Consider the following 55,283-nt stretch of genomic DNA (forward strand, 5'->3'; position numbering starts at 1 on the left):
TATGCTGATCTTGCCAATCTAGTCCTCTGCTCTGAGACTTGCAACAGCCCCTATTCTATTCCATGCTAAGGGCAGTGATTGGTAGATGTTTCCCTGCCAGTTGGGGATACTTGTGGAAAAAGAAGGAAACAAAGCTAGGAAAGTTCACTAGATCTTCTCCTTAAGGCATTCAGTATATTATAAATAAGAACAGCAGGATAAGTATTGTCAATAGGAACAGCACATTTTATGCTGGTATAGTTTCCTGCTATCTCAAGGATTAGCAGACAGCATTTTATTTTGAAAGTGAGGAACAACTCTTTAGTATGCTATCATTTTTATATCCACATCAGAATACGTCTCAGTCATTTTCTGGATACAGTAATTTAATCCCTGGTAAATGTGAGTAGAGTCCATTATTTTTTACATAAGATCACTTCAAATATTTCTACATGGGAAACATTTCTTTCTAAGAAATAAGAAAAGTGTAGGATCATGTAAAAATAAGCTGGAATAACGTTTAGTCTTTTATAATGTGAAACATTTTCACACAAAAATTCTAATTTTGCAAAGAAAACCACACATTTAAAACTGCAAAGTTCAAATGCATGAAGTGTAATCTAATGTACATATATAAGAGTTAAATTATTTGGTGTTTTGGACCTGATCTTTATACCAGGTTCTGAAATGCTCCTAACAAAATGCTGCAATTTTAATTTTAGAGCTAGCCCTATGATGAAATTCTTTATGCAGAGAAAAAAGACTAAGCTAAAAGTTCATCTTACATAGAACATCTTATGAATGCATATATCTACCAGTTTTAGCATTTCCTGTTTTTAAAACTGTTCCTGTCATAGATTTCAAAAAAATCAAATATCTACACTTTTTATAGCAAGTCATATTCCCTTTGTAGTTGGATGATTTATTGAATTACATGTGGATTAGAATTACTCTCAATTTTGATCATGCTCTTCAATCTAGATGTCTAGTTTCCCCTGTAAATAGTCTAGATGAGAGTCAATGTGGCTTTTTTGATTAGAGAGTTATATTGAAACTAGACATGGTAGCAGTCTTTTAATACTTAAGGAACTGTCACAGAGAAGGGGCCCACCTATTTTTCAAAGTACCTGAGGGCAGAACAAGAAGTAACAAATGGAAGATAATTAAAGAGATTCAACCTAGAATTAAAGAGAAATTTCCTGACAATGAGAACAGTGGAAAGCTGTGGGTTCTCCATCACTGAAGGTTTTAAGAAAAGATTGGATACCCATTTGTCCAGCATGATATAAGGTGTCCTACTCGAGCAGACGATTGGACTAGGCCTCCGAAGTCTTGCAGGGACTTCAGTTCACCGGGGAAACTTAGAAACCTGATTGTGCCCAGTTTGCCCCAGAAGCAAACTGTGTTTATGATTTATTTTTATCTTGGCTACATTTGTTTTTTTTAAAAAAAGATCACTCTCCCAACACTCCTTGGGCCTTCTCCCCAGATAGTTGTACAGCCCATTTTTACCTTCAAGTTAACATATAGTTGTAAGCCGGAAGTTTCTTTTATAACAACTTTCATTTCCTACAATAGCACATCATTTTTTCCGAAAGTGATTGCTATTCGCCCTGCTAGGTAGAGATGGGCATTCCTATTTCCTTCCAAATGAAGCCTAACAGGAAATCCACACTTCCTATTTTTTTCTGTTTCAAATTGTAAAACTTGGGGAAATTTAGCAGAATTCTCAGGTTTGGAGGGCAGGGCCAGGGTGAGCACTCCCTCAAAAAGACAAGGGAGTTGTGAAGAAGGCAAAAAGTCAAAAAGTGCCTCGGGAGTCACTTGAGAGGATTGAGAGGATTCCTTCAGAAATCTCGGTCCTGACCATTGAGGAGGGTATTTCGTTTCTGATACATCGGTCGGCCCAGCCCAGGTATTCGTCTTGCTGGGTACTCGGGAAGGGAAACTGCAGGACTCCGACAGCTGCAGACACGCCTTCGCGTCAATGTCCGAATGACACCCGGGTTGGCGCACAACTACCGAAAAGTAAGGCTGGTGCCAAATAAAGAGGCAGCAAAAGAGAAAATGCGCCGTTTTACGATCCGCCAATAGTCCAGTTCTTTCCTTCGATCTCTCCAGGAGCGAGAAGGAAATCGGCGCGCCTCCACGTTTATTCTCCCCTCAGACCTCCGGACCTGATCCCCAAGGGCCAACCAAGCGCGACAGGGAAACTTGGGCTGGCTCTCCTCTCCTCCAAGAGGCTGCCCGGCCGCCGCCCTGGCGTTCCGCTGGGCTGCTGCCTTCTCTGTGGAGCCCGAAGGCTGTGTGGAAAAATCGTCAGGTGGGCCAGAGGCTCAGTCCCGCCCTCTCGTAGGGCAGCGCGCTGCTGTTGGTGTCTACATCGCTCCCGGCAAGCGGCGACCGATGGCGGAGCAGTGGCGGCCCAGCGTTCCCGAGGAGGCAATGGGCAAAGCGGAGATCGCGATGGTACGCGCCAGGTCTTGGGAAAGGGCGAGGGGGGCATTATTCGGTTTTGGGGCATCATCAGGTGCAACCGAAGCGCGAGGCGATGCTCTCTCGGAGGGCTGTTTGTGGGAGGAAAAGGCATTTCGACCCGTGCACCTCCTCCTCCCTTCAGGGCTTCGCCGGTTGACCTCCCGCTTCGGCCCAACTCTCAACAAGTCGCAGTCCTTACTGGGTCTTATTTTGCGACTGGTTGCCCTCAGACTCCCTGAGGATGGTGTCTGTTTATCAGTTGTCTAGCTTTTCAGAGTTTTTCCACCCTTGCTAAGGAGGCGACCCGCTTAGTTCTCGCAATGCCTTTTTAATTGGACTGCAGGTGCTTTATGAATCTTATCTAAAGAACCCCCCCCCCCACCTCCCCAGCCGGGAGTCCGAAACTTAGCGAACTGACTGACAACCTCCGTACTCTCTGGAGCTTTGGACAGAGATTGCAGTGAATGAATTACTCCGATAAGAGGCAGAACTGCTGGTTTAGCCCCTTCCGGACTGATTAGGGAAGGGAAGATTCCTCAGTATAGGAAACATTTCCCCCCTCATTGCACAAATAGTGCTTTGTCCTCCACACAAAATATTGCATAAACAATATAGAGAATGACATTAATATTAGTAATAATGTCACTAATAACACAGACAACTTTTTATTTCCACAGCAATAGCTGGTTGATGGAATGTATTGCATGTTGGAAATGCCCAAAATTTTTGACCTCCTGAAAAGAATTAAGCATCAATCAGTATAAAGAGGAATGATTAAAATCTATCATCATCATCACCTTAAACCTAGAAACCTGGATTCAGGTCCCTTGCTTTGACTTTCTTGTAATTCACTTCAGACACAACACTTCAGACACAACACTAGACTATCATCAACACTTTGTGAAATGTTGAATCCAGGGGAAACGGGTAAAGATTTCTCTTCAATAACCAAAAAAGGAACATGCATGGCAGGGAATATATAAAGAAAAAAGGGGGAGAGAACTGGGATGTGTATTAATATAACAGGGAGAAATATTTGAGAATTTGCAAAAGATTTTTTAATATTTGAGAGCATTTTGTTGAAGGATGCCAGCATTTACCGAAACATGCCCTGCCTAGTGCCTGGTACTGGGCAGTGCACAGATGGTGGTAGTATTACATTCATACCTCTTGCCAGACCGGTCCTGTGGCTTTCCTATGTAGAGAATGTCAAAGAAGGTCACTGGAGTGAAACAGCAGTAACTGGATCAAGAAGAGAGGCCAAGAGGACAAAATGTCTCTCCCAGGGCCATGTGTGCTTGTGCATTTTTTTTTTTTTTTAATTTTTGATTTATATGCCGCCCTTCTCCGGAGACTCAGGGCGGCTTACAATGTGCTCAGCAATAGCCTTCATCCTTTTTGTATATTTATACAAAGTCAGCTTATTGCCCCCACAACTGGGTCCTCATTTAACCTACCTTAGAAAGGATGGAAGGCTGAGTCAACCTTGAGCCTGGTAAGAATCGAACCTGCAGAAATTGCAGGCAGCTGTGTTAATAACAGGGTGCATTAAACCTCTGTAGTACCAAGGCTCTTGGTACTGGCACCATTTTGATGGTGGCTTTCCCACTGAGGAGAGAATTACACTTGGATATGCACATCTGGCATGAGGGAAGCTGGTGGAATGGCTGTGTACAGATTTCATTCCATGAGAAGAAGGAGAGACTTCTGTGATACTCCTTTCACCAAAATGAAAGACCTATTGACAAACACTTGGAAAGAAACTAGTTAGTTTCTTAGCATGTCTAAATATTGACGTAAAGGGTATATTTATTTATTTATTTGTTTATTACATTTCTATATTTTTATATATTAAGCAGTTGATGAAACTTAACTGACATAAAGATTGCTGAAACCTTCACAGTAGTGGAATGATACATTTTGAAATGAAGAACTCATTGATATTGCAAAGACCTGCTCCTAAGAATCTAACTATACACCCATTAAATGCAATATTTATATTCAGTTTCTCTGTAATTGCTCCCTACTCAGCAAGGCTAATAAAAAAACCTAAACAATAAAACAAAGCCAGCCAAATTAAGCACATTTTTAATATAATTTTGCAGTTTATGGGAATAACTACCTCTTATATGCGTAGTTAACATAAGATAATGTAAGATAAGCTTTACCCAACTCCCTGGTATTTACTGAAGGAAAAGTTTAATTTGAACAAAGAACATAGAACCAAATATCTTAATTAACTAATCAGCTCTTAATTAAAGATCTAAACAGAGATCACAAGACTTGTGTGTCATATTTACAGTAAATTAGCCGTGGTTTATTTCTACCCAGTTTTCTGTGTTTGGCAAGTGCTCTAGAGCAGGGGTCCTCAACTCCTGGGCCACTGCCTGTTTAGACCTGGGCCATGCAAGTTGCAGATGCACATACTTATGCACCCAGCTCCATCTGCATGAGTGGCGGGTACTTGTGTGTGTGTGTGTGTATGTGAAGCTCCATTTGTATGAGTGGCTGTTCACACAAATGGGGCTTCATGCACATGCGCATGAGTGCTTGCCACTTGCGCAAATGGAGCTGCGTGCATGGAACCATTTCCTCTTCCCACAGAGAGGGTCTCCTCAGGGTGCCGTCAGCCAAGTTATGTCGGCTGGCGACACCCAGGGGGAGGGCCTTCTCTGTGGGAGCCCCAACCCTGTGGAATGAACTGCCCCCAGAAATACGTAAGATCTCCGACCTCCGGGTGTTCCGCTGCGCACTGAAGACCCTGTTGTTCTGCCAGGCAGGGCTGTCAATATAATAATTTTAAATTGGGGTATTTTAATTTTTGGGGTTTTAAATCGGCCAAATCTATTTAATTATTTTAATTTTTAATTATTGTTGTGTCTTGTGTTTTTAAATTGGCTGTACACCGCCCTGAGTCCTTCGGGAGAAGGGCGGTATAGAAATAACATTATTATTAAATTATTATTATTCCGCTGGTCCACAAAGCCAGAAAAGTTGGGGGACCACAGCTCCAGAGGAGTATGTGTTGTCTACCTGTGGCTTCTAATGTAGCTCCATCATTACCAATATTACCAAACATTACCAATATACCTACCTCTCCATACCAAAAGGTCCTTTCTGTAGCTACATATTCAAGCACGGTTGTTGTTTATATGACTAGGAATTCCAGGTCAAGAAGGGTTTTGGAAATCTGTGAAGATAGCCCCTTGATCCTTTTCCTCTGTCATCCAGAACTAAGAATGCTCTGTATCCAATGATTGCAGGAGGAAAGGCTGAAATCCATAGATCATTCAGAGGACTAACATTTAATGCTATTGGCTTCTGCCTTCTTGATCTCTCTGCTCAAGCTATCTGGTATAAGGATGGCATCCAGGACTTCAACCTGGCAGACAAATTATATGGCTGGGAACAGTAAGTCTATACAAAAGGAGGACTCATGGCTACTCCTGCACTCCAAAGCACTCTGCTTCCAGCTGGGTCAAGATTTCACTGTTTCGAGAATGCACCCCTGCTCTTATTTTAAAGGGAAATTTTTTCTAATCTCAGTTCATACAGAACTCAACAAAGAAAATAGGGAAGGGAGAGGGAGAGAGAAAAAGGGAGACAGAGGGAGAGGGAGGGAGGGAGAGGGAGAGAGAGAAAGAGAGGGGGAGATGAATTCTAACTGATGTTCCCCCAGCATGTCTCTTACTACAGGCTCCTCCAGGGGACAAAGCTACATATTGAGGCGACCAGAGTATGTGCCGTGGGCTGCCTTGTTCTTACATACTATGTACATTCCATAGCACCTGCAATTTATTTTCAGAGGAAGAATGAGGAAATTATAAAAACACAAAGCACGTCCCTCCAATCAATTACTGTATGGGTTGCAGGCAGGATTAGTCAGTTCCCAAGAGTATTATAAAAGGAATAGGTCCTGGCTGATGTCATAAGCTGCTCCTTAGCAGTATAGCATGAAGTGGAAGCGAGCAGACCAGGGATGAAGCAGGGAGACACTTATTTCATCTCCACAACCATCTCTATGGATGTCATCCATTGGGATTGTGAGCATGTGAGTCTGCATGTCTACACCTGATTTGAAGAGTGTGAAATCTGATGTGTTAAGAGTTCTGGAAACTGTTTGATATCTCCTAGCTCCCCCACCTCTTTGTTTTTAGAACTAGAAAAATAATGTATACATTAATTAGGGATACATTAGTCGGGTTTTTTTTGGGTTTTATTAAAAACAATTTTAATTTTTTTTTCAGACACACAAACATAAAATACATAATTTCTGAATAGAGTATTAACTGAGTCAAAAATCATACAGCTTATTTTCTCCATATTTACTATATATACTCCAATTTCTGCCAGTATTCTACTTTCCCCCTTTTATCTATTTTTTTTATAAAATATATAATCAATATTACCATCCACCCTCACCTCCTTATCTTCACCTATCACAATTTTTTAATTTATTGAAACCCTTTACTTTAAGCACAGTCATTCAAACATTTAATTTTTCACAATTATTTCTTTAGTGTCAATTTTTCCCAAAGATGGACCAAATTTTATCCTATCTTACTACTTTATTCGTTATTTGACCCTTTTAAGTATATATTTCTTTATATTTGTTTTACATCATCTTTATCATTAATCATTTTGCCATTTTACCCAAAACAATACAATTCTTCCCAGTTACTTTTATAACCCCCTTTTTAAGTAAACCTAACTTCCATTTCAAAATTCAATTTTTACAGTCTCAGTATTAATACAATTTCTTTACACTTTCAGGGTTACAAAATATACTTCATCTTATTCAAATACTATAATCATCAATATTACTTCTATCATAATTATTTATATGGCTATTATTAAAATTGTATATAATTTCCCCTTCTAAATAAATCATTTTATCTCAAATCAGTTATGTTGTCAGTTAAATTCAATTTTAACAATCCCAATATTTTTAATTTTATTCATTTCCATTTCATTTAAATTTCAATATTTTAATCCCTTAAATATATCCACCACCAGAAACAATACAATCCTTCACCTTTGTTTTTATAATTCATTTTATATAATTCAATTTTTACAATCCCAATAATTTCCGAAGATCCCCTGACAGTGGTTCGTCTGGCTGAGTTTTCGCCAGGCTCGTCAGAACCTGGTATTGTCCCAGCCAATCTCGCCGCAACACTTCCGGTTTCCAGGGATACATTAGTTAATCTATTTCTAGTCCATGGCAGTTCTTCTTAAATATCTATGAATAAGTACATTACGTTCAGATTGTCTCACTGATTTCTAATTTTTCAAAATATACTGCAACAAAGAAGATTTTAAAATATTTCAATTTTTATTTCAATTTGACAAAATACATTTTTCTAAAAATATCTCACCATTAAATATATATTATTTTTATGTAGGTCTTGGTGCATATTTTTTTTAAAGTTTTATTGGATTTTTATTTTTAAATATACATCAATATCAATACATGAACAGTGTGGCCTCTGGGCATAATTCATTTCGATAGAAACAGCAATGAGGATAATAATAATAGTTGTTACATTAATCAGATTTATATAATCTTTCCATCTAATTATTGCTTTATATAAAAGTGTGTATTCTTATTTCTACCTCTATTCTAGTTTTTAATCAGACCATCATTATGTTAGAAAAAAGAAAAAAAGCAATAATAATTCCTTTCTATCCATCAGCTCTTGAAGTTTTAATACTTCAATTCTTGTTCGTTTTTTGGCTTGCCTCCCATACTCCTCTCTTGGATCTTTGTCTCTATCAGCATGTGTGTCTTCACCATTCAGTCTGAATATTTCTCCCATCTCTATCCTCCTAAGCTGCCAGGTCTCCAGAGTGCCGACCCAAACCCCATCTACCTTTCAAAAGTATCTTCCAGGTTATCCGATTCCATTTTTAAATCTCTTAAACAACTTTTCCTTTGGTTTATTTCATCAGTAATTATTATCTTTATCGTCTTCTCCTTCTCATTTTCTTGCTTTGTTTGCTGGTTTGTCTGTTCTATCTTTTCCTTCATTCTTTCTGCTGTCTCCTCTCTTTCCTGGGCTCTTTGATCTTCATTCATTATCAGTTGCAGCATATTTTCTATTTTCCTATTTATGTCTTGCTAATGCAAGACATTCTTTATCTCTCTGTGATTCTTTGTCATAGAACCCCTAATGCTTTGAAACATCAATTCCATTTCTCTTGAAATCGCACTCATTTCCCCCTAATGGAGCATCTTGTCTTATTTTAATAAATCCCGCTCTTACTCAAGTCCAAAAACAATATATTCAAGTCCAATGTTGCTCCTCAGAAAGTTCAATAATCATAGTTCTTTACATCTAAGGATTATTAATCAGTTCCATTTAAGTAGTCCAGGCAGCTTCCACAAATCAAGAGTCACTTTACTTAAGGGTCTTCCTTATTCTCACAATAGAGTCTCTAGTAATCATAAAGTAGATAGTTATAGAACAGTAAGTATCACCACACTTCTCCAGATCAATGTTGTTTATTTCTCTTATCAAAATTTTTCCTAGTCTTGTAGGGGTATGTTTATTTTATTTATTTATTTATTTATTTATTTATTTATTTATTTATTTATGTAATTTTTGTTAAAATTTCCATTTACCAGTAGATGGCGCACTCAGCTTAGCTTTCAGCGTTGTTTCAAGTCTGATAAATTGATTAATCCAAATTTAGTTCAATTTATGGAAGCGAAGTCAAGTAGATTCCGGTAGATAGTTCCAGCATTTTATAATGGCTTTCCAAAACAACGCCTACCAAGTTTAAAAATCCAATTTTTTATATTTTAAAAGATCTTTAGCTTTTCTCCCCTTAGTTCCTTTCTTTTGGGCCTAGGATTTTTCTCTCTATGGTTGTTCGCTGCTTTAAGAAATAGTTCTAAGAGTCTCTTTTCCTGGATTTTCCTCTCTTTTTTAATTTTAAGATTAGGTTCATCTTCACTGCTCCTGCATATTTCTTTGTTGCCTTGGCTGTCCCATCTTCATGGCAACCATAATGGCTGCCTCTTCTTATCGTGGATGAGAGGGAAGAAGCCCTGGGTCAAGCAGGAAAATTGCTGCTCTCCACGACCTGCAGGACACCCCTCTTTTCTTCACCACCCCTACAGGGTGGCTTTAGCTGCTTTCAGAGCCCTCCAATGGGAAGAACTCGGCACGGGAGCGTGGAGACCCGCTCCTCACATATGATCTCACTGTGACATCAGCCAAAAGTCCCCCGGTGCATATTTTTGATTAAGAACCACATCACAATATTTGGAAATCCATATTTGAAATCCAAAGGTTAATTCCGTTTAATCTGCATGTTCACTTAGGAGGTGCAGGTCAGGTCATTGGCTTCCAAAGATAGACTCATCATAGCTTCATAGATGGCCTTTTTCCTAACTGACAAATCTTATTCATAAACAGATCTCTAGGTTTATTTAGGGCTTAGCTTTTGCCCCAATGTGCTGAAAATGACTAAGCCTAATAAAAAATACAGTACTCTTATGTTACGACGATTGTGAGTGAAATAAGATTGGGTTTCTTAACCCTTCTCACAAAATACACATTTTTCAGTCCAACAGATGAGGCTGCCTAATTCCACTGAATTGGTTTCCTGCTGTTTAAGACTTTAAGACTTTCATTATGATCTTTTGCAACTCACCTTTGCCTTTTTTTTTCCTGGTGGACCAGCACATCATCTGTCATTTCTAAGAATAATTTCTAAGAATATTAATTAATTTCTAAGAATACCTCTGGGGCTTACATAGGAATTGAAGCATTCTTGAAAACAAAGTTGGAAGCTAATGCATTCTCTAGCTTATTCCTTACCTTTTACCAGACGCCCCTACAACCGTGGGGAGAAGAGACTGAAGATGGAGCCATCTATAGCATCACCCTTGAGCGAGTGAAGGCAGAGCCTGCCGCCAGTGGAGCATCTTCCTTGGTAGGTTCTGTTACCATTCAAAGAAGAACGAGGCCCTCTCCTCTTTTATCACAAGGGAAAGAAATTGGGGCAGGTCAGGAGGAAAAGTAGTTCACTGAAAGAGAGGCATTTTTTGTGCAGTTAGTCTTAATTTAATTATTTTGAAAAGTTTTTCATTCCATTGAAATGATGGAACCTAGCCCTAGGTTTAATGTTAGCTAGAGGAAAGGGCACTTAGTGGCCAATGGCCCCAATGGCTACATGATGCTGACAGTATCTGATGCAACCTACAGCTCAGTAGCAGTTACCAAAAAAGTGATGCTGCCTTCTTATAATACTTTGGACTTCCAAGGCCCCAATGATCCTGCACTCAGAGCAGAAAATGCTGGGCTAGATGGGCCTTTGAACTGATCATGATGACTCCTTGAAAACCCAAGCATGCGGTTTTCTTGGCAGCAGTATAGAAATGGGTGTCTTTGCCTTCTGCTGATAAGACCCTGAGATATGCTGATGGTCTCCTACTTAAATACAATGTCCCATTCTGCTTCACCCTTTCGGATCAGTCAGAGAACCACCATTTACTGTGGCGAGCTTCAAATATATACTTTTGATTTATTTATATGCAAGAACAGTGTTGTTGTGTGACTTACCATTTATCTCATGCCTACCCCTTTTCCAGAAGGAGCATCCAGAAACATCAGAATGTCTTTTTGTCCAGTACCGTACTTGCAAGAGGCGCACATTGCGGGCTGCCACACTTCCCCAACTAGTGAAATGGCTGCTGACAGCCAACAAGGAGGGTGACCTCGACTACACATCTAGCTTCCTGGCTACCTATCAAGCCTTTGCTACTCTCATGCAGGTGTTGGAATTGCTGCTGCCTCTGGGACCAGACAAGTGAGCCACTGAGAAAGAGTGGATGGTGTGGATGTGGAGAACACAGGAGGCTCCCAAATCAGACCTCCAAGGAAGGTTTGAATTAGGAACTTGGCAGAACCGAAAGAGAGAGTATTCTGCTGCTGCTTCTGGCAGGTTCCCTGTAAATAGACTCTTTCACTCTAGCATAGTTCAGTGTAGCTTCATAAAAAATTAAATATTGACTAAATAAATTGACTAAAGAATATCAGGAAACAGCTGGCAGTAAAAGACAACATGATTGAAGGACAAATCAGTCGTAAATGTTCAGTTAGAGAGCATAATCCACCAGGCTTCTTTTGATTTATCATGTTGCGAGAATCCAGTTTGTTTGTTTGTTTGTTTGTTTGTTTGTTTGTTTGTTTGTTTGACATGTTTATCGCCTATCTCACTGCAGAGGCGACTCTGGGTAGGCTTACAAACATTATCTTTGATTCATCCTTATTTGTGAGATCTCAACTCCCAGAATTCTTAGCAATAGCCATGCTGAGTGGAGAATTCTCCACACATCTGGAGGGAATGCAGACTGAGAAAAGGTGATTTATGCATAGTACATTTTGTGGACCCATACATTAACCTAGTGGTTAAACCGAGAGTTGCAAATGATTTCTTGTATAAAAAACTAGCCCCGAGCCACTAGTTCTAGCTGCTCTAAGTCTAATTTATGATGCTCAAGAGGGGATAAGTGATAAAACTCCTGCCACGGCAAAAAGATGCTCTACAGTAATTAAGACTTTTTTAAAAAAGTAAGAATATTCTGCCTTTGGCAGTATGATTGAGTAGTAAAAGGAAATATTTCCAGGAGGAGGAATGTAAGCATTGTTATTTAAACAATAACAATGTTTTAAAATTTCCTTTCATGTCTTTGGAAAAAAAGGCAGGTTCCTATCAGAGGAGGGTATGCAAGAAAAACATTACAAGTAATCCTCAATTTACAAGCATTTGTTTAGCAAGCCTTTGAAGTTACAGCATCACTGAAAAGTGATTTACAATCTATGTTCACACTTACAATAGCTGCAGCATCCTCACGGTCACAAGATCAAAATTTGGGTGCTTGGCAATTGGCATGTAATCACCATTTCTGACCTTCAGAGTCAGTTTCTGACAAGCAAAGTCAATTGGGGAAGTTGGATTTGCTTAATGACCACATTAACCACTTGACAATTGAAGTTATTCGCTTAACAACCATGGCAAAAATGTTGTAAAAATGAGTTAAACTCACTTAACAATTGCCTTACTTAGCAATGGAAATTCTGGTCCCAATTGTGAAAGTTGAGGACTACCTCTATGTACCAATTTAATGTGAACCTTGATACGGGAGAGGCAACTTTATTGAGTGAGATGATTAGAGTAAAGTAGGGACAGTTGAAGGCCAGGAGTGGCTTGTGTGGAACAAGAGTATCCACATGGCTTGGGGTGAGTGTGGGTCAGGAGCCGATTATGTTTCTTTTCTGATTGCAGGGCAGTACTCCATCTATTGGAACAGTGGCTACAGCATCACCCTGAGGATTTCTGGGAACCTCCAGAGTACCCTAATCTGCACAAAATATTGTGTTTCCTTCATCAATCTGCTCCTAACTCCCCAGTGTGTGCTTTGGCAAAGGGATTGCTACAAGCCCACAAAGAAAAGGAGGCAGATGGTAAGAATGATTTAGGGCCAAAATTGCCAAGCATGACCTATCTTCTCAGAGTTTCTACTTTGGATCCATCCATTCTGACTTCTGCTCCCATCAATATGCTACTGTTCTCATGTGGAGGTGTTATTCTCATATCCCATGCATCTGACATGCCTGGTTTGATCCAGCTCCCTGAAGCCCAAACCCAGTTCCTCACTGGCTAAATTAATTCAAATTAATTGACATATACCAGCTACGCTCGGGTATGCCTGCCTGCCCACACAGAAAACTATGTGTTAGGGTGTGTATGTATCTTCCCTTACCAAAGCAAACAGACTTTAGTAACTTGGTATACAGTACCATACAACAGACATAGTAAGCAACAGGATACAATCAGGTATCAATCCGGAAGAAGCAGGAAGAACCAGGAAGAACGAACGCTTCTCTGTGCTGCTTATTTATGCACTGGAGCCTAATTACAGGGTTCAGCAAACCCTGATTATGTGGCTCAGTTGTTTCTTAAAGAAACAGATATTGCCTGACCAACAAGTTAGGAGTAAGCTGCAAGCTGAACCTAACATTCTCCCCATTGGGCAGGACAATATACACAATAGATATAGAAACAAAAATACACATCCAAATCATACATTGTACAGTGGTATCAGTTACATTTCAGATTCTTAATCCAAATCTTTCACAACAATTGGTGTGTTTAATGGCACCTTGCGCTTTGGTAAAGTTATCGGCAATATTGTCCTCTGATGCGCAATATTCCAATGTAATCATGTTATCCTTAACACATTGCCGAACATTCAGATAGCGTATATCAGTGTATTTAGTCCTTGTCTTTACAGCAAGATTCGTTGCCATTTTAATGGCTGCCTGGTTATCCTCATAAACCGTAATAGGATACTCCATTTTGAATCCAATATCTTCCATCAACTGTTTATAATAAATCAGTTCAGTACATGTAAGTGATAGACAAGAAAACTCCGCTTCCATGGTAGACAAACTTATGTGTTTCTGGCGAATTGATTTCCATCCAATCAGGCAGTTATCCAACATGATTGCTATTCCAGACGTAGATTTTCTGGCAAAACTGGCATCAGCATATGCCTTTAATATCATATTGGCATTTGGTTCTAAATACATAGCAAAATGCAATGTTCTTTTAAGATACCTAAGAACACGTTTTGCAGCCTGCCAATGCCTATCAGTAGGCTCTGAACTATATTGTGCTAGTTGATTAACACTAAAAGCTATATCAGGCCGTGTCCAGTTGCTCAAATACGACAAACTGCCTATTAATGATTGATACAGTTCTTTACTGAACTGTGGACTCTGCAAACTATCCTGTTGGAATTCCTGTGCCATAGGAGTCTTGGCAGGTTTACATAATTCCATCCCATATTTTTTCAACAATTTGCAGATTTTATTAGACTGTGAAATTTTAAATCCTCTAGATGTTTTCAGGATATCCAGCCCTAGATAATGCCGTATATGTCCTAGATTTCTAAGTTTAAATTTTGTTTGCAACTGACCGATAATCTCTCTGGCCTCAGCGTCAGTTCTGGTAATTATGGCAATGTCGTCTGTAAAGAGTAACAAGAATGAAACACATCCATCCTGTTCTTTTTTAAACAGACATTTATCTGCTACGCCCTCATAGAACCGAATGTTATGTAATTCCTGCACTATACATTGGTTCCACTCGTAACCTGATTGCCTTAAACCATATAGGCTTTTTTGTAGCCTCCAACACTCAGTGCTATCCTGTGTATCATAACCAGGAGGTTTCTTCATGTATATTGTATGCCTCAACGGAGCGTTCAAGTAAGCTGTCTCGACATCTATATGAGTAATAGAGCATTTATTTCTAGCTGCCCAAACAAGCATCGTTCTCAAAGTGCTCGCTCGTAAACTTGGAGCAAAAACCTCATCATAGTCTTTATCTGTCTGTGAGAACCCCTGTGCAACAAGCCGAGCTTTATGGGTTACTACCCCATCTACACTTTTCTTTACCTTATAGACCCACCTACAGCCTATAAGTTTCTCATTTGGTGGTATTCTTACAACTTCATAGACACCAAGCCTCTTCAAAGAATCAATTTCTCTATCCATTGCCTCTTGCCAGGCTTTTTGCTCCTTTTCTGGATATAATTTTATATCATGATAATTGGATGGTTCAATATCTACTTGGCAAACCACTGTGGCTTTATAGCGATCTGGTGGATGCCGATCCCTGGAAGATCGTCTAGGCATAACAGGACTAATATCAGGTATATTGGGTTCATCCTCCCCTAACCCTAATTCCTGTTCCTGTTCTTCAACCTTAATAGATGGTTTATCATCCATCTCAGATGAACTATCATCAGGAATATGGTCTATCTTAACATCAATATCTGTAAAACCATAGTCTGCTTTTTCTAACCTGTCCCAGCCTTCATGTTCTAGGAATTTAGCATTAGCGCTACACAAAACTTTTGTTGTTCCTTTTTCCCAGAATCTATAGGACCTATGGTTAGCCTCATAACCAACAAAAATCATTTTCTTTGCTCTCTGTTGGTCCTTCCTTCTCTGACTAACTGGTATATGCACCCAGGCTGGTGCACCAAAAGTATGAATATAACTTAAATCAGGCTTCCTCCCGTGCCATAAAGTAAAAGGAATTTTTCCTGTAGAGGAGTGCACCACATTATTTAAAATATGGTTGGCACATAGTATTGCTTCTCCCCACAATTTATCAGGTAAACAAGCATCAGCCAGCATAGTCCTAGTCATAGCTTGTAGGGTCTGGCCTCTTCGTTCTATATATGCATTATGTTCTGGCCGAAAAGGGGCAGAACGTTTATGCTGTATCCCAGCATCCTTCAAAAACTTAGCCAACTGATGGTTAGTAAACTCAGTTCCATTGTCAGTAACAATGCATTTCACCTTAAACCTCTGCTTCCTTTCTACAAAACGAAGCCAATTTGTGATACATTGGAACGTATCACTTTTGGACTTCATAAGGTAGCAAAAACCATATCTAGTAAAGTGATCAACTATACTCAAAATATAGCATGCTCCCCCTAAACTGGGTTTCTTTGGCCCTATTAAGTCTAAAAAGACTACCTCCAAAGGTTTAGTTGTTTTAAACCCATTGCAGCGGTTTGCAGGTGTAACTTTACTCTTATGCTGGTTACAGGTATTACAGTTCAGGTATTTGCTGCAAGCCCTTAATTTTATGCCTTTAGACTGCTTAACAGTCAAATTCAACAACCTGAAATTCAGATGACCAAGCCTTCTATGTAGTAAATGTACGCATTCATCATGAGACTTTACATTTCCAAATTTAGCTTTTGACTGAACTAACAGTAATGACTTATCCCTAATAACAAATAAGTCGTTTTCTAATTCTGCAGTAACTACAGTGCCTTCACATTCCAGCAAACATTTGTTGTTTTTAAAAGTTACTGTAAACCCAGAATGTAGTAATGACTTTACAGATAAAAGGTTATATTTCAAACTAGGGATATAAAGCATGGGTAAAGGGTGCTTACTAATAGAACATTGAACAAGTCCCTCCCCAGCTACAGTCACATTCCAGCCATTAGCTAATTTGACCTTTTTAGTACTTTTCTTCATGTTTAGAAACAGTTTTCTGTTTTTTGTTATGGATTGAGAGGCACCACTATCAATCACCCACCAATCATCTCTTATATTAATAGATGAACTGGTTGCTAAATTACACCCTTTCCTGGGTTTAGCAGAGTTTCTAGCAGATACTTTCTTATTACAATATTTTGCAATGTGCCCCTTAGCCCCACATGCATAACAGCGTTTAACAATATTGACATTCTCATATACAGCTTTCACTGTTGGTTGCTGTTGCATCCTTAACTGGTCTCGTTCTTGCCTACGTTTGGCCTCATCCAGTAACCTACCAGTTATACTGGCCAATGTTAGTTCATCTCTAGACAATACTTCTAATGATGAAACAAAAGAGTCATAACTGTCATCCAACGATGAAAGAATAATATAAACTTGTTGCAGTTCAGTAAACACAAGGTCTTTCTCATGTAGCTCCTGGAAAAGCCCTGTCATAGAGTCCAGGTGAGCCATCATGTCTCCTCCTTTCTGAAGATGTAAGCGAAATAATTTCCGTGTCAAGTAGATATGGACACCCACAGAGTCACGAACGTAGAGCTTCTTTAGCTTTGACCAACACCTCGCAGCAGACTCTTCGCCCCGGAAATGGACAAGTTGCTGGTCTCCCAGTGTCAGGCCAATGATGCATAAAGCACGCTCGTTGTCCCTGTGAAACTTCGCTATCTTTTTGGCATCTTCTTCGTCATCAGCATTCAGTGCAGTTATGTCCGGTGGATTATTAACCATGTCCCACAGTCCTTCTTTTCGCAAAAGTAGACAGCATTTTGTGGACCAGGTTACATAGTTTGTACCATCCAACCGGGTTATAGTAGAATAACTTGTACCTTGCTCAAAAGCCATCATCTTGACTACTACACCCACTGCCTGCACTTCTCACTTCCACAAAAACAAATTAAAGAGCCCTGGAACGTTCTGGGCCCATAACCAATGTTAGGGTGTGTGTAAAAAGTATTTGTTGCTTGTGCAACGAGCAGAGCAGAAACACACAGGGAAGGAGATAAACGTCCAGCTCGTGTGAGAATAATACTTTATAGATAACAAACAGTCTCGGTGTGAGTAAAACAGTCCAAGGTCATAAACAGTAATATCAGTCCAGTAAGTATCTTCCCTTACCAAAGCAAACAGACTTTAGTAACTTGGTATACAGTACCATACAACAGACATAGTAAGCAACAGGATACAATCAGGTATCAATCCGGAAGAAGCAGGAAGAACCAGGAAGAACGAACGCTTCTCTGTGCTGCTTATTTATGCACTGGAGCCTAATTACAGGGTTCAGCAAACCCTGATTATGTGGCTCAGTTGTTTCTTAAAGAAACAGATATTGCCTGACCAACAAGTTAGGAGTAAGCTGCAAGCTGAACCTAACACTATGTAACTACTCTGATATTTTTGGCAATAGCCCAGGGGTGAAATGTTCCCGGTTCGGACCGGCTCGGGCGAGTAAGTAGCGATGGTGGCGGGCAGTTCGGAGAACTGGTAGCAAAAATCCCTTCCCCCGCCCCCCATGCCCAGCTGAGCCGCGCGATCATCAGAGCCTTTTTTTTCTTTTACATGGCTCTGACGATCCAAGCTCTGACGATCCCAGCTGAGTTGCCTGCTAATCAGGCAACTCAGCTTGGATTGTCAGACCCATTTAAAAGAAAAAAAGTTTCTTTTTTTCTCCCCACCCCACCCCCCGAGCCCCTTGCTTACCTTAGCTGCTGGTCGCAACGCCTGCCTTGCTTCGCTTGCTGTAATACCTGCAATCCATTGCATCAGGAAGCAACTGAATCTCCCTGCCTTCAATCAAGCTCATCTGCAACTTTAAGACTTGTGGACTTCAACTCCCAGCAAAGCTGGTTGAGGAATTCTGGGAGTTGAAGTCCACAAGTCTTAAAGTTGCCAAGGTTGGAGACCTCTGTTCTATTGGGTAAGTTTATTTCCCTTTTGGGAGCTTTTTTTTTAGTTGTTCTTTTTTTAGACCTAGCCATTTAAAGTTTAGGAAGTTTTAAATTTAGCTGCTTTTATATAAAAATAAAAATAAATAAAAATAAAATAATATTTGTGCAGATTTCTGAGATTTAGTGTGTTTATGTAGTGTTTCACTCTAACTACACAAACACACAAAATCTCACAAAGCTGTATGTGGAATTTTGTGTGTGTAAAGTGTGAAAGTTGGTTTTTTGGGCTTTTTGTGGCTGTGTGAGGTTCCTGCTTGTTGCGGGGCCATTTTGGGTCTAGCACAGATGCTTTTACATTGTGGGTGAGCCAGTTGTATTGTGTTGTGTTTTGTAGTTTAAAAAAGGGCAAAGAAGTGACATTGACTTGGCCAGGCCCACCCAGTCACCTTACCACCAAGCCCCACCCACTAATTAAGCCACGCCCACAGAACCAGTAGCAAAAAAATTTAGATTTCACCCCTGCAATAGCCCTTTTGTTTCCAACAGATGCTATCATCCAACAACACCAGTTTGGGAACAGAAGCACAAAAATTTGTGGTTCAAATAAATAGCAATAGCACTTAGATTTATATACCACTTTACAGTGCTTTACAGCCTTCTCTAAGAGGTTTACAGCATCAGCCTATTGCCCCCAACAATCTGGGTCCTCATTTTACCAACCTTGGAAAGATGGAAGGCTGAGTCAACCTTGAGCTGGTGAGAATCGAATAGCTGAACTGCTGACATCTGGCAGTCAGCAGAAGTAGCCTGAAGTACTGCATTCTAACCACTGCACCACCACATCTCTTAATAAATACATGTGTTAGTGCTACATATGCAACATTATTTAAAATGGATCAAATTATAGCCTGTGCACTCAAATCAACATGGTTGCACAGATTTTGCAAAAGTCTCTCAGCTCAAAGGAACAGAATATGAATGGTGTCTGCCTTCTCACATGTGTAATCCCAGGAGGGGACAGACACCAGGTTAATCTGAGCTGAAATTATCTATTTGCCCTTCTGCTTATCAACCCAGGGCATCATCCAGCTCACACTTAGCCACTTTTGAAATTGCTATTATTAGTCTTTCTACAACAGGCTTTTCTAAACTGGTGCCTCTCAAATACTGAGGCTAAAACTCCCATCATCTCAGCCCATCATCTAGTGATGGGCTGGTACGAATAAGGAACATTATCTTGTAGTTCCCTGCTGTTAGAAGAGGTGGTAAATTAACACCTCTGGAGGACACAGAATGCGGTGGTAAAATTTTGAACTGTACCTCTTTCTGCTGCAGGTGAGAAGGGATTTGATCTGTTTTTTTAAATGTTCCTTTTTATAAAAGGCTATCTATATGTAGCAGACTAAAACATCAGGAAAAGGTTGTTACTATGTTAGCTGGAGCGACTGAGAACTGATTTCAACAGACCCTGGAGTTTCCCACATCTGTGATTAAGCATGGGGGCATTAACAATGAAGTGTAGGCAGGCTTGCTATTTCCACAAAGGAAGTTTCAAATTGCAATCCCTTTCCTTTCTTATAGATGATAAGAATTGTAGTGGGCTTTAGGCAACAAGATAAAAGTTCTTTAATTCTGAATCTAGCTAGTCCTCTTGGTTTATTTGGATATGCAATGGAAATAGTATTCTCTCTTCTGTTAAGAATAAGTTGTGCAAAGGCCCTCACAGACATGCTGTAGCTGTACCTGCTATTTTAACAGAAGACAGAAGTCTGCTGATTATCTGCTCGTGTTGGATTATTCTTAGATTTCATGTCACTTATGTACTCTAAGGAATAAAGAACAGAAATGTGCTGCATTCTGTTCTGCTACAGAAATTAAAACTTATCAGTACAGAACTTCGAGGAATCAATCCATGGGTACAAATAAATTAAGCAATCATTTTAGGTATTAAATTTATCAGAATAGTACACCGTATAGCAGGGGTGTCAAACTCGATTTCATTGAGAGCCATATCAGGGTTGTGTTTGACCTCAGAGGGCTGGGGTGTTGGTGTTGGTGTGTGGCTGGGGGTGGAGATGGGCGTGGGCTTGGCCATAGTGGGTGTTTGACACAGGCTCAAGATGCATTTTTTCCCCTTCTCTTCTTTCTTTGCACAGTTGTTTACTATAACCATTTTCCTATCTCTTCTGCCAGATATTACTGGCAAACATTTATTACTTATTCTTCATACTCCACTAAACTTTTTATTTCTAAATTTATACCCCATTGTTTAATAGTAAATTACTTTTCCAGGCAGAAAAGCTATTTATACTATCGTATTTTTATTATTAGTTGAATAAAAAAAATACAATAGCATAAATAACATGATAATACAAGATCTAACAGCAAGGGATAGTAAATAGAAATGGCTGTCAATTATAGATTGTTGATAGTAGATTAAATGAACCTACAGTATGTAAAATCCAGCATTAAACTATAATATTAAAACAGATTGTTGCTTGATTTCTATCCAGGTTAGGCACTTAATTCAGGTCTCGTAATTGTAATCCAGTCCAATCCAGTCCTCCTGCAGCACTCTGCTGGCCAAAAATGTCAGAGTGTTGCTAGAGGCTGGGGAGGCCAAAAACGGGCCACGCCGGGGCCACGCAGGGCCTCCATGCAGCCTGTTTTCAGCTTTGCTGCTGAAGGCCGTGGAGGCTGAAAATGGGCCACACAGGGGCCGCAGGTGAGGGTCGCAGGCGGGGGCTGCATGTGGCCCCCTGTGGCCTGTTTTGTCCAGCAGAGGCACCGTGGGCCAGTCTTTTGATATTTCCAGGCCGGCCTCACAGGCCAGATCTAAGCACCTCGCGGGCCACATTCGGCCCGTGGGCCTTGAGTTTGACACATCTGCTGTATAGTGTCATTAAAGTTCTCAATGTAGACGGATAGAGAGATGTTACATTATATGGAAATCATGTAAAACCCCATACATGAGGACATGCAATTTATCTCTAGTCTATTCTGAGAGTTTACAGGATGGTAGATGGCACATGTGGCTGTTTGGATAGATTCTACATATTCCTTCTTGAGCCTGGTGAGTACCAGGACCTGGATACTCCTAAATCTAATGCACTGTTACGTAGTCATGCAAAGGAATTCAATTCCTAATGGGGGTTTTGATTTCTATAGACTAACATGAGTCTAGAGATTCCCTAGTCATCTCTTGTTTGGATTTCTATAATGTGCTCTACATAGGGCAACTCTTGAAGAGTTTTCAGAGGCTACAAATGATACAGAATGTAGTGGTGCAGACAGTTCTGGAGGCCTCTAGGGTGGAACATGTAACACCATTGTTATACAAGCAGCATTAATTGCTGGTTTCTGAATCCAATTCAAGGTGTTAGTTATCACCTTTAAAGCCCTTCATGGCATGGAATCAGATTGTCTGAGGAACCATCTCACCACAATGGGATTGGCCCACTCCAGCTGCTCCAGCAGAAGAGGCCTTCTGCAGACCCCGTTGGCTCAAAAATTTCTGCTAGTGGGGTCCAGGAGAAAAGACTTCTCTGCTATGGCTCCCTTTCTCCAGAACAATTTGCCATCAGAGGTGAGATCAACCTCCACTCTTCCAGAGGGCCCTTAAAACTTGGGTCTGCTAATTGGCTTAGGATCCTGATAGGGGTCCATTATGTTGGAGATGGTTGGTTGAGTGACAGAGAAAACCCCAACCCCCATTCCATCTGTGTTCTTGGTTTTCAGCCTTAATTGTTGTTAATTTTAATGCTTTTATATTTATGCAACTGTAAGCTGCCCAGAGTGACTTGGATAGTGAGACAAAGGGCACATTAATTAATTAATTAATTGTGAATGATCCAAAGAGAACTTTAAAGGGCTGTTTATAATATACTCCTGAAATAAGCCACAACTGGCACATCATCTCCCAGAAGTTCAGAGGTTCTTGAGGAAGCAAATATTAAAAGCTAGTGGGGAATGAGTGTTTTTGATGCTGGCATTTTGGTCTGCTGCAATGATTTTCTTACAGCCATTGCTTGAATCTTCTTTTTTCTATAGATTACATTATTTTTCTACAGGAGGCAACTCCCCAGGGATGAGACCATCACAGGTTATCACAGAGGCAGCTGGGACAGATGGCTGTGAGGAGATACTACCACTGATGTCATTCTCTGTGGATGAAGTGGCTGAACAGCTGACACTGATTGATGCTGTAAGACCTGTTGGGGCCAGGGACTGAAAATAACTTGGAAAAGAAAATAGACTATGGCTATGATGAATAGGGTAGTTCTGAAACTTTTGAAGTTGGCTTGATGATAGAACAGATAACCTATGTCACTTTTTACAGTCCTGGTAGGCAACCTTTTGGTGGCCATGAGCTACGTTTAATGTTGTAACAAGGGGATACTAAGGACCATAAACTGGATGGGATGGATGTGGCTGCTGTGGGGGTGAATTTGGGATGTTCTTTGCTTTGCAATATGTCTACTTGAGGCCTTGGATCTTGAAAACCTGCTCTGAAATCACTTAATGCACTGAATGGTTTCCAAATGGTGCTGAGTTCCTTCTTTCCCCTTCCCTTTCCCCAGCACCTGTTTAGAGCAGTGCTACCCTTTCACTGCCTTGGCTGCATTTGGTCCCAACGAGACAAGAAGGAGAATCAGCACATGGCTCCCAGTGTCCGTGCTACTGTGACCCAGTTTAATGCAGTCACCAGCCGTGTCATCACATCTGTGCTGGGGGATCAGGCCATGCGCATTCCCCAGCGTGCACACCTGCTGGAGAAGTGGATCCAAATTGCTGGAGTAAGTCAAGAAGAGGGTCAGAGTGGGGGCAGTGGGAAAATGAAGCAGGGCTGAGCATGGTGCTAGGGATTTCGTAGTTCATCCCTTGGGAAACTGTGAGCCAGAGATGTAGTGACTGCTCAGGTGCATTCCTTATTTGTGACTATTTCTTGGCAATGTTTACCACTAATGCCTCTTGCAACTTTTTCAACTGACATCCCTGAAAGGGTTTTTTTGTTATTTTTCTGCATGAGGTGAATTCTTCTCAATTATTGTATGCTCTGAGCCTGTACATTTCTGTTCCCCAAAGTAAAGGGATCCTGAATTTTCTGGATGAATATAAAAAATAGGGTGGAAAACTGCAAGCGGGAAAATTAAGCATCATTGATGGGCACAGAATGCATATGGACATTTGCAGGGCAGGCAAGAGGAGCAAAAACATTGAGTGGGAGCTACACTGGCCAATTGTTGGTTGGCTGGAGAGGGAAAGAGGGACACTTAACTAAGGCTGATTATCAGCAGATTGCCAGAACATGCAAAGATGAAGTCAAGAAAGCAAAGACTCAGAATGAACAAAGACTTGCAACAAAAGTCAAAGATAATAAAGAAGGCTCCTTTCAACATATTAATAGCAAAAAAAAATCAAGGAAACAGTAGGTCCACTAAAGAGAGAAGATGGCAAGGAAATAACAGGCTGTAGGGAGAAAGCAGAGCTGCTTAACTCGTTCTTTGTACACAAAAAGAAACTATAGCCCAATGTAAAAAAAAAAACTACTGTAAAAGACAAAGTAGAAATAAAAATTAAACTAAGCAAGAAAATGGTAAGAGAACACCTATCTGACTTTGATAAATATAAATCACTGGGACCTGACAGATTACATCCCAGAGTTCTGAAGGAGCTGGCAGAACCAGCTTCTCAGAACCATTGTACCATATCTTTCCAAAATCCTGGAGCCCTGGGAAAGTACCTGAGGATTGGAAAAGGGCTGATATGGTTCCCATCTTCAAGAAAGGAAGAAAAAAAAAAACAAACCCAGGAAACTACAGACCAGTCTAACATCAATACCTTAGCTAATGAGCCTTGGTGGTGCAGTGGACTAAAGTGCTGTTAAGTAGCACTTAGCTGCCAGCTGCCTGCAATTACTGCGAGTTCAAATCTCACCAGGCTCAAGGTTGACTCAGCCTTCCATCCTTCCGAGGTAGGTAAAATAAGGACCTGGATTGTGGGGGCAATAAGCTGACTTTGTATAAAAAAGAACACTGCTTAGGGGGGGCCAAAAGCTCTACTAAGCAAGTATATACAAAAGTATGAAGGCTATTGCTTAACGGATTGTAAGCTGCCCTGAGTCTCTGGAGAAGGGCGGCATATAAATCGAACCAATAAATAAATAAATAAATAAATAAATAAATAAATAAATAAATAAATAAATAAATAAATAAATAAATAAATAAATAAATAAAGTAAGTAAGTAAGTAAGTAAGTAAGTAAGTAAATAAGTAAGTAAATAAGTAAGTAAATAAGTAAATAAATACCTGTGAAGATCCTGGAAAAGATAATCAAGAAACAGATCTGCGAACAATTAAAAGCAAATAAAGTTATAACTAGAAGCCAGCATGAGTTTGTTAAAAACAGATTGTGCCAAACCAATTTTATTTCATTCTTTGACAAAGTTACTAAATTGGTATGCCAGCGAAATACTGTGGACATAATATACTTAGATTTCAGTAAGGCATTTGACAAAGTAGACCACAACCTACTTCTTGGTAAGCTAGAAAAATATGGAGCAGACAACATCACCACCAGATGGATTTGTAGCTGGCTGACAAACTGTACTCAACAAATAGTCCTTAATGGTACCAGATCCACATGGACAGAAGTAAGCAGTGGGTACCACAAGACTCCATCTTAGACCCTTCAATATCTTCATAAATGACTTAGATGAGGGAACAGAAGGGGAACTTACCAAATTTTCAGATGACACTAAATTGGCAGGAATAGCCAACAGCCCAGAAGACAAGCTCAGGATCCAAAAAGATCTTGACAAACTTGAACAATAGGCCCTATCCAATAAAATGTATTTTAATGTGGAGAAAAGCAAAGTTTTACATTTAGACAGGAAAAATCAAAGGTATAAATATAGATTAGGCAAGACTTGGCTCAAAAACAGTAACTGTTAGAGGGACCTTGGAGTCCTAGTGGATGATCACTTGAATATGAGCCAGCAGTGTGCAGCCGCCGCCAAAAAAGCTAATACAATCCTAAATTGTATAAACAGAATTGAGATCACATGAAGTACTAATACCACTTTATAAAACTGTAGTAAGACCACACCTGGAATACTGCAACCAATTTTGGCCACCAAACTACAAAAAATGTTGAGATCTTAGAAAAAGTTCAGAGAAGAGCAACTAAGATGACTAAAGTCCTGGAGACTAAAACATATGAAGAATGGCTGCAGGATTTGGGTTTGGCTAGTCTAAAGAGAAGAAGAATTAGGGGCAACATGATAGCAGTATTCCACTATTTGAGGGGCTGCCACAAAGAAGAGGGGGTTCAAATTATTCTCCAAAGCACCAGAGGGCAGGACCAGAAACAATGGTTGGAAACCATTAGAGAAGCAACCTGGAATTAAGGAGAAACTTCCTAACAGTGAGGACAATTAACCAGTGGAATAGCTTGTCTTCAGAAATTGTGGGTGTTCCATCACTGCAGATTTTTAAGAAGAGACACTAGACAGTCACTTATCTGAAATAGTATAGGTTCTCCTGCTTGAATGGGGTTGGACTAGAAGACCTCCAAGGTCCCTTCTAGCTCTATTCTATTCTTAAAGGGCAGAGGTTGAGAGAGGACGGTATGCTGTAGCCCACCGGTGAAATCCTCTGAAGTCTGTAGGAAGCCTCCCCACCCAGAGAATGAAATGCTTTGGGGAATATTAAAAGAGGCAGAATATTATATTTTCCCAAAGGAGAAATGAAGAAAAATCTTAGCAAAGGCAGAAAGCAGCCCCAAAAGCCTCCAGCAGGTACCTGAAGTCTTTAGAGATGGATATTTTGTGCCCATTAAGAAAGACTGGGCCAATCTACTCACAACAAAACACCTTCATCTCCAGTTGATGGGATTAAGAAGGACAGGACAGGACTTTTAGGACATACTAAGAGTAACCCAGCACCATTAGAATAGCAAAAGTCACAAAGCTCACTACATTGCACAACCACCTGGAGCATTTCAAACACAAAACCCCAAAGAATGTATAAAAGCCCACCTATCCCAACTCCATTTGTCAGCTGTCCCAGAACTGCATGCTGTTGTTGGTTCTGCTCATGCAATAAACAGAGTCCTTCTTTCCAATCAGCTTCCATTTTATTTCCAGTTCCTTTCTCCTGGATTGGAAGCGGACTAGATTTTTCTTCCAACAGATCTTTAAGAAAGAAAGACTCTTGACTTCATTTGGTTGAAGTGATAGGCTCTTTTACTAAAGTTAAGTGGTTGCAGCAAAGCTAGTAAAGCTAAATCTGATTATTCCCACACAAAGGTTACACTTTCCCCCCTTTTTCTAGCCCTCCTGCTGTGACCAGTCCATCAGGGTCCAGCAGTATGGCATTTAGATGTTTGGGAACTGCTTGAATGTTTGGTGCCTCTTAATCTAGCTTCGCATTCTGATCCCAGGCCAGGTGTTGTTGGTGGCTGCTTTTTTCTAGTTTGGCACTCTGGTTCTTGTCAACGTGACCCCCCCCCCGCCGTTTGTCTTCTCACTCCTGTTCCCCAACTTTATTACCCCAAATTCCTTTCCCCCTCTTGCGATTTATGGCAGGATGCCAGCGAAGTAAAGAAGCTGAAAATGGCAGATCTGATAGGCCTCACTATTCTGAGGACCAAAAGTGCAGATTGCTTCAATTAAAAAAAGCAACTTTGAATGTGTTGAACATGGAAAGTATGAATGAACATGTTGAACATGAAAACTATTTTAATAAATTGCTTTAAAATTAGATAAATCAGCACATTTAAATAACCAATAGTAATCATATTTAAAGAAATATTTCCATTTAATTGGAGGTGTACATTTTCAGAACTTATTTATTATCATTTATATATTTATTTATATTTCACATTTCTTAACCATCCATATCCCTCAGAGAGGGGATCTGCATTCTTGGATTGCATTTTTGGGTTGTTAAAAAATGTGAGATAACCTCCAATTTACACATGATTATAAATATTAATATTAAATATTAAAAACACACATTTTCATTTTAAATTCTCTTTAATGTCAGATTAATTTGATTAAACCAATGAATTTATACTCTTATTTAACTGATTGTACTTCTCTCTCTTTTGCAAGCTTAGTTCACACAACTATAATCTTTCATTTCTTGCTGAACTATTTGTCTTTTCCTCCCCAACACCAAACTTCCAGCAATGCCGGGCCTTAAGGAATTTCTCCTCACTGTACGCCATCCTCTCTGCTCTCCAGTCCAACTCTATTTACCGATTAAAGCGCACTTGGGCTGCAGTCAACAGGTAAGTCTTTATAAGGGAATGAGATAAAAGAGGGCAAAGGGGCTGGTCAAATATACCTCACTGCCTTCCCTTTGGCAAAAGGCCACAATGACATGGCAAATCCCAGGGATTTTCTTGGAGAGCAATTCTACAAAAAAGGAAGCACCAGCCCATTAGACTGACCACACATCAGGCAGTTCTGCATTTTATCCCACAGAGACACCAGGAGCTCCTTTCGAAAACTCTCACAGATCTTCTCTGAAGACCACAATCACTTGAACTGCCGAGAAATCTTGCTGCAGGTAGGGGAAATATCTCCTGAGAAGAAGGAAAAAGAATGTAATGCACAAGTGTGGTTTTCCAAATGGTTTTCCATCTCTCATGGTAGTAGTGAGGGAAAATACTGACATTTTTCACTGACTGACTCTGGGTGTAGTCTAACATGGTCAATTGGTACATTTTAATTTTATATCAGTTGAAATCAGTTTGCCCTTTTGGGCTCTCTTGTAGGAAGTAGATACTCAGAGTCCTTGCGATGGATGGAGAAATCGTCAAACACCAGTCAGGACTTCTCTGAAGGTGAGATTTCAACTGAAGCAAATAGTAAGAGCTTTGCCTTCTTGACTGCATCCAGCCAGACTTGCTTAATGCTTGCATGTGCTAGTATTCATAGAAACTTTTTGCAATTTTGATTTCATATCATGGACTTAGATTTACACACATGCACCTCTTTTGCAATGCTTGACAAGTGGGTATGGTAGGAGGGTGGGATCCCACAAGGAGACAGAAAGAATTATATCATCCTCTTTCCTTGCTTGGAATTGCTAGTGTTATGGCATTGCATATTCACCTAATGAATCCAGGGTTTTTGTTGCAGACTCCTACCATCCCATACCTTGGCATCTTTTTAACTGATCTGATCATGTTGGATACAGCACTGCCAGATTTTGTGGAGGTGAGCATCTTTGAAAGAGGGCTGAAAGAGAGGGAAGGAGAAAGTGGTGAGCATCTGGTGAAAGGGCAGACAATTGTTCCCATGACACTTGAGTGGGCATTTCAAATTAACTTATTTATTTAACCCCATTTTGTTTGAAATATTGAATGTATGTGAAAGGCTTTATTTGTACCAAACATCATTAGGAGAAGGGATGCCCCATACATTGAAGAATGATTAGCACATAAGTTTGAACTGTTGCAATGCGATGTATCTGGGATCACTCTGGAGGCTGGCAAGGAATCTACAGCTCACACCGAATGGCTCAAGAAGGAAACCTTCCATAACCAATCAACAACTGTTCTGAAGACACTATACCAAGGTGGATGCCAGTCCATTACTGAGTCAAATTCAAGCAATCTGTTCCTATGTACAAGGCCCTATTCAATTTAAAAACTAAATATCTGGTGGAGTACTCGTTCTATTATGGACCTGCCTGCCAGTTCACCTCTAGAGGACAGTGCTAAATGAGAATGGGGTATTTGCTGGCCATTCATGCTTGTATGTGTGTGCGTATATGAGTTGGGGAGAACTTGTCAGTTGTTGCCAAGGGGCTGTTTTTGTCTTGTATCAGATGAAGTGTTGTCCAATTTATCATGTGTCCCAATACCTTATTTACTCTTTAAAATATCACCAGATTCTTTCTTACCTTTTTGGCTGGCCTCAGTTGTCTAAATTCTCAGTCTGCTATTTGAATTCCTTTTAGCTAAAAATAAACGGGGGATGATTGAGCCTGAAACTTTGTACACAAAATGTTAATGGGGGCTGGTTTAACTAGCTGCTGCTTAAGTTCTGTCTCCATGTGCTGCTCATTGTCTCCATTTTGTTTTCTTTTTCCAATTCCACAGGGCCAGCTCATTAACTTTGAGAAGAGGCGCAAGGTAAATCAAAGATAGAAGAACTGGACGGATAAGGGTAGGAGCTAACATTTCCTAGATTTGTGCTTAGCTCTGGGATGGGGAGGCATAATCTGGTCACCAAGAGAATGGACATGGGTGCAATCCCAGCAACAGTGTAACTGTATCATATGCACCCCTCTTCTTCAGGAAGCAGCAATCCTCCTCTGCATCTGTCATCTGCAACAGTCCTGTCAGGGATACAATCTTTGCCTGAATCCATCCTTCCACTTGGCCTTCCACCACCAGCAGCAGCTTTCTGAAGACCAGAGGTGGGAAGGGAGATTTCTGCTGGGGATGGACAGAAAATTGTTTGGTGGGCAAAAGCATTACACACTCGTAACTTTTGTATCACTCAGATTGCACCTCTGGTTAGTGATTTTTAAATGCAGCAATAATTGCAAATTTAAAGTGTGCTCAAGACAACTTATCATTTTTTTGCATCAAAAAAAAAATCAGTTTGCAGGGTCTTTATCAAAGACAAGGCAGAGAGAAGCAGCTTGATTCTGTGCTATGTGTGCCCTTTCCCTGCTGAAAAAAAATCCATCCAAATTGTATATTTCTTCAAATATACTATTATTGAATCTTTACTGAATTAGTCCCTATCTAAGTGCAGTTTATCTATCTATATCTATATCCATCTATATCTCCATTTATCTATCTATCTATCTATCTATCTATCTATCTATCTATCTATCTATCTATCTATCTATCATATGCTTCCCATCTTACTCTGCAAAGTACATTGCCAAGAAAAGCAGAAGAGAAAAGGTCAGACTATTTTATTTGGGGAAGAAAATATATATTTATGCTATTACACTTTCGTAGATTGTGAAATGGCATTAATGATGATATTTCCATTAACAGGCAGCAATCCTATTTTGTTTCCTCATTGCAGCATACAGAAAATAATGAGGGATATTGAAATGATTCTTTTGTTGCTAGTTTCACAAATTCATTATATTTGTAAAGTTCAGTCATCCTTCCCGGCTACCAGAGTAAGAGAGTGGTTGTCCACTACTAGGTTAGATTCAGCTCTTCTGCTTTTCAAGACGTAGATCATTGTACAATCAAGGCAGGAGAAAGGAGGAAAGGAGGCTGTTGGCCCAGTTGTCCTTCCATGTCTCTGAATTCCATATTGTTTTACTACAACTTGGAATATGCCAAATATAGTGTGAAACCAGCTTAGAGAAGCCCAGGTAGAGTCTTGGAGAGAGACTAGCTCAATTGCTACTGCAGCGAACTGATGGTAAAAGTCCCCCCTTGGAATGGTAACATGCTGAAAGGGGACAACAGCAAACACAGCAAAGGCATCTTACCCAAAGAAGAGGCTCAATCTTAAATCAGGACAGTACCCTTTGACAATGACTCAGAATAGGCTCAGAAGGGGCAAGATAGGATTAGCAATGGGAGCAGTAAATATTATACTAGTATTTGCCAGCTAAAGGACAGGTGAACAGTACTGAGCAGGGGTGAAGGACCCAACGAGAGCATGAGGCAGGGCAGAGAATCAGAAAGGATTCTAGGAATTGATGAGTAAACAGTAAGGGTAGATATGGGGCTGAGACTTCCATGTTGAAAGTGCTATGTTTATCCTCAGTCAACAGTTGAGAAAATGTAGCTACAGAATCTGTCTTCACTGTTCTCCTCCAGCTACTACATTTCTTGTATGATAGAGCCACCAGCTGACTCCTGTCCCAACTCACCAAAGCTGCAACGCAGTCTGACCAAACGCTTCAACTCGTAAGTTATCCCAGTAACTGGTGAGAGGAGACGTTCTTGTTTCTTTCTATCCTCTGCCCTTTCATCTGCCACCTGATCCTTCCCTCCATGCTCCAGATAAGCACCCCATCTACCTTGTGGGGTTTTTTTTTTGGGGGGGGGGGCTTCTACAGTCTGTTTTTGTCATGCTGAGGGGAAGGGCAACTAAAACTGGGTTAATTTGGGTGTGGACAGATTAAACCATAGTGCAATTATAAATCAACACATTAAGCTGTTTACTTCATGCTTTATTTGTGGGGTTTTCTGAAGCATTTGGCTGACCATTATTAAAAATAGGGTACTAGACTATTCAGAGGGCAGGGCTGCACTTAAGGCTGATCTTATAAATATGCGGCACAATGTCACCCTCTTCATCAAATCCAGGTAATTTAGGCCTCTGGAGATTTGCAAGAGGTCTGGGCCAGGGGTGGGTTCTAAATTTTTTTACTACTGGTTCTGTAGGCGTGGCTTATTTTGTGGGCGTAGCTTGATGGGGGGTAATGTGACTGGGTGCGCGTGGCCAACTTTTTTTTTTTTTACTTTTAAAAGCATTTTTTCTACAACCTTAAGAGGTTGCAGAAAAAAATGCTTTTAGAAGCCTCTGACGATCAGACAACTCAGCTGGGATTGTCAGAGGTTTTTAAACGCATTTTTTTTCTACAACCTCTTCAGCCGAAAAAATGCTTTTAAAAGCCTCTGATGATCCCAACTGAGCCGCGCGATCATCAGAGGCTTTTTTCCCTTTTAAAAGCATTTTTTCGGCCAAAGAGGTTGTAGAAAAAATGCTTTTAAAAGTAAAAAAAAAAAAGCCTCTGATGAGGTGGGTGGGGTAAGCGAGCAGCAACCGGCCGGGGACTGGTTCGGGGCGTTGCCAGCCAATGTTATTACCGGTTCTCCGAACTACTATAAATTTTTACTACCGGTTCTTGCAAACCAGTGCGAACCGGGAGCAACCCACCACTGGTCTGGGCTTTCCAGATCATAAAATTCCTGGTTCAGAGTAAAATTAAAACCCACTTTCCCTAGTATAATGTGAGAAGTCCTAGAACTCAGATTTCTATGTTAAATTTTTCTAAGTATTAAATACAATTCAGAAGAGATGGTGCTTGTAAATTAAATTAAATTTCCTAAGAGGGAATTTTCAGAAGAAATGGGCTGTTGCAGAAATATAATGAATATGCAGAATGATTGAATATTTTAAATGTATAACTGTACTAGCATTAGACACATTCAGAAGTTTACTAATTTTGATTAGATTAGATTAGATTTGAATAAGGAGGCACTGTAAGTGGATTTGCAAGCTGGTAAAGCTTTCCAAATGATCAATTAAATTATTTCTTTTTTTTATAAAAAAGTTTTTTATTTTTTATTTTTCAAAAAATAAACATTCCATCTTTCCTTAAACAGTGTGTCATCTGGGTACAAATATCTCTGTGCAACAACTTTCAGCATTTACAACATCATTCACATTAATATTAATTCTCTAATCTTAAAATTATAGTATATTAAACAGTTGAACATTATAAGCCTATTCAGTTTTCTTTTTAAGATGTCTTCTAGTAAGAATACAATAATAATAACATTAAGCATAATTATCCTCATAATCATAATACTAACAATTATCATCTTATTTATACCTCTATCTTAACGTATTTTCTATTCTTCTTTAATCTTCTCCTTTTATTTCCAGTTTCCCTTTTTATTCTCTAACCATTGACAAAGAGCCTGCAGTACAGTGGACTAAAGCACTGTTATTAACAGATTAACATGCTGCTTGCAATTACTGCAAGTTCAAATCTCACCAGGCTCAAGGTTGACTCAGCCTTCCATCCTTTCAAAGGTAGGTGAAATGAGGACCCAGATTGTGGGGGCAATAAGCTGACTTTGTATAAATATACAAAAGTACGAAGGCTATTGTTTAACGCATTGTAAGCCGCCCTGAGTCTCCGGAGAAGGGCGGCATATAAATTAAAGCAAAAAACAAACAAACAAAAAACAACTTCCCATATCATATAATATTCAGTTTGTTCTTTCTCCTTAATTGCTAGTGTTAATCTGTTCATTTCTGCACATGCTAATATTTTCCTAATCACCTTCTCATCAATAGGAATCTCTTCACTTTTCCAATGTTGTGCAAATACAATTCTAGCTGTAGTTAGAACATGGATAATTAAATAAGTGTTCTCTGTATTATAACTTTCAGGTAAAATCCCCAGCAAAAAAATTCTGGTTGTAGCTCAATGTGTTGTTTTATCATTTTTCCAACCATTTTTTTGATCTTTATTTTTGTCCAATATTTTTTTGCTTCTACACATGACCACCACATATTAGAGGAAGATCCAGGTATCTGGTGGCACTTCCAACATTTAGCTGACTTATCTTTAAACATCTTTGCCAATCGCGCCAGTGCAAGGTGCTATCTATAAAACATCTTATACAAGTTCTCTTTATATGCAGTCGACATTGTTAATTTATAATTCCTATCCCACTTATCTAATTCTATCATGTAACCAAAATTTTTCACCCATGCTATCATTGTCTCCTTTACTTGTTCCTCTTCCAACTTTATACCCAATAAGTAGCTATACATTTTCTTTATCAATCTTTCTTCTGTTCCTGTTAATATTTTATCTAATTCTGTTAGTTCTTTATAAAAACCATGTAATTTGGCATTTTCTCATATCTAGAATGTATCTGCACTTGTGAGTACCATGTTATATCGATCCCTTGCTCACTAATTTCTTGTTTAGTTTTGAGTTCCCCCTTTTCATTCAAAATATCTTTATATCTAACATTATTTCCCATATTAATAACATTTGGGTGAATCAATGCTTCCATTGTTGAAAGCCAAACTGGTATCCTTAAATAATGTTCTTCTTTCATTTTCTCCCATACTAATATTAATGCATTCCTTATGTAATATCTTTGAAAGTATCCATGTATCTTGTTTTTACTACAAGAAAGCATGCCAACCCAACTGTAAATCATACCCTTCCAATGGTATTGAGGATTGTATTCCTCAATAAATCCATTCTTTCATCCATGTTACTACAGCAGCCTGATAATACAATTCCCAATTTGGTAACCCAAAACCTCCTCTGCTTCTTATATCTTGCAACATTTTAAAGCTAATTCTTGCTTTTTTCCCTTGCCAAATATACTTATGTATTATTTTATTAAATTCCTCAAAATATTTGTTTTCCAATTTTATCAGGATTGTTTGGAATAAGTAGAGTAATCTTGGCAATATGTTCATTTTAATTGTAGCTATTCTTCCTACCAGTGATAGTTGCAGATTTTTCCATTTTTCCAGATCCATTTGAATTTGTTTCAACAATTTATGGTAATTATCTTCCTTAATCGTTATATATCTTGCTGTCAACTGAATCCCTAGATGTTTTACTTTCTCTACAATCTAAATGTCTATTCTCTTCATTAACTCTTTTTTCTGCTTATCTGTAAGATTTTTCACTATAATCTTGAATCACCAACCAGAAGGTGGGTTCTCTTTTTGGATATCTTGCTCTTCTTGTGTGACTGATGTGCAATATCTGATTCACACTTTCCCCTTTCCAAAATAATTTCTTCATCTTGGACCACGATCCCCTGCTTATTTGAGTTATCATTATCACAACTACCTTGACATGTCACTTTAGTGTTCCTATTAAGGTCAGCAAGGGCACTGTATTTGTTCTTGATCAAGACACATGTCTATTTGAATAAAATGAGTATTGATTTTTCTTGGGATGTATCTCTCGCCATGCATCTTGAATGACTAGTTCTTCCGCCATTTTAAAAAAAGCCTTAGGAAGTGTCTTCCTTGTTTTTTATTTGTCTTTCTAGTTTTACAACCCATTTCCGTATCCACAATTGTGTTAAAGTCTCCCAAAATACATATATTTTCATACTCCAATTCTGTTATTTTTTTAATGAAGCTTTCCATAAAAGTTCTCTTGATTAGTATTTGTGCATATATTGCTACCAAAAGTATCTGTTTATTCTTCATCATTATCTCCACCATCAAAATTCTCCTTCCTCATCCGTAAAAGTTTGTTTAGTATTAGTTTCTTTTACATAAAGGGCTATTCCACTCTTCTTTTGTTGTGGTAAAGAAGTAAATAACTTCCGAATTTTAGGATATTCCAATACTTTCATATTTGTTTTTTAATGTGAACTTCTTATAAACAAATTATGTCTAATTTTAATTTTTCTAATTTATTAAAAGTCCTTTTCCTTTTTATTGCTGAATTCAGTCCATTTATATTAATTGACATTAATTTAATTTCTTCTTCCATAGTTACTTGTAGATGGGTTTTGTCATTCTTATCTCTCTCAGTTCTTTAGCCTTTGCCCCATCTCTTATTACTATTTCCTACTGATCTCTTTCATCTTCTTTTTGCTGCATATTCCACTCTTCTGTAACATCTTCTCGTCATTTGACCTCTTCTTTTCCACTTATTCTCATTTCCTCTTGTGGTCCAAAATATTGTTCGTAAAATTGTTCTGCTTTTTCTATAGAATCCAATCTATGTCTTTGCTCCATCCAAGTCACCAATACTCCCTCCAGAATCAGCCATCTGAAGTTCACTCCATTCTTCATTAGTTGCCTTGTCAGGAATTGGTATTCTTTCCTTATTTCTCTTACTCTCCTCGGAATCTGTTTTAGTACTACTATTTCCTTCCCTTTATATTTTATAGGCTCATCTCTTGCTTTTTGTAGAATCTCTGCCTTTATTGCTTTTTTTGTAAATCTCACATGGACCTCCCTAGGAAGTCTGTGTCTCACCACATATCTAGTATTAACACTGAATATTTCATCAATATCTGCCAAAAAAATTTCTTTGTCCACCTCTAAGGCATCTGCCAGCAACTCTGCCATTATCTCTGCTAGATTTTCTCCTTTTTCTTCCTCCATATTCTGGAACCGCAGATAATAATCAGTTTTATCCATTTCCACTGATATTATTATTCTTTCTTTATTTTTGTCTGCTAGTGTAAGTCTATTATCAACTTCATCCACTTCCCCCCCCGCTTGTTCCACTTTTTCTTCTACTTTCTGCATGCGTTGTTCATTGCTTGCCATCATTTGTTGAATGTTCTCTAATTTGTCCTCTACTTTCTCTAATTTGTCCTCTACTTTCCCTGTTTTTTCTTTGAAGTCATCATGCAGTGCTTGGATCAACCCTTTTAATTCTACCTGCATTGCATTCACCTTCTTTTGTTGTAACAAAGCATCCAAGGTCCTCTGTCCCGATGGGCTTGAAGCTGCTGCTGAAGCTGCTGAAGATGGTGCTGACTGTGTTTTCCTCATTTTGGGTTGTTTTAGTATTTGTAATCCACAAGGAGAAGAGAAGAAAGTGTAATTATCCATTGTAATCCAAGGGTAAAAAGAGAAAAAAACAGAGAAGGAACAAAGAGCAGAAAGAAAAACAAAAATGGTTTATAATCCAAAAATTATCAATCATTTAATCCCATCCTTCTTATTGCTTTCTTCGGGTTCTTCAGACCCTAATCTTTATTATCCAACAAAAAGGGATAATGTATCGATAAGTTGTACTCCACATTGGCCTGCCAAGCCCCAATTGTTTTATATTTACTAATGAAGAGTTCACAGAGCAAAATAATAAAAAAAAAACAAAGCCTTTTGCTGTTTATATTTCCCTTTGAGTTTCAAGAGCTAGATTGTTTAGAAATAACAAGTCTCAGTGTTACGCTCTCTATCTCAGTTGTTCAGTTTGACCAGCTTATAGCACCAGAGTTGTTTTCCTGGCAGTCAATTCTTATCTTCAATTACGCAATCTCTCAAAATTATGTACTTTGTGGATTCATAGCTCCCGGCTTCCACTTTCCTCTTCTGCCAGTAGATGGCACTGTGACTTTGCTACTCTCTCTTCCTCTTTTGCTTTCTCTTTTTTAGAGTATATTCCAGTTTAGATTTTCATAGAAATAAAATAATAATAAAAAAAAGCAAAAAAAGCAAATCTGTATATCAAAATATTGTAACCTCCAAGGCTTCTGTACTATCCAATACTATATTTGAGATATCCAGTCTAGCTTTTAATTACAAAATATTCTCATTCTTTTCTAAGAAGTTTCTAAAAAGTTCTTCAGCTTAACTTCCTGTCAAGATGGGTCTAAGGCTCTCCTCGCCACTTTCCAGGAGAGGTGGAGAAGAAAAAACAATTCCACCTCCTCTTTTAGGTCCCACTTTCACCAGCTATTCTCCAGGGGGGCTCTTCTCTCCATTAATGTTAAAAATTCAAAGTTGGAAAAACTCTCACCCAGCTCAATCACACTGACAGTCAATCTCTGATGCTTCCTTCCTGTGGCTGTCCCAGCTTCGGTCCAGCACACAATGGCCATTTTTCCTCTTCGTCGGTTTTGAGAGCCTTCTCCAGATCAATCAGGGAGTTTGCAGGCTCCCTGAGATCAGCAGTGTGCTCTCTTCATTCATCACCACTTCAAGGCGATTTCTGATAGGACCTCCTGGTGGCTTGGATTTTGGTGCTGTCCCTGGAGTCATCTCGCCGTGACATCATCCACACTCTCTAATGAATTATTTCTGAAGCACATTCTATAAAGAGTGATGCAAGGTTGGTCTGAGAATTAGAAAAATGATACTCAGAGCAAATGATGAGACCAAGACATAAACCCAGTGATGAATTACATGCCAGGGAATAACTTTGACCTGAGCAGCTTCTGAAGTACAAAATCCAGATTCCACCCCCAGATCTATACTAGCCACTCATATATGGGCTGCTCATATACACATAGATGATTTGTGCTTCTAGGTTGAAACAGGGTTAGATCAGAGTATTATGAAGGGCTAAATAATGAGATGGATGTGATGATATGCTAGGATCCATTTGATTTTATTCTAGTATGGAGAGAGATGAGGAATATGTGAAACTGCATGTTTCCCTTAACTCTGTGTCTGGCCCCCTTTCTCTCCTTCTCTGCAGACTCCGCTTGAGCTCAGAACCATCTGCAACTCCTTCTGGGTCTGAAAAGACTGGAACTATGCCATTGGGTTCCTCTAATAGCCTTAACTCTGAAGATGGATCCAGTGTCCCTTGCTCCCCAACATGGGTATCCCCTGGCGTCAAGGTGACATGTTTATTTTTATTTCTAAAACTGTCTTGGGATTCTTGCAAATCAGAAATGGTAACCTTTTTCAAGCTGGTGGCGTCCAAAAGTGTGAAAATATTATACTATCATTCCCAAAGTGGGGAAGGAGAGATTATTATTCAGATTTAGAAGTTGTATTTGTAGACTCCAAACTGGAAGAAGCTGCCTTAGAATAAGGAGGTTATTTTCTTTCTTTTCAGCAATATAAAAACCTGGAAGGTGTTCCAGAAAATTTGATGCAGATTGCATCAAATCCAGGATCAAGTCATTAATTATTGCTTTATTTCTAGGATCAGTTGCAGATTATCTGCAGTGACACAGCCAAGGAATGTCAATAGGGAAGACGCCCTCCCCCTTGTTTCATTGGCTGATTTGTAGATGAGGTGGAATCTATTGCAGGAAGTAGGATTACATTGGATACAGATTTATGGACTGAGAAAGACTTAATTTCAAGTCATAGAAATCATAGAATCATAGAACTGGAAGGGACTTTGGAGGTATTCTAGTCCAATTTCTTGCCCAAGGTAGGAGTTCTTATTCCATCCCAGACAAATGCATGTCCAATCTTTTCTTGAAAACCTCCAATGAAGGAACACCCAAAACTCCAGGAGGCAAGCTATTCCGTTGACTAATTGTTCTGTCAGGAAATTTCTCTTTCATTCTAGGTTGGAACTCTCTTTGATACACTTCCACCCATTGCATCTTGCCCTGCCCTCAGGTGCTTTGGAGAATAAGTTGACCCCCTCTTCTTTGTAACAGCCCTTCAACTACTTGAAGAGAAATAAAAATAAACATGTCACCTTGACGCCAGGGGATACCCATGTTGGGGAGCAAGGGACACTATCATATCTTCATTAAGCCATATCTTCATTAGGTTAAACGTACCTAGTTTCCTTAACTGTTCATCATAAAAGTGCAAGACCTTAGTCACTTTTTGAATACTTATTTCACAGCCTGCAGTTCCTTTCCCAAGGAAAAAACTAGCAACAAACCACCTATTTTTTAGAATAGAACAATTGATTGTGAGAAGTTGCAACCTTCTTGGTGTCTGGTGAAGGTGCCAAATTAGCATGGCATCTTCAAGTAATATACCTTCCCTTCAGGGAAGCAGATGCACAAGTCATGATGTCTTCTGGGTAGGCTCATTGGCTTGTCCGGGGCAAATGTGGAGTGGGGTGGGAGAGGGGCAGTAGTTTTTGAAAAAAGTACATTACACACTTTACATTTGTAAGCTCCCAAAATTATAAAATAGATTGAGATGTTAAATAATGTTTATTAAACCAGAAATAGAATTGTACATAAAATATACATAACAGAACAATGTTTAAAAGTAACCAAAATAGGAAGTCTCAGTTTATATTATTTTTAAATCAATTTCATCCCTGATTTATTATTTTTGCTATTAGCATGAACTATTGCCTCCTCCTTAGTTTTCCCCTCAACTTCACTTCTTTGCCTCTGCATTTCTTTGACTTGGAGCCTGATAGAAAGCTTCATCTTAGCATCTAGTTCCCCAGAAACAAGCCTCCTTTCTCCCTCCCTCCCTCCCTGCCCTCCCATGCTTACTACTTTCCAAAAACATCAACCTTGAAAGACAGCAGGAAATCAAATCTTGTGTATGATCATGTGATGGGTGCTGGGTAGACATGTTCATTCTTTAGATGAATCCTTTCCTTTAAGACTAATATGTTTAATGTGACACAGTATAAGCTTTTTATGGTGTAGATACCATGGAAGCAAAATCTATGCTACCCTCATTAAGCATGTGGGTGTTTGTATAACCTAGGGCTAGGCTATAATTATAATTATATACAAGGCTAAGCAATAATGTTTTTTTTTATTGAAGAGTTTTACAAAAAAAATTTTTTTTTTACAAATATTTCCCCATCCCCACTCCCTTCCTTACCCCCCACCCACCCACCCCCGAACTTCCCAGAACAAAATACAGGGTATAACAATTAACAATCATATACTAAACTAAGCTAACTAACTATGGATTCCTATCCCCCCCTTCACACTTTAACTCTCCTTTTACTTAACTAAATATAAATACTCTTAATTTTTCTATTCATTCATAAGCTATTTGATACTTTTTAGTCCGATATTTGTTTTGAATATAATCAATCCATCTTCTCCATTCCAATATATATCTTTCTTGTGAATGATCTTTCAAATATGCTGAAATTTTCGCCATTTCTGCCAAGTTCGCTACTTTTAATGTCCATTCTTCAATAGTAGACAAATCTTCTTTCTTCCAATATTGTGCCACCAAAAGTCTAGCTGCAGTTATTAAATTTAAAACCAATTTAGTTTCTATAACTGTACAATCTGTGATTATACCCAGCAAAAACAATTGTGGAGTAAACTTTATCTTCTTTTTAAGAATATTTTGGATAATCCACCATATTTTAATCCAAAATGCTTTAACTTTTTTACAAGTCCACCATATATGATAATAACTGGCATCATTACAATCACATCTCCAACACTTAGATTGCAAATTTGGATACATACAAGCCAACTTTTTAGAATCTAAATGCCATCAGTAGAGCATTTTATAAAAATTTTCTCTTAAATTTTGTGCTTGCGTAAATTTTACATTTGTAACTCATATTTTTTCCCAAGTTTCCATCATTATTGGTTCCTGAATGTTTTGTGCCCAGTTTATCATACAATCCTTAACTAATTCCGTTTCTGAATCTATTTCTATCAATAAATTATATAATCTTTTTATATGCATTTGACCTTGATCTCTAATTTGTTTTACCAAATTTTCCTTGTTCTGCATGATATCAATTCTCTGATCTTCTTTCCATCTAGCTTGCAACTGTCCATACTGAAACCAAGTTTGAATTATTCTTTCTTCTTTTAATGCTTTTCAAGATTTTAACTGCAATATACCCCCTTCCATTTTAAGAAGCTCTTTATAGGTAATCACCTCTTGCTTTTGTTCTACACTTATGTTCTCTATCGCATGTCTGGGTATTGCCCATATAGGTATCTTATAATTTAACTTATATTGATACTTTTTCCAAACTCGTAACAAGGCATTCCTTAGAATATGGCTTTTAAAGGTCATATGGCTTTTAAAGTAATAATGTCCTTGAAACTTATATAGCTTGCCAGGAAGGATCAACGGTTAATCTACATACCTGTTCATGCACACACATAATCTGCTCATGCCTTCATCAATATTTCCTCTCTCCCTTTTCTACCCAAGACCAGTTCAAATAAGGTGGCTTAGTTGCTGAGGATTGAGTGCCTTTACTTATTATTAATGGCAGCTGCCAATCACATTGATTGGCTGCCCACTGCAAAAAGTGAGTGGAGCTTGCATTTCTCCTTGCATTTGTGACTGAGGAGTAAATGTGCCCACTGGATGGCAAGTATTCAAGTATTAGGTATCCATACCCTACTTCACTTATCAACATGGGTGTTTGCCGTAATGGGTGAGTAATTTTTCACTACCTTCTATATAGAACAGACAGGTTAAGTTTCTACCCAGAAGATTACATGGATGACAATCTGATACTGTACTGGGAAATATTGATCATTCACAAATACTATTTGAAAACTATTTAAATCTTCCTAGTCATTTTTTCTACCAAATTAAAATTTCGCTAAATGGTGTGATTAATTAGTTCTCTAATTTCTACAATGAATTTAAATTATTTTTCACTGCCTAATTCAGAGGTATGTATGGATTCCTTAGCTCTCTTCTTTCCCATTCATTTCTCAATCTTGGTAATGTACAGGCATGTAGACTTTAACTCCCAGAAACCCACAGCCAGCATGGCTATTGATGAGATCTTCACGAGTTGAAGTCCACACACCTGAAATAAGTGACAAGGCTGAGAAACCTTGCTCTAGATACTTTGGTTCATTTTTGTTCTAGATCACTTATTTTGTAAGATTTGTTCTTCACCTTCTCAGTTCGCAGCTTCCATGTACAGAAACTATAATCCTGGGGAATTCCTGGTTTTACTTTAGATTTTAATACTAGGCTCTCTGGTTAGGCTCTCAGAATACACCATTTGTTCCCCCAACATCACAGGTTATAGTTTGCATACACAAAAGTCTCTCATGGCACATCAAAAATGATGAAGTATGCCACTTTAAAAGCCATGATATTTCACTTTTGGTCATTTTCTTCTGCTTAGGATCCATCTGTAACTCAGTGGAAAACCTGTCCTCTGCGTGAGCAGCCTGTGCCAACTTGTATCTCTAAACAGGGAGAAACAGAAACTCGCATTGTCCGTGTCCATATGAACAATATCTGTGGAAATGGAAACCTTTATCGCAGCATTCTGGTAAGTTTCCAAGAGAGGGTAGTATGGTGGAAGGGAAGCCACAAGTTCTGGATTGCAGGAAATATCTTGGACAGGTTTAATAAGACATGACTGGAAAGCATGCCAAAAGATAACACATGATTAAAGTGATGAGGGTTCTCTGATTGCACCAGAAGGGTGAAGGGAATCAGGAATTCCCCACGTTTACAGTTTCTGTATATGGAAACTGTGAACTGAGAAAGTGAAGAATAAATCTCACAAAATAAGTGATCTAGAACAAAAAGGAATCAACGTATCTAGAGCAAAGTTTCTCAACCTTGGCAGTTTTCAGGTGTGTGGATTTCAACTCCTGAAGTTCTCATCAACAGTCATGCTGGCTGTGGGTTTCTGGGAGTGAAAGTCTACATGCCTGTAAATTGCAAAGATTGAGAAATGAACGGGAAAGAAGAGAGCTAAGCAAATCCATATATACCTCTGAAACTTTTATGATGAAGGCTGAAAATTATGGGAACTGTCCAATGCAACTGGAGGACATTAGTGAAGACAAGCCATTTCTGGAGATTTGCCAACAACATATTTGAGGATTGTGGTGTGTATGGAGATACAATTAGTGTATTTTTTATTTTTTTCAAAAGCAGACAGCATTTTTAGATAAGGGGTCTACTTAATGCAATACACTAGAGAATGGGCAACTCAGAGCCAACAATGTCTTCACTGAGACCACTTTTCTATTTGGTCAGTAATATGCCATTTATATGGGTTGTTTCATCTTTTAACAATGTTTTACACTGTGTTATCATATAGCTGGGTCTATGAGACTCACCTATGGTTACCTATGTGGATGATTTCTCTCTACAGATCACTAGCCAGGATAAGACCACAGCTGTGATACAGCGGGCCTTGCAGAAGCACAAACTGGAAGAGGATTCACCATGCAACTACCAACTTCTGCAACTTCTGGGAGATGGTCAAGGTAAGAATCGCAGAATCCTAGAAGATATCCTAGGACAGCTGTAGGCCAGCAAAACAGTGGTGCAGCATGTGATTGGCAGGATCAGCCATAAAGGATTCAGATGCCTATACACCAACTCAAAGTTTGGGGAACAAGCAGGGAGTGTTTGAAATATTAGTACACAAGGGCAGGTATGATATACTTGCCATTACTGAAACTTGGTGGGATGAAATTCACAACTGGAATGTACTGATGGAAGGATATAAACTGGACAAAGAAACAGATTAGAGAAGATAGAACTGCATTATAACAGAATATAGAATAACAGAGTTGGAAGGGACCTTGGATGTCTTCCTGCTCAGGCAGGAACCCTATACCATTTCAGAGAAATGGTTGTCCAATCTCTTCTTAAAAACCTCCAGTGTTGGAGCTTCTAGAGCAGTGTTTCTCAACCTTGGTAGCTTGAAGATGGGTGGACTTCAACTCCCAGAATCCCCCAGCCAGCAGCGCTGGCTGGGGGATTCTGGGAGTTGAAGTCCACCCATCTTCAAGCTACCAAGGTTGAGAAACACTGCTCTAGAGGCAAGTCGTTCCACTGATTAATTGTTTTAACTATCAGGAAATTTCTTCTTAGTTCTTCTTGCTTCTCTCCTTGATTAGTTTCCATCCATTGCTTCTTGTCCGGCCTTCAGGTGCTCTGGAGAATAGATTGACTCCCTCAACCTATTATTGCATTATATGTAAAAGCAGTGGTGAAATCCGGCCAGATCTATCCGGCTTGCGCGAACCAGTAGCACCAGTGGTGGGAGGCTCTGCCCACCAGTCGGGATGTCATTACGTCTAGTTTTTGACCCTCTGCGTATGCGCAGAAGAGACACATGCAAGCTCACACTCCCGAACCAGTAGCGAAGGTAAGTGCATTTCACCACTGTGTAAGAGATCACTACATCTCTACAGAAATGCTAAAACCAAGGATGAAAGCCTCCTAGAATGCATATGGGTTAATATGAAAGGAAAAAAGAATCTGCCCACTCTAGATGAGTTCAAATCACTAGTACCTGATGGATTACATCCCAGAGTTCTGAAGGAGCTGGCAAATGTGATCTCGGAACCACTGAATCATATCTTTCAAAGATCCTGGAGCACTAGAGAACTACCAGAGGACCAGAAAAGAACTGATGTGGTTCCCATCTTCAAAAAAGATGGGGAAAACAGATCCAGGAAACTACAGATCAATCAGTCTGACATCAATACAGTATCTGGGAAGTTCCTGGAAAAGATAATTAACCAGCAGATCTGCGAACACCTAGAAGCAAGCAGAGTTATAACAAGAAGACAACCCAGGTTTGTCAAAAACAGATCATGCCAAACAAATATTTCATTCTTTGTCAAAATGACAAAATTAGTGGACCAGCAAAATGTTGTGGTATACATAGTATACTTGGATTTCAGTAAGGCATTTGAAAAAGTAGACCACGACCTACTTATAGTAAGCTTTAAAAATGTGGGCTAGACAGTATCACTACCAGATGGATTTGTAACTAGGTGACAAATCACACTCAATTTGTATCCTTAATGGAACCACATTTACATGGAGGGAAGTAAGACACTGGGTATCCCAAGGTTCTCTTTTAGCCTCAGTGCTCTTCAATATTTTTATAAACTATTTAGGTGAGGGGACAGAAGGGGAACTCATGAAATTTGCAGACAAAAAGCTGGCAGGAATAGCCAACACCCCCAAAGATAGCCTCAAGATCCAGAAGGATTTCAACTTGAACACTGGGCCCCATCTAACAAAATGAAATTCAGTAGTGAGGAATGTAAAGTTTTAACCAAATGTACAGATAATTAGATGTAAGTAAATTAAATTAATTAATTAGATGTGATTAAATTACAGGAGATTAGATGAAACCTGGCTCAATAGCAGTAACTGCAAGAGGGATCTTGAAGTCCTAATGGACAATCACTTAAATATGACAGTGTGCTGCAGCTGCCAAAAAAAGCCAACATAACTTTAGGCTGCATTAACAGAGGGATAGAATCATGATCACGTGAAGTGTCCGTACCATTTTATAATGCCTTGATAAGACCACACTTGTAATACTGCATCCAGTTTCGATCACCACAATATTAAAAAGAGGTTGAGACTCTGGAAAGGGTGCAGAGAAGAGCAACAAAGATGATTAGGGGACTGGAGGCTAAAATATATGAAAAACGGTTGCAGGAACTGGGTATGTCTAGTTTAATGAAGAGAAGGACTAGGGGTGGTGACATGATAACAGTGTTCCAATATTTGAGAGGCTGCCACAAAGAAGAGGGAGTCAACCTATTTTCCAAAGTACCAGAAGGCAAGACAAGAAGCAATGGATGGAAACTAATCAAAAAGAGAAGCAACCTAGAACTAAGGAGAAATTTCCTGACAGTGAGAACAGTCAACCAACGGAACAGTTTGCCTTCAGAAGTTGTGGAAGTTCCATCACTGGAGGCTTTTAAAAAGAAACTGGATAGCCATTTGTCTGGTATAGGGTCTCCTGCTTGAGCAGTGGGTTGGACTAGAAGATCTCCAAGGTCCCTTCCAACTCTGTTATTCTGTTAAAATTGAGGGAGGGGAGATGCTGCTAGCCTTGCTCACTCTCATTCTTTCTGCGTTTTGTTCTTTTTCTCCCCTGAAGAGCTGCTGATTCCCGACAGTGCAAATGTTTTCTATGCCATGAATCCTGCTGGACCCCATGACTTCTTCCTGCTCCAGAAAAAGGGAATCACCAGCGAATCACACTTGAGGATAAAGTCTGGGAACCATGCTGCTCTTTGCCACATTCCCTCTCTCAAAGATTTTGACACCAGTGCTCTTTCTGCCAGTTCATGCTTCATATTTTCACATAGTGCACCGAATAGCCCAATTTCCCTTTCTCCATCACCCCCTGCTGAGGATCCACACTTTAGATCATGTCTTTCAGCACACCCATTTCCAGCTCCTTCCTCCTGGTTTCTGGAAAATCAGTCAGCAATAGCCACCCCTGATTCTCCTCCTCCCTGTCTTTCTCTTCCTCAACACCCACTTCCCTTGGAAACCAGGAGTCCAGTTCCCCCTCTTGTTGTGCAGAAGTTGCTGGCACCTCCTTCTGTGCCACAATCACCTTCTTATGCCTCCAAGATGACATCATTTTGGTCAAAGTCCCCACCAACCTCTCCTCGAGAAATCCAGAGTAATCAAGAGTTGAACAGCATAGGAACAGATCTTCAAAGCCAGAGATAGCTTGTCTGATTATAACAGTTCTGTAACACATGCAAGTGGCTAAGGAACAGGAGAACCCACAAAAGATTGTAATTATTCTGAATTGGTCATCTGTGGGATCTTGCTTTGTTCACTCAGATTCCTCCTGAGAGATCTACAGCCACACTTCCCAAAGGTCATCAATCCTAAAAAGCAGCTTTTGCCATCTGTGATTACAAGGAGCAATTTGAGAAGTCCCCAAACAATAGTGCCTGGTTGCTTCAAAAAACTGAGCTAGTCTTTGGTTTTAAGGGAAGGTAATATTCACATATTCATGACCTCCAAAATTTAGTAGTGTATTCAAGGGCAGACCTGGGTAAACAGATGCTCTGTGATAGTGCTATCTATGCTAGGTGAAAGCATACATTTTTTTTACATGATTCTGTAATATTTCCCATTTTTGTTGCTTGTAGAACTATATGGAGTCCACACAATCTATCCCGGCTTTGCTGCACAGACCCACCAAATCCCAAACACAGTGGTAGGCAGGTATGACAAGCTTCAATAAACCTGTGCTACACCTTTTAAGCCTTCTTCCTTCCTGCTCTCCAGATATTCCAGTTACTGTGAGAATGTACGCATGTTTCAAAGAGCGGTACAAATCTTTTTTTAATTAAATTAATCAAGATTCTCTGAATGCCAGAATATCCAGAAAATGCCAGAAAATTATTTTGTGCTGCTTGCTCAATTCTATCACAGTTATAAGTAACGGGGTTGGAATAACTCTATGAACAAGATGCATGAGGCAGCTAATATAAGAACCAGACTGTAGTCCAGTGGTGGGATTCTGGGGGTTCTAGGGGGTTCGGCCGAATCCTTTGTTAAATTGCTGGCTCGCCCCGCCCCTTGCCCCGCCCCTCCGCACTACTATTTATTGCCAATAAATGGGGCGGGCGAGCCAGCAATTTAACAAACGGTTCGGTGTTTTTTTGTAATTTATTGGCCCCACAGCACACCGAACTGTTTGTTAAATTGCTGGCTTGCCCGCCCCTTGCCCTGCCCCGCCTCCCATCTGCGCGGCGTCAGCCTACCCTAGCCCAGGGCTGGGCAATTGTGGCTCTTTTACAACGTTTGCACTTCAACTCCCGCCTAGCCCATTCTGGGGAATTGTGGAGAATTCTGGGAGTTGAAGTCCACAAGTCTTAAAGCTGCCAAGGTGGGAGACATCAAGCATGAAGATGGCCAAGTATCCTCCTTGAAAGACAACAGTTGAACATCAGGAGAGCTGTAAGAGGGCAGAGCTACATTTGGAAATTTTCGCATTTTTGCAGGTGGTGCATTACGATCTGGTGTCTGCAATGGAGAGCAAAATCCGGCGTATTTGCGGGACAAGGCAGCCCTCATCTCCTGTCGCTTGGGACTCGGAGCAGTAAACAGCGTCTGGTTCGGGGGAGCAGCCGGATTTTGCTCTCCATTGCTCTCTCGGCCCCCTGCAAGCTCTCGTCTCTCAAGGAGTGCTCCCTGAAGTGGCGCGGGAAACTTTGGTTGGGCTTCTCGAGAGATGAGAGCTTGCAGGGGGCCGAGAGAGTAATGGAGAGCAAAATCCGGCTGCTCCCCGAACCAGACGCTGTTTACCGCTCCGAGTCGGCAGGAAACGAGGGCTGCCTTGTGCCGCAAATATACCGAGGTGTTTTTTTTGCTCTCCGTTGCAGACACCAGATCGGCCCCCTGCAAGAGAATGAGAGAGAGAGAGTGGGGGAGAGAGAGAGAAAGAGAAAGAGGAGGGAGAGAGAGAAAGAGAATGAGAGAAAGGGGGAGAGAAAGAGAAAGGGGGAGAGAGAAAGTGGGGGAGACAGAGAAGGGGGGAGAGAAAGAGAATGAGAGAGAGTGGGGGGGAGAGAGGGAGAGAAAGGGGGAGAGAGAATGAGAGAGAGAGTGGGGGAGAGAGGGAGAGAAAGGGGGGAGAGAAAGAGAATGAGAGGGAAAGAGTGGGAGAGAAAGGGGGGAGAGAGAGAAAGGGGGGAGAGAAAGAGAGAATGAGAGGGGGGAGAGAGAGAGAAAGGGGGGGAGAGTGCCTGAAGGACCCTATCCCGTCACTGGGAGTCCAGGTGCTTCAGCAAGCGACGTGCTGGATTCGTATTAGTGGTCCGCGAAATTTAAAATTATGAACTTGGTGGTCCCTGAGGTCCAAAACATTGGGGACCCCTGCTCTGGAGGATTTAAGTAGCTTAATTGTGCTTGCTTGCCAATACCAGAATTACAGAGTTGGAAGGGACCTTTGGAGGTCTTCTAGTCCAGAGATCTCCAACCTTGGCAATTTTCTCTGCCTGGGCCTGATGCTTCCTGAGAGGCAGGGGGTCTCTCCGAATGGGACCCCCTCCCCCAAAAGGAGAGAAAGCCTAGCTCAGAGGTCTTCAAACTTGGCAGCTTTAAGACTTGTGGACTTCAACTCCCAGAATTCTCTAGCCAGCATAGCTGGCTGGGGAATTCTGGGAGTTGAAGTCTGCCAGGCTTAAAGTTGCCAAGGTTGGAGATCTCTGGACTAGAAGATAAATGATGACCGGTCAAAAGTGCGAGGACCTGTCAGAAATGACTTTTTTCAGCCCTCTGAGTAGTCCCTATGCACATAGGCACGCCCACCCGGTCACATGACCAGCTAGCCACGCCTACCCAGTCACATGACCAGCTAGCCACACCCACCCAGTCACATGACCAGCTAGCCACACACCCCAACTAAGCCACGCCCACAGAACCAGTTGTTAAAAAAATTGAATCCCACCACTGCTGTAGTCCATATAAGTGCTAAGGCAAGCCTGCCCAACTCCCTTGAGGCTTTGAAGATACTGCCCACTCCCCCAAAGCTGTAATTCAATCATTTAACTCATTCCCTGATTCAGAAAAAAAAAAGGATTATCTGTAGGCCAGTGGTGAAATCTAAAATTTGTTACTATCGGTTCTGTGGGCGTGGCTTGGTGGGGGGGTAATGTGACTGGCCATTTTTTTTTTTACTTTTAAAACCATTTTTTCTACAACCTCGTCGGTGAAGAGGTTGTAAAAAAATTGCTTTCAAAAGGCTCTGACGATCCCAGCTGAGTTGCCTGATCGGCAGAGGCTTTTTCTCTTTAAAAGCCTCTGCCGATCAGACAACTCAGCTGGCATCATCAGAGGCTTTTAAAAGTCTTTGAGGATCCCAGCTGAGCCGCGCGATCATCAGAGGCTTTTTTTTTTTAATTTTAAAAGCATTTTTTCGGCCAAAGAGATTGTAGAAAAAATGCTTTTAAAAGTAAAAAAAGCCTCTGATGATTGTGCAGCTCAGCTGGGTATGGGGGGGGGCAGGGATTTTTGCTACTGGTTCTCCGAACCACCTGCCTCCATCGCTACCGGATCGGGTGATCCGGTCCAAATCGGGATCATTTCACCCCTGCTGTAGGCCTAAAAATAACAAGGGCCAGGACTTTATTCTTGCTGTCTTAAACTGAGAATGTGTCAGGTCCAGAAACTAAGAAAGACACATGATGGTTCTTCCAAACAGATTTCTTTATCTATTTATCTTGCCAAATTTCAGAGAAAGCCCTGAATTGCCCTTGAGTTTGGCCCACAATATAAGATTAGCCTGCACAAAAGTGACAAAATTCAGGTCTTTGGATGTTCCAATTATAGTCTGGAGAAATGCAATCCCAGGCCACAGTTGGTGTACATATGCCTTAACTCAAGCATATAAAGAGAATTTTGTTCATGAGATGGGATTATCCTGTAATCCCTACTAGACTGTCTAGTAGTAACTACTCTTTTTTTTTTTTTAATTTGATTTATATGCCGCCCTTCTCCGAAGACTCAGGGCGGCTTACAATGTGCTCAGCAATAGCCTTCATCCTTTTGTATATTTATACAAAGTCAGCTTATTGCCCCCACAAACTGGGTCCTCATTTCACCTACCTTAGAAAGGATGGAAGGCTGAGTCAACCTTGAGCCTTGGCAAGATTCGAACCCTGCAGTAATTGCAGGCAGCTGGTCTTAATAACCAGCTTAATAACAGGGTGCCTTAAACCCCTGTACTACCAACTACTCTGAAACCACTAGTCTGCAAACAGACCTTCTGTGGGATTTTTTCCCCTTGACTTTGAGTCACTGTTAACTTCTGCATCTGCTTGGATAGTTCCTGAAGTTTTCATGGCAAGGCTTTTGGAAGTGGTTTGCCCTTGCCCTCGTTCCCAGGTCTGAGAAAAAGTGATGGCCCATGGTCACCCACCTGACTTTGTGCCTCAAGCAGGCCTAGAATTCAAAGTCTCCCAGTTTCTAAAGTGATGCCTTTAACTATTACAAGAACCGGTAATAAGATTGGTTGGCCACGCCCCCGAACTGGTTCCTGGCCCGGTTGCCGGTCGCTTACCCCACCCACCATCATTGCCGGTATGCAGCCCCGGGACTCCGCCTTTTGCCAGCCAGGAGCGCTGCTGCCAGTCGCTCCTGTGCACCCGGTTGCCTGCCTGCCTCGTCACCGCCACCATGAGGAAAGGCCCCGAAGTTCCGCTGCCTGGGATCGACGTGGGCTGCTGCAGGGAGAAGCCAGGTATGGCTGGCTGGACGCTGCCCGGAGCTAAGCTCAAGGATGGCAGGAGGAGGAACGTTGCCTCTTAGCCGGCTCCACCAAGGGATAAGCCATCCGCCCCAGACACATGGGAGCAGAGCAGAAGGCGAAACTTGCCGCAGAGGCCGCCATCCCTGTGATGGACCCATGGCGCCAAACACAAGTAGCCTGGGCGCGCAGGGCCCAGCATCCCCACGAACTTCCTAGGGCCCTGGGTCTACCTGTGAGGGCCGTTGTGCGGAACCCACGGGGCAAGGACAGCGAGTTTTCCATGGGGGCTTCCCGGGCTCCGACTGGATCCGAGAGCCAGCAGAGGGCACGAGATGCAAGCTACATTTCCTCCACGGGGCCAGGCCAAGTTTGAAAAAGTTCCCCGCCGGCGCCGGACGGGCTCCGGTGGCTGCAGCAGCAGCGATGGCATCTGGGCAGATCCAACAGGTGAGAGCGCAGGAGGCGCCGTGCAGGTGCGCCTTTGCAAAGCGGCCTCATGGCCGGCGCCTCCTTTCCCCACCCAGGGCTGCTGTGCCTACACCGCCAGGGAACCAGCGAAGGGAGTGGGGAGGGTGGGCACTGGGGGGGGGGTCCTATCCAACTGGGCTTTTGCAAAACCAGGCGCAAGTTGGGGATTCTGATGCTCCACCCGCATTTTGTGTGGCTCGCGGGGAGAGGGGGGTGGGCAGGAATCCGAGCCTGTGGATTGGCTTATTTGGGGTGGGGGGCCAGGATCTCTGATGACTGGGACTTCCAGGAGATGCCCTTGGCTTTGCAGCAGAGGGGTCTTTAAACCTGCCTTATCTGCATTCCTTTTCTTTGCAAAGATCACCCCCCCAAAAAAAGGACGGGTTGCCCAAACCTCCGAGGAGGTTGTAGGAAAAAAAAAATCCCTTTAAATGCTTCTGGCGATCCCAGCAGATTTGCCTGATTGTCAGAAGCTTCTAAAAGCATGTTTTCCTGCAACTTCCTCAGCCGAGGAGGTTGTAGGAAAAATCCCTTTGAAAGCTTCTGGCAATCCCACAGATTTGCCTGATCGGCAGTAGCTTCTAAAAGCATTGTTTTCTGCAACCTCTTAAGGTTGTAGAAAAAATGCTCTTAAAAGTAAAAGTAAAAGTAAAAAAAAAAAAAAAGTTGGCCACGCCCACCCAGTCACATTACCCCCAAACCACACCCACAAAATAAGCCACGCCCACAGAACCAGTAGTAAAAAATTTTAGAACCCACCCCTTGATCAGAGGCATTTCTAAAAAAGTAGAAAATGGTTGTAGCTGTAACGCATGATGTGGAAGCTTGCCCAGAAAAAAAAGTAATCATATTAAAATGTTATAGAATAATCAAGGGGAACTGCTTCACCAGGCCAAATTCTGGTAAATGTGGTAAATTCTGGTAATTCTAGTAAATGAGTTCTGGTTTTTGTATATGGTCACGACTAGCAAAATTTTCATTTTCTGGTATCAGCCTTGGTCCAGCCTCAGGTTCCTGAAAAGTTTGGAATCCAGATCGAACATATAGATTTGACAAAGTTAGACCATAGCCTACTTCTTGGTAAGTTAGAACAATGTGGGATAGACAGTACCACCACCATATGGATTCACAACTGGCTGATCAACCACACTCAGTTGGTCATCCTCAATGGAACTACATCTATAGGAAGGAACCATGTAATGAGCCCTTACTGGCATGACCTTTCTGTAACTGACTTGAGAAATTCTTCATAAGCAAAACAAACCAAGTATCTGTCTTTGAGATAAATAGGCAGACTAATCAAGGTTTCATCCATCTTCTGCTGAAGGAATATCTTTTATCAAATGAGGGCAAATATTTGTGTCCCAGGATAATGATACGAGGTTGAATTTGGATCAGTCACTGGGATCGGACTCATATGGACTATGGGCCCCAGCATGAGTCCGAAAGCTCAGAAGAGTAAATCTCTGGTCCCGATGACCAACCCAATTTGATCTTGAATACCTTTATATCTAAACATTTCTTTAGAGATCTAATTAAGCCTGATTTTGAAAAGATAACTTGTAACCATTCCCGACTTGATGGACTAGCGATTGCGTGACTGGAGGAGGGAGCAGTTGCTGGAACTTCAAAACTGGATCATAAGTAGCTGTGGGAGGAACTGTCATAACTTTGAAGAGTTGCTGATTGACCAGTCATAAATCAAGGAGTATGGTCACTGCATCCAGGTCACTGCATCCAGAATTATGAAGTAATTATAGCACCTTCTTTAAAAGAAGTAGGAAGTTCTTCAGTTTTGACAAAATAGAAAAAGTGGCCAAAAATCTGAGAGGTTTAAAATGAATTGTTTAAAACTGTTCAACAATAGAATGTGTGTGTGTGTACATACAAACATATTTGTGTGTGTGTGTGTATACACACATATTTGTGTATGTGTATGTAGTTGAGGGTTGAACTATTGGGGTCCTGGTGTTCTCTGAGTTTGATTGTTTTGCAGACGTTTCATTATCCAACTGGGTAACACCCTCAGTGTGTTGGAGAATGGGGTTTGCTGGCTATTTATAGAGAGTAGCTTGCCCTGCCAGTCTTGGTGAGGATGTCACTTCCTCCTTAAAGGTTCCTTCATTAAGGTATTGCTTCTTCTTGGATAGTTTATCTGATAATTTATCTTATAAATATCCAGCAAACTCACTTTCCCTCACTCTGTTGAAGTTACCTAACTTGGTAATAAAATCTGCAAGAAAACAACCAAATTCAGAGAGTATAAGAAATCCAACTTGTTCAATGACTGCAGCAGTAAAATAGATTTCTAGTGTCATAAATTATTCTACTGAAATGATGAAAATTGTATTGGGATGAGTGGAAAATTAGTAATTAATATTTCATTTCATTTTATTTTTTTGGTGGAAGACTGGTGACCTCCATTGAGTTTTAGTCCTCAAAATACATTAATCAAATTCAGAACTCTCTAATCCCAAATGTCTTTTGCCCAACCTTTTACTGCTGGAGTTTTTCTAGGAAAAAAAAAATAAAGTAGATCCTACAAATTGGCGAAATGTATTAAGTATGTTAGATTATGACATTACTATTTCACTAGCAATATAGCAAATCAATAAATGTATTTATAAAGAGAAACATTTCTTTGAAAATAAGTTTTTTTAAAAAGCTGAATAACAGCCAATTTTTTTTGGGGGGGGGGAGAGATCAGATAAGGGATTACAGCTCTACTATCTGTTTTCAAAAAGCACAAGTGCCTGAAATAAACAAGTCCTCTGCAGAAGAAGCCTTCTTATCACCCCTAAACAACTTTCTGTTTGTAGTTCCTCCTTTCCGCCTTCAGCTCCACACCTAACACAGGCTGCACATTCACCACTGGCCACAGGTCTGGTCAAAAGGCAAAGGATGCAAAGAGAAACCATTTGCAAATTGATTCAGAACTGAAAGGAATCATATCTGTAGGTTTTCCTATTTTCCACTCTCTATGCTACCCATGCCATCAGAAATCATCCCATGAAGATGCCCAGTTGAATCCCCAAAGAAAGATCTTTTCCCCTACAGCATTAAGAAGAGTCAGGGGACATAATCTGTATCATGTCTTTATCCCCCAGTCTTTGGCTAGACATGTTTTTTTCCTCTGCAAATCCAGAGACTTCCTTTAAAACTTATAGAGATGGTTTGATGATTTGAAAGAGGGTACTACATCATACTTGGAATATTGTATCCATTTTTGGATGCCACAATATAAAAAAGTTGAGACTCTAGCAAGGGTGCAGAGAAGAGCAACA

General features: G+C 40.3%; 1 protein-coding gene across 1 annotated transcript; it reads left to right on the forward strand.

Moving 5' to 3' along the window:
* Nucleotides 1–2,385: 2,385 nt before the first annotated feature.
* RGL3 (ral guanine nucleotide dissociation stimulator like 3) lies at nt 2,386–47,485 on the forward strand. The gene is made up of 17 exons (XM_070935266.1): nt 2,386–2,448; nt 10,297–10,401; nt 11,060–11,277; nt 12,757–12,935; nt 22,516–22,649; nt 23,026–23,241; nt 27,636–27,739; nt 27,936–28,020; nt 28,229–28,297; nt 28,596–28,673; nt 29,561–29,593; nt 29,759–29,880; nt 31,262–31,351; nt 38,332–38,476; nt 42,658–42,807; nt 43,645–43,759; nt 46,411–47,485. The coding sequence occupies exons 1-17, from the start codon at nt 2,386–2,388 to the stop codon at nt 46,992–46,994; spliced, it is 2,490 nt and encodes an 829-aa protein (XP_070791367.1). The 3' UTR covers nt 46,995–47,485.
* The last annotated feature ends 7,798 nt before the right edge of the window (nt 47,486–55,283 follow it).

Source organism: Pituophis catenifer, unplaced genomic scaffold (genome assembly GCF_029215685.1).
Source record: "Pituophis catenifer annectens isolate HBS135680 unplaced genomic scaffold, rPitCat1.0.hap2 SCAF_2, whole genome shotgun sequence".
NCBI lineage: Eukaryota > Metazoa > Chordata > Lepidosauria > Squamata > Colubridae > Pituophis > Pituophis catenifer.

Coding starts and splice junctions, on each gene's coding strand:
- RGL3 (XM_070935266.1), top strand. CDS start 2,386: ATGGCGGAGCAGTGGCGGCCCAGCGTTCCCGAGGAGGCAATGGGCAAA. Junction 2,449..10,296: donor GCAAAGCGGAGATCGCGATG/GTACGCGCCAGG, acceptor ACCTTTTACCAG/ACGCCCCTACAACCGTGGGG. Junction 42,808..43,644: donor ACCTTTATCGCAGCATTCTG/GTAAGTTTCCAA, acceptor TTCTCTCTACAG/ATCACTAGCCAGGATAAGAC.